At 42.5% G+C, this 72,089-nt stretch overlaps 1 protein-coding gene and 1 long non-coding RNA gene across 6 annotated transcripts in view; one reads left to right on the forward strand and one right to left on the reverse strand.

The window, feature by feature from the left end:
- The first annotated feature begins 810 nt into the window (after positions 1 to 810).
- On the forward strand, positions 811 to 28,236 carry LOC145657039 (uncharacterized). The gene is made up of 10 exons (XR_014122856.1): positions 811 to 880; positions 1,298 to 1,489; positions 1,724 to 1,839; positions 4,159 to 4,276; positions 4,639 to 4,677; positions 4,988 to 5,053; positions 5,255 to 5,329; positions 5,667 to 5,812; positions 25,119 to 27,867; positions 28,070 to 28,236. It is a non-coding gene; the product is annotated as an uncharacterized LOC145657039 (long non-coding RNA).
- An 11,457-nt stretch (positions 28,237 to 39,693) lies between these two features.
- LOC113569406 (NACHT, LRR and PYD domains-containing protein 3-like) overlaps positions 39,694 to 72,089 on the reverse strand; it is a 429,360-nt gene continuing 396,964 nt past the window's right edge. For 4 of the 5 annotated variants that reach the window (XM_081711252.1, XM_081711249.1, XM_081711237.1 and 1 more), the window contains 5 exons: positions 66,244 to 66,414; positions 62,408 to 62,578; positions 55,471 to 55,644; positions 42,436 to 42,482; positions 39,694 to 42,234 (listed from right to left, as the gene is read on the reverse strand). In XM_081711252.1, coding sequence (XP_081567378.1) covers positions 41,693 to 42,234; positions 42,436 to 42,482; positions 55,471 to 55,644; positions 62,408 to 62,578; positions 66,244 to 66,414 — 1,105 coding nt within the window. In that variant the 3' untranslated portion in view covers positions 39,694 to 41,692. The remainder of the gene's footprint in view (positions 42,235 to 42,435; positions 42,483 to 55,470; positions 55,645 to 62,407; positions 62,579 to 66,243; positions 66,415 to 72,089) is intronic. The other variant, XM_081711239.1, reaches the window with a different exon arrangement.

Below are 72,089 nucleotides of genomic sequence, written 5' to 3' on the forward strand. Positions count from 1 at the left end.
CTTGAACGTACTGAGTAGAGCTTAAGTCAGCAATCACCAACATTATTTCGTGTAACGTTGCTGCTGGCCCGAGTGCCGCAGGGCGCGGGGCAGGACGCACAGACTCCCTTGTGTTTGTGAAACATTTATTAACATTAAACACGGACAACACAAGTGCCACTCACATACAAATATAGCAGTGAACAGTATTAAACATTTAACATAATACGAAAACGGTGTCACATCCATAACTCGGATTACCGACAGGAGGCATTAGATTTTGGGCGGGACTGGTAGGACATACTGCAGTGGGGAGCCAAAGGCACTTTTATCCAAGCAGAAACGGTCTTTGCTATGATTGAACCGTACACAACACACAAACAGCGGCACAAACGTAAGTACACAACGTGGCAATCTGCAGAATTCTAGCTGTTAGCTGGTTAGCTCTTTGTAAAATTTGAAAGTAGTTGTAACTGGATATTTGAACATTTTTATGGAGGTTTTTCAAAGGCTTGAACGAGCTGTGTGTAGGTTATGTTAGCGATACAGCAATGCTAGCGGCCTAAACCATCTGGCTAACCTTAGCTAACCTAGCTAGCTAGTTAGGAAAACACTTTTCTTAATTGACTGCCTAGTTAAGTGGTCACCAACCTGTTTCTCGCTAAACATAAGATCATATTTGAATTATGAGCAAACTAGACAAGTGAGATCGACTTGATAGAGCTAAACCATCGACGAGAGTGCTGTAGCTAACTAACATTATTTCTTCCATCAGTGCAATTTGATTTTCATTACGGTTCTTTGTAAAATTGATAAACCTTTATTTACTAGTTAGGTGTACAAGTTCAACACACGCAAAGGCTGGGACACTTCTAAGAATGTGGAAGAGCGCAGGGAGCAGGTTAGCAGCTTCTCTTTTAGAAGGAACTCCTTTAGAATTGATTTATCCTGACTACAAAAACAACTGCTCACCATGTCTGTAATTTCAGTCTAGTTGGTTGGGTTTATTATTTAGCCAAGAGTGAAATAATAATGAAATTTACAGTATACTTTTACATCACCATATTGCTTTTTATAAACATAGTGAACACTACATGCAAATACAACATTTATACATGCAAATACAAGAAGTATTCAGATTTCTTTTCAATGGGAGTTTATAGTGCTATGTTTATTTATGAGGGATATGGGGAGCCTAGCTGGGATTTTCAATATATGAAGAATTCTTTGCAGACCTGGAGTAAGGTGGGACAAGGCGCATGGTGTAAAACCCAATAAGACTCCTGGGTCTGAAATAGTCATTTTTGCTGCCACACAGTTGAAAGGATCCCCTCCTCTGCTTGTGAAGCGTGCACTGATAAGAGAGGCTGCCGCTCAGGCAGATGTTTCTGTGTCGAAGGCCACACACACATCTGAGCTGAAGCAGGAAGTTGAGAGGGGGACTTCTGGAGGAGGAGCGGACGGCAAGCCCAACCTGCCCTCTATACTAACCTTGCCTCTCTACAGCAGGGTGAGACTTCGGCGCACGGCTCCAGCCACCTTGTAAATATTTCTACTGCATTCATGATGCTGGGTGAAAAACTGTAGAGTTATGCCTCCTAGCATGACTGATATTAAAAATAGGCGGCTATCACATTTTTATAGATGATTCATGTTTTAAACTGTCTGACTTTGAATTTTTCTGTGGTTATTCTGTCTGCTCTCTGCCTAACCTCATTTGGGAGGCTTACTCTCTCCCTTACAGGTCTGCTCAAGCAGCTGAGCTGATGCTGTTGACCAGGGCCTGCCATCTACTCCGGGATCAGGTTGTCACCATCTACAATGATTCCTGTTATGCGTTTGGGATTCCTCATGACTTGGGTAAGATTTGGCACTCCAGGGGGTTCCGCACCTCTGACAGTAAGACCATTTCTAATCCAGGACTAGTGTCTGCACTTTTGTCTGCATGTACACTACCAGCTCAGCTGGCTATTGTAAAGGTCAAGGGTCATGATACAACCTCTGAGTCTGACACTGGCGATGCCTTAGCGGACGAGATCACACATTGGGCAGCTGTTAATGGCCCCTCTTGCACATATGCTATGTCCTTGACATGTGAAGCTGTCTCCATGGTTTCTCATTGCTTGGTGCCGAATGATATCGATCTGTGTTTCTTACAAACTCAGAGTACACAACAGGACTGCTCTCACTGGGTTGATTAGGGCTGTAGTCCTGATTAAAATGGTCTAATCCGTGACCTGGAGGGGCGTATCACCTTTCCTAAATCTATTTAGCCATTTCTTGTGCGCCATTTTCATGGGATTTCACATATTGCACAAAGGGGGAGTGACGGCTAACATTCAAAAACAGTTTTGTATCTCTGCAAAATGTATAACTGTAAAACTCCTCCTAGATTGCTGTTTAACCTGTGCCAGAAGCAACCAGGGTAAAACACAAGCCAAATATGATGCCTTACTGGCTCCAGAATATCCCTTTCAGTGTCTACAGATAGACTTTACACACATTCCACCTTGTGGTCAGTTGAAGTACTTGCTAGTGATTGTAGACAGGTTTTCTAAGTGGACTGAGGCATTTCCCTGTTCTAAGGAAGACGCCCGCACTGTGGTTAAAATCCTAGCCAAGGATATAATACCGAGGTACGGTGTCCCTTGTGTAATAGACTCAGATCAGGGACCCTGTTTCATTTCTAAGGTAACTCAGAAACTATGCACCTACCTAACTATTGACTGGAAGTTTCACATCTCTTATCATCCTCAGTCATCTGGCATTTTTGAGAGAATGAATCATACCTTGAAAGAAAGGTTGACAAAGGTCATGATGGAAACAGGAAAGAAGTGGATAGATCTACTGCCAGCAGTGTTGTGTGAGATCAGAATGACGCCCAGTGCCACCACCAAATTGTCTCCATTTTACGTAATTTTTGGTAGACCCCAACGCAACGTCTCTGCTTATGAGCCATAATGTAACTGCTTGACCGAGAGCTCCTCACTCGAGGTCATCCGCTCCCTCTTCTTGCATACTTTACCCCTCCCTTTCTCTTTCGCTCTCCCCATCTCTCTCTACGTACACGAGCAGCTCATGGCTGGGTCATGCTGACTGCATCTAATCTTTACTAACCTTGTCTTTTTCCTTTCTACGTAGACCCTTAGAACATTCCTCACTTTTCCCCGTCATCCTGTAGATTTAGATAGTAGATATAGGACACATATATACTCTGTGCTTTCCTCAGTAAAGTGGAACTCTCTTGATTCACTTCATCCTAATACAGATTACAGAATAATTCACACAATCATAGCCAGTGGACCTATTGATATCCAAAGAGCAGAAGTTAGAATTCAACATGCCTGTCATCCCATTGGAACTTATGCTAACTGCATTTAGATTTAAAAAACTGATCAAAATGTTTCCTCTTTCATTTAAGTCATCACATCCTTGTTCAGAGAATTCTTGCTTCCTTACGGGACTCCCTGGAAGTTCAGGAAACACGTGTAAGAGCCCTGCTGTTCACACTGCCTTGTGTAACCCTAGTCAGATGTTTCTATCAACAAAAATACAAAACAAAAAGAACAACAAAACTCCCCAAAACTGCAAACCATCATAAGACAGTAAAACTGTTCTAGGTACAGGTGCAATGTAGCGATTCCTGAAAAATGTATTTTCATCTTGATCAGGTCCACTCCTTGGTCCTCTGTGTTTCTTTGCACCTATAAGGTTTGTCTTGTACATATTTGTTTGTTGGTGGAGTTGTTTGTTTTTACACTGCTTGTTTACATTGTTTGTTCACCTCCTGTCAGAGGGTGTATGTATTGTTTCTGTCATTTAGGCATCTGATAAAGTGACAAAGGAATTAATCTACAAAACCAAACCGAGTCGATCTACAACAGGTGGTAGTGTGCCACACTGACAGTGGTAGAAAAGAGAATTTTTTTAAAACCAGAATTTACAGAATTAATTTTTCATGTTACATTCTATGTTACATAAAAAATAAATTTACTTCAGATCTCAAGGCAGAGCTGTCTACTGTATGGCAAATAGTACATTGTTAATACATGGATTTAATTAAGTATTGAACACACTCGTATTGGCTGAATGAACCTTTCACTTTTCTGTCATGTCTATCTGCCTAACTATCAGGTGTGTGTGTGTGTGTATGTGTGTGTGTGTTAACTCTTCTCTCAGACTGTCAGCTGGAGAAATTACCCATGAGACCACGGAACAAGGCACGAGTCATTGGCGCAGCGAAACACACGCACAAGTTCTGCAGTGTGGAAGAGGATGAGAGCATGTACTTGAAAAGGTGTGTGTGTGTGTGTGTGTGTGTGTGTGTGTGTGCGTGCGCACACGTGTGTTTGTTATTGTATGGTTGATGGATATGAATGTGCCGGGCAGTGGTAGCTCAGTGGTTAAGGTACTTGACTTTTAATTTAAAGGTTCAAGTTAGCACTGTTGGGCTCCTGAGCAAGGCCCTTAACCTTCAATTGCTCAACTTGTACTCAGTCATAATTGTAAGTCGCTTTGGATAAAAGTGTCAGCTAAATGGCATGAATGTATTGGTACATTACTATTCTAATAAATAATTAAAATGATCAAGGCTGGCTGTGTTTGTGTTTGTAAACAAAGGTGGCTGTGGTGTTTGTAAACAGGCTAAATGTCTTTCAGGGCAGGGGGGATCGAGTGACAGTACCAGAAGTGTGGGAAGTACGATGACCTTCACTCACATCAAATTCAAATCTAAAATGTAGAGAATTTCTCTGTATACCAAAAAAAGGAAAGAAAACCAGTTCAGTTGCAGAACATACACACAAGCACACGATGATACACAGTGACATGAATTACATTCCATTAATGTTAGTGCTTTGCTATAAATACTCTCGCTCTCTCTCTCATATACACACACACATACTTCTTCTTCATAATTTCTGGTGTTTTAAAGGCTTTTCTCTCTGTGTGTGTGTGTGTGTGTGTGTGTGTGTGTGTGTGTGTGTGTGTGTGTGCAACTGTCTTCCAGGTGATGATGAAACGCACCAAAGACATGGGCAAGTTCAGTTCTGTTACCATGGAAGAGATCGAGGCGGTGAGTGCTGTGCTGTGATTGGATCTTTGTGCTGAAACCAAGCTGTATGGATTGTGATTGGCTGATGATAAAAATTTAGATTACTCTAGCGTTCTAGCCAGAATACATGTTTGGCTGCTGTTAGTATACAGTGTTTATTCTTTAACCAGGGTATTTGGAGTTACCTGAGTTAGCTGAAAATTTATGTTATACCCTGCACAGGTCACTGTCTGGCCTGCTTCCGGACACCCGAGTGAGTTGTGAAGGGCTTGGTGATTACCTGATGAGTTTAGGCAGGTGTGTTGGCCTTGATGAAGTACAGTAATATGCAGACCAGGGGTCCTGTGGGCTGGACCTGGAACCTGCTGGTATGGCCTCGGCCCGGGGTGCCCTCGCCCAGTGTAAGCAGTTGCATAGTTCCGTATGTCCCTCCAATGTAGTGGGATTGTCTCCCTGTTGTGATGTGACCAGTTGTCTGTAGTGATACACTTGTGATTGCTTTGAAATATCTGATAGATTCAAATTCATACATAGTAATTGGTGACATAATTGATTCCTTGTTCTTCTAAAAGGGAGTATTAACAACAAGTGCTGTGAACGCTGTGATTGGCTGCTTCTTTTTTTTTTCTAAAAGGGAATATTATAAACAATAAGTGATGTGAACGTTGTGATTGCCACCTCCTCTGGAAGAAGCAGCCAGACTCTTATACTCAGAATGCTAAAGTCATCGAGAAACAACTAGGGAGGAAAGGAATGAGCAAGAAAAGACTGCAGGAACTGGTGAGACCACATATACACACACACACACACACACACACACACACACACACACACACACACAAGAAAGAAAAGAGCTGGTGAGAACACCCACTTTCTGACAGTCATGCTCACAAAGATAACCAAATAAATATACCCATCCTCTCCCTCACACGGTGGAACGCACCTGTCTGTCAGGCGAGTATATAAACCCTCGTGTAGAACCGAGGGGGAAACTGGTCTGATGAGGTGAACAGCACAGGCTGTGTGTTACACATGAGACTGCGTTCACACGGCATGTTCAGTGTGTTATATGTAATGAAAAACACCTTTGTGCTGTGTTCAGTGTGTTATATGTAATGAAAAACACCTTTGTGCTGTGTTAAATATAATGAAGTTTGTAGATGTTTAATGTGTGTTAGTGTGTGGCGCAGTGTGTGTGTTAACATATACATGTTCAGTGTGTGTGTGTGTGTGTGTGTGTGTGTGTTAACGTGGACATGTTCAGTGTGTGTGTGTGTGTGTGTGTTAACGTGGACATGTTCAGTGTGTGTGTGTGTGTGTGTGTGTTAACGTGGACATGTTCAGTGTGTGTGTGTGTGTGTGTTAACGTGGACATGTTCAGTGTGTGTGTGTGTGTGTGTTAACGTGGACATGTTCAGTGTGTGTGTGTGTGTGTGTTAACGTGGACATGTTCAGTGTGTGTGTGTGTGTGTGTTAACGTGGACATGTTCAGTGTGTGTGTGTGTGTGTGTTAACGTGGACATGTTCAGTGTGTGTGTGTGTGTGTGTTAACGTGGACATGTTCAGTGTGTGTGTGTGTGTGTGTTAACGTGGACATGTTCAGTGTGTGTGTGTGTGTGTGTTAACGTGGACATGTTCAGTGTGTGTGTGTGTGTGTGTTAACGTGGACATGTTCAGTGTGTGTGTGTGTGTGTGTTAACGTGGACATGTTCAGTGTGTGTGTGTGTGTGTGTTAACGTGGACATGTTCAGTGTGTGTGTGTGTGTGTGTTAACGTGGACATGTTCAGTGTGTGTGTGTGTGTGTGTTAACGTGGACATGTTCAGTGTGTGTGTGTGTGTGTGTTAACGTGGACATGTTCAGTGTGTGTGTGTGTGTGTGTTAACGTGGACATGTTCAGTGTGTGTGTGTGTGTGTGTTAACGTGGACATGTTCAGTGTGTGTGTGTGTGTGTGTTAACGTGGACATGTTCAGTGTGTGTGTGTGTTAACGTGGACATGTTCAGTGTGTGTGTGTGTTAACGTGGACATGTTCAGTGTGTGTGTGTGTGTTAACGTGGACATGTTCAGTGTGTGTGTGTGTGTTAACGTGGACATGTTCAGTGTGTGTGTGTGTGTTAACGTGGACATGTTCAGTGTGTGTGTGTGTGTTAACGTGGACATGTTCAGTGTGTGTGTGTGTGTGTGTTAACGTGGACATGTTCAGTGTGTGTGTGTGTGTGTGTTAACGTGGACATGTTCAGTGTGTGTGTGTGTGTGTGTTAACGTGGACATGTTCAGTGTGTGTGTGTGTGTGTGTTAACGTGGACATGTTCAGTGTGTGTGTGTGTGTGTGTTAACGTGGACATGTTCAGTGTGTGTGTGTGTGTGTGTTAACGTGGACATGTTCAGTGTGTGTGTGTGTGTGTGTTAACGTGGACATGTTCAGTGTGTGTGTGTGTGTGTGTGTGTTAACGTGGACATGTTCAGTGTGTGTGTGTGTGTGTGTGTGTTAACGTGGACATGTTCAGTGTGTGTGTGTGTGTGTGTGTTAACGTGGACATGTTCAGTGTGTGTGTGTGTGTGTGTGTGTTAACGTGGACATGTTCAGTGTGTGTGTGTGTGTGTGTTAACGTGGACATGTTCAGTGTGTGTGTGTGTGTGTGTGTTAACGTGGACATGTTCAGTGTGTGTGTGTGTGTGTTGACGTGGACATGTTCAGTGTGTGTGTGTGTGTGTGTGTGTGTTAACGTGGACATGTTCAGTGTGTGTGTGTGTGTGTGTGTTAACGTGGACATGTTCAGTGTGTGTGTGTGTGTGTGTGTTAACGTGGACATGTTCAGTGTGTGTGTGTGTGTGTGTGTGTTAACGTGGACATGTTCAGTGTGTGTGTGTGTGTGTGTGTTAACGTGGACATGTTCAGTGTGTGTGTGTGTGTGTGTTAACGTGGACATGTTCAGTGTGTGTGTGTGTGTGTGTTAACGTGGACATGTTCAGTGTGTGTGTGTGTGTGTGTTAACGTGGACATGTTCAGTGTGTGTGTGTGTGTGTGTTAACGTGGACATGTTCAGTGTGTGTGTGTGTTAACGTGGACATGTTCAGTGTGTGTGTGTGTTAACGTGGACATGTTCAGTGTGTGTGTGTGTGTGTGTGTGTTAACGTGGACATGTTCAGTGTGTGTGTGTGTGTGTGTGTGTTAACGTGGACATGTTCAGTGTGTGTGTGTGTGTGTGTGTGTTAACGTGGACATGTTCAGTGTGTGTGTGTGTGTGTGTGTGTTAACGTGGACATGTTCAGTGTGTGTGTGTGTGTGTGTGTGTTAACGTGGACATGTTCAGTGTGTGTGTGTGTGTGTGTGTGTTAACGTGGACATGTTCAGTGTGTGTGTGTGTGTGTGTGTTAACGTGGACATGTTCAGTGTGTGTGTGTGTGTGTGTTAACGTGGACATGTTCAGTGTGTGTGTGTGTGTGTGTTAACGTGGACATGTTCAGTGTGTGTGTGTGTTAACGTGGACATGTTCAGTGTGTGTGTGTGTTAACGTGGACATGTTCAGTGTGTGTGTGTGTGTGTGTGTGTTAACGTGGACATGTTCAGTGTGTGTGTGTGTGTGTGTGTGTTAACGTGGACATGTTCAGTGTGTGTGTGTGTGTGTGTGTGTGTGTTAACGTGGACATGTTCAGTGTGTGTGTGTGTGTGTGTGTTAACGTGGACATGTTCAGTGTGTGTGTGTGTTAACGTGGACATGTTCAGTGTGTGTGTGTGTGTGTTAACGTGGACATGTTCAGTGTGTGTGTGTGTGTTAACGTGGACATGTTCAGTGTGTGTGTGTGTGTGTGTTAACGTGGACATGTTCAGTGTGTGTGTGTGTGTGTGTTAACGTGGACATGTTCAGTGTGTGTGTGTGTGTGTGTGTGTGTTAACGTGGACATGTTCAGTGTGTGTGTGTGTGTGTGTTAACGTGGACATGTTCAGTGTGTGTGTGTGTGTGTGTGTGTTAACGTGGACATGTTCAGTGTGTGTGTGTGTGTGTGTTAACGTGGACATGTTCAGTGTGTGTGTGTGTTAACGTGGACATGTTCAGTGTGTGTGTGTGTGTTAACGTGGACATGTTCAGTGTGTGTGTGTGTGTTAACGTGGACATGTTCAGTGTGTGTGTGTGTGTGTGTTAACGTGGACATGTTCAGTGTGTGTGTGTGTGTGTGTTAACGTGGACATGTTCAGTGTGTGTGTGTGTGTGTTAACGTGGACATGTTCAGTGTGTGTGTGTGTGTGTTAACGTGGACATGTTCAGTGTGTGTGTGTGTGTGTGTTAACGTGGACATGTTCAGTGTGTGTGTGTGTGTGTGTTAACGTGGACATGTTCAGTGTGTGTGTGTGTGTGTGTTAACGTGGACATGTTCAGTGTGTGTGTGTGTGTGTGTTAACGTGGACATGTTCAGTGTGTGTGTGTGTGTGTGTTAACGTGGACATGTTCAGTGTGTGTGTGTGTGTGTGTTAACGTGGACATGTTCAGTGTGTGTGTGTGTGTGTGTTAACGTGGACATGTTCAGTGTGTGTGTGTGTGTGTGTTAACGTGGACATGTTCAGTGTGTGTGTGTGTGTGTGTTAACGTGGACATGTTCAGTGTGTGTGTGTGTGTGTGTTAACGTGGACATGTTCAGTGTGTGTGTGTGTGTGTGTTAACGTGGACATGTTCAGTGTGTGTGTGTGTGTGTGTGTTAACGTGGACATGTTCAGTGTGTGTGTGTGTGTGTGTGTGTTAACGTGGACATGTTCAGTGTGTGTGTGTGTGTGTGTGTGTGTTAACGTGGACATGTTCAGTGTGTGTGTGTGTGTGTGTTAACGTGGACATGTTCAGTGTGTGTGTGTGTGTGTGTGTGTTAACGTGGACATGTTCAGTGTGTGTGTGTGTTAACGTGGACATGTTCAGTGTGTGTGTGTGTGTGTGTGTTAACGTGGACATGTTCAGTGTGTGTGTGTGTGTGTGTGTGTTAACGTGGACATGTTCAGTGTGTGTGTGTGTGTGTTAACGTGGACATGTTCAGTGTGTGTGTGTGTGTGTGTGTGTTAACGTGGACATGTTCAGTGTGTGTGTGTGTGTGTGTGTTAACGTGGACATGTTCAGTGTGTGTGTGTGTGTGTGTGTGTGTTAACGTGGACATGTTCAGTGTGTGTGTGTGTGTGTGTTAACGTGGACATGTTCAGTGTGTGTGTGTGTGTGTGTGTTAACGTGGACATGTTCAGTGTGTGTGTGTGTGTGTTAACGTGGACATGTTCAGTGTGTGTGTGTGTGTGTGTGTGTGTTAACGTGGACATGTTCAGTGTGTGTGTGTGTGTGTGTGTTAACGTGGACATGTTCAGTGTGTGTGTGTGTGTGTGTGTTAACGTGGACATGTTCAGTGTGTGTGTGTGTGTGTTAACGTGGACATGTTCAGTGTGTGTGTGTGTGTGTGTGTGTTAACGTGGACATGTTCAGTGTGTGTGTGTGTGTGTGTGTTAACGTGGACATGTTCAGTGTGTGTGTGTGTGTGTGTGTGTTAACGTGGACATGTTCAGTGTGTGTGTGTGTGTGTGTGTTAACGTGGACATGTTCAGTGTGTGTGTGTGTGTGTGTTAACGTGGACATGTTCAGTGTGTGTGTGTGTGTGTGTTAACGTGGACATGTTCAGTGTGTGTGTGTGTGTGTGTTAACGTGGACATGTTCAGTGTGTGTGTGTGTTAACGTGGACATGTTCAGTGTGTGTGTGTGTTAACGTGGACATGTTCAGTGTGTGTGTGTGTTAACGTGGACATGTTCAGTGTGTGTGTGTGTGTGTGTGTGTTAACGTGGACATGTTCAGTGTGTGTGTGTGTGTGTGTGTGTTAACGTGGACATGTTCAGTGTGTGTGTGTGTGTGTGTGTGTTAACGTGGACATGTTCAGTGTGTGTGTGTGTGTGTGTGTGTTAACGTGGACATGTTCAGTGTGTGTGTGTGTGTGTGTGTGTTAACGTGGACATGTTCAGTGTGTGTGTGTGTGTGTGTGTGTTAACGTGGACATGTTCAGTGTGTGTGTGTGTGTGTGTGTGTTAACGTGGACATGTTCAGTGTGTGTGTGTGTGTGTGTGTTAACGTGGACATGTTCAGTGTGTGTGTGTGTGTGTGTTAACGTGGACATGTTCAGTGTGTGTGTGTGTTAACGTGGACATGTTCAGTGTGTGTGTGTGTTAACGTGGACATGTTCAGTGTGTGTGTGTGTGTGTGTGTGTTAACGTGGACATGTTCAGTGTGTGTGTGTGTGTGTGTGTGTTAACGTGGACATGTTCAGTGTGTGTGAGTGTGTGTGTGTGTTAACGTGGACATGTTCAGTGTGTGTGTGTGTGTGTGTGTGTGTTAACGTGGACATGTTCAGTGTGTGTGTGTGTGTGTGTGTTAACGTGGACATGTTCAGTGTGTGTGTGTGTGTGTGTGTTAACGTGGACATGTTCAGTGTGTGTGTGTGTGTGTGTTAACGTGGACATGTTCAGTGTGTGTGTGTGTGTGTGTGTTAACGTGGACATGTTCAGTGTGTGTGTGTGTGTGTGTGTTAACGTGGACATGTTCAGTGTGTGTGTGTGTGTGTGTGTTAACGTGGACATGTTCAGTGTGTGTGTGTGTGTGTGTGTTAACGTGGACATGTTCAGTGTGTGTGTGTGTGTGTGTGTTAACGTGGACATGTTCAGTGTGTGTGTGTGTGTGTGTGTTAACGTGGACATGTTCAGTGTGTGTGTGTGTGTGTGTGTTAACGTGGACATGTTCAGTGTGTGTGTGTGTGTGTGTGTTAACGTGGACATGTTCAGTGTGTGTGTGTGTGTGTGTGTTAACGTGGACATGTTCAGTGTGTGTGTGTGTGTTAACGTGGACATGTTCAGTGTGTGTGTGTGTGTTAACGTGGACATGTTCAGTGTGTGTGTGTGTGTTAACGTGGACATGTTCAGTGTGTGTGTGTGTGTTAACGTGGACATGTTCAGTGTGTGTGTGTGTGTTAACGTGGACATGTTCAGTGTGTGTGTGTGTGTGTGTGTTAACGTGGACATGTTCAGTGTGTGTGTGTGTGTGTGTGTTAACGTGGACATGTTCAGTGTGTGTGTGTGTGTGTGTGTGTTAACGTGGACATGTTCAGTGTGTGTGTGTGTGTGTGTGTTAACGTGGACATGTTCAGTGTGTGTGTGTGTGTGTTAACGTGGACATGTTCAGTGTGTGTGTGTGTGTTAACGTGGACATGTTCAGTGTGTGTGTGTGTGTTAACGTGGACATGTTCATGTGTGTGTGTGTGTGTTAACGTGGACATGTTCAGTGTGTGTGTGTGTGTTAACGTGGACATGTTCAGTGTGTGTGTGTGTGTGTGTTAACGTGGACATGTTCAGTGTGTGTGTGTGTGTGTGTTAACGTGGACATGTTCAGTGTGTGTGTGTGTGTGTGTTAACGTGGACATGTTCAGTGTGTGTGTGTGTGTGTGTTAACGTGGACATGTTCAGTGTGTGTGTGTGTGTGTGTGTGTGTTAACGTGGACATGTTCAGTGTGTGTGTGTGTGTGTGTGTTAACGTGGACATGTTCAGTGTGTGTGTGTGTGTGTGTTAACGTGGACATGTTCAGTGTGTGTGTGTGTGTGTGTTAACGTGGACATGTTCAGTGTGTGTGTGTGTGTGTGTGTGTTAACGTGGACATGTTCAGTGTGTGTGTGTGTGTGTGTGTGTTAACGTGGACATGTTCAGTGTGTGTGTGTGTGTGTGTGTGTTAACGTGGACATGTTCAGTGTGTGTGTGTGTGTTAACGTGGAACGTGGACATGTTCAGTGTGTGTGTGTGTGTGTGTGTGTTAACGTGGACATGTTCAGTGTGTGTGTGTGTGTGTGTGTTAACGTGGACATGTTCAGTGTGTGTGTGTGTGTGTGTTAACGTGGACATGTTCAGTGTGTGTGTGTGTGTGTGTTAACGTGGACATGTTCAGTGTGTGTGTGTGTGTGTGTTAACGTGGACATGTTCAGTGTGTGTGTGTGTGTGTGTTAACGTGGACATGTTCAGTGTGTGTGTGTGTTAACGTGGACATGTTCAGTGTGTGTGTGTGTTAACGTGGACATGTTCAGTGTGTGTGTGTGTGTGTGTGTGTTAACGTGGACATGTTCAGTGTGTGTGTGTGTGTGTGTGTGTGTGTGTTAACGTGGACATGTTCAGTGTGTGTGTGTGTGTGTGTGTGTGTTAACGTGGACATGTTCAGTGTGTGTGTGTGTGTGTGTGTTAACGTGGACATGTTCAGTGTGTGTGTGTGTTAACGTGGACATGTTCAGTGTGTGTGTGTGTGTTAACGTGGACATGTTCAGTGTGTGTGTGTGTGTTAACGTGGACATGTTCAGTGTGTGTGTGTGTGTGTGTTAACGTGGACATGTTCAGTGTGTGTGTGTGTGTGTGTGTTAACGTGGACATGTTCAGTGTGTGTGTGTGTGTGTGTGTTAACGTGGACATGTTCAGTGTGTGTGTGTGTTAACGTGGACATGTTCAGTGTGTGTGTGTGTGTTAACGTGGACATGTTCAGTGTGTGTGTGTGTGTTAACGTGGACATGTTCAGTGTGTGTGTGTGTGTGTGTTAACGTGGACATGTTCAGTGTGTGTGTGTGTGTGTGTTAACGTGGACATGTTCAGTGTGTGTGTGTGTGTGTTAACGTGGACATGTTCAGTGTGTGTGTGTGTGTGTGTTAACGTGGACATGTTCAGTGTGTGTGTGTGTGTGTGTTAACGTGGACATGTTCAGTGTGTGTGTGTGTGTGTGTTAACGTGGACATGTTCAGTGTTGGACATCAGTGTGTGTGTTGTGTGTGTGTGTGTTAACGTGGACATGTTCAGTGTGTGTGTGTGTGTGTGTGTTAACGTGACATGTTCAGGTGGTTAACGTGGACATGTTCAGTTGTTTTAACGTGGACATGTTCAGTGTGTGTGTGTGTTGTTAACGTGACATGTTCAGTGTGTGTGTGTGTGTGTGTTAACGTTCAGTGTGTGTGTTAACGTGGACATGTTCAGTGTGTGTGTGTGTGTGTGTGTTAACGTGGACATGTTCAGGTGTGTGTGTGTGTGTGTTGTTAACGTGGACATGTTCAGTGTGTGTGTGTGTGTGTGTTAACGTGGACATGTTCAGTGTGTGTGTGTGTGTGTGTTAACGTGACATGTTCAGTGTGTGTGTGTGTGTGTGTGTGTTAACGTGGACATGTTCTGTGTGTGTGTGTGTTAAAACGTGGACATGTTCTGTGTGTGTGTGTGTGTTAACGTGGACATGTTCAGTGTGTGTGTGTGTGTGTGTTAACGTGGACATGTTCAGTGTGTGTGTGTGTGTGTGTGTTACTGTGGACATGTTTGTGTGTGTGTGTGTGTGTGTGTAACGTGGACATGTTCCAGTGTGTGTGTGTGTGTGTGTTAAACGTGGACATGTTCAGTGTGTAGTGTGTGTGTGTGTTAACGTGGACATGTTCAGTGTGTGTGTGTGTGTGTGTTAACGTGGACATGTTCAGTTGTGTGTGTGTGTGTGTGTTAACGTGGACATGTTCAGTGTGTGTGTGTGTGTGTTTAACGTGGACATGTTCAGTGTGTGTGTGTGTGTGTTAACCGTGGACATGTTCAGTGTGTGTGTGTGTGTGTGTGTGTTAACGTGGACATGTTCAGTGTGTGTGTGTAACGTGGACATGTTCAGTGTGTGTGTGTGTGTGTGTGTTAACGTGGACATGTTCAGTGTGTGTGTGTGTGTGTGTGTTAACGTGGACATGTTCAGTGTGTGTGTGTGTGTGTGTTAACGTGGACATGTTCAGTGTGTGTGTGTGTGTGTGTTAACGTGGACATGTTCAGTGTGTGTGTGTGTGTGTGTTAACGTGGACATGTTCAGTGTGTGTGTGTGTGTGTGTTAACGTGGACATGTTCAGTGTGTGTGTGTGTTAATGTGGACATGTTCAGTGTGTGTGTGTGTTAACGTGGACATGTTCAGTGTGTGTGTGTGTGTGTGTGTGTTAACGTGGACATGTTCAGTGTGTGTGTGTGTGTGTGTGTGTTAACGTGGACATGTTCAGTGTGTGTGTGTGTGTGTGTGTGTTAACGTGGACATGTTCAGTGTGTGTGTGTGTGTGTGTGTTAACGTGGACATGTTCAGTGTGTGTGTGTGTGTGTGTTAACGTGGACATGTTCAGTGTGTGTGTGTGTGTGTGTTAACGTGGACATGTTCAGTGTGTGTGTGTGTGTGTGTTAACGTGGACATGTTCAGTGTGTGTGTGTGTTAACGTGGACATGTTCAGTGTGTGTGTGTGTTAACGTGGACATGTTCAGTGTGTGTGTGTGTGTGTGTGTGTGTTAACGTGGACATGTTCAGTGTGTGTGTGTGTGTGTGTGTGTTAACGTGGACATGTTCAGTGTGTGTGTGTGTGTGTGTGTGTGTTAACGTGGACATGTTCAGTGTGTGTGTGTGTGTGTGTTAACGTGGACATGTTCAGTGTGTGTGTGTGTGTGTGTGTTAACGTGGACATGTTCAGTGTGTGTGTGTGTGTGTGTTAACGTGGACATGTTCAGTGTGTGTGTGTGTGTTAACGTGGACATGTTCAGTGTGTGTGTGTGTGTGTGTGTTAACGTGGACATGTTCAGTGTGTGTGTGTGTGTGTGTGTTAACGTGGACATGTTCAGTGTGTGTGTGTGTGTGTGTGTTAACGTGGACATGTTCAGTGTGTGTGTGTGTGTTAACGTGGACATGTTCAGTGTGTGTGTGTGTGTGTGTTAACGTGGACATGTTCAGTGTGTGTGTGTGTGTGTTAACGTGGACATGTTCAGTGTGTGTGTGTGTGTGTTAACGTGGACATGTTCAGTGTGTGTGTGTGTGTTAACGTGGACATGTTCAGTGTGTGTGTGTGTGTTAACGTGGACATGTTCAGTGTGTGTGTGTGTGTTAACGTGGACATGTTCAGTGTGTGTGTGTGTGTTAACGTGGACATGTTCAGTGTGTGTGTGTGTGTTAACGTGGACATGTTCAGTGTGTGTGTGTGTGTGTGTGTGTTAACGTGGACATGTTCAGTGTGTGTGTGTGTGTGTGTGTTAACGTGGACATGTTCAGTGTGTGTGTGTGTGTGTGTGTGTTAACGTGGACATGTTCAGTGTGTGTGTGTGTGTGTGTGTGTTAACGTGGACATGTTCAGTGTGTGTGTGTGTGTGTGTGTTAACGTGGACATGTTCAGTGTGTGTGTGTGTGTTAACGTGGACATGTTCAGTGTGTGTGTGTGTGTTAACGTGGACATGTTCAGTGTGTGTGTGTGTGTTAACGTGGACATGTTCAGTGTGTGTGTGTGTGTGTGTTAACGTGGACATGTTCAGTGTGTGTGTGTGTGTGTGTTAACGTGGACATGTTCAGTGTGTGTGTGTGTGTGTGTTAACGTGGACATGTTCAGTGTGTGTGTGTGTGTGTGTGTGTGTGTTAACGTGGACATGTTCAGTGTGTGTGTGTGTGTGTGTGTTAACGTGGACATGTTCAGTGTGTGTGTGTGTGTGTGTGTTAACGTGGACATGTTCAGTGTGTGTGTGTGTGTGTGTGTTAACGTGGACATGTTCAGTGTGTGTGTGTGTGTGTGTTAACGTGGACATGTTCAGTGTGTGTGTGTGTGTGTGTGTGTTAACGTGGACATGTTCAGTGTGTGTGTGTGTGTGTGTGTGTTAACGTGGACATGTTCACTGTGTGTGTGTGTGTGTGTGTGTTAACGTGGACATGTTCAGTGTGTGTGTGTGTGTTAACGTGGACATGTTCAGTGTGTGTGTGTGTGTGTGTGTGTTAACGTGGACATGTTCAGTGTGTGTGTGTGTGTTAACGTGGACATGTTCAGTGTGTGTGTGTGTGTGTGTGTTAACGTGGACATGTTCAGTGTGTGTGTGTGTGTGTGTGTTAACGTGGACATGTTCAGTGTGTGTGTGTGTGTGTGTGTGTTAACGTGGACATGTTCAGTGTGTGTGTGTGTGTGTGTGTGTGTTAACGTGGACATGTTCAGTGTGTGTGTGTGTGTGTGTGTGTTAACGTGGACATGTTCAGTGTGTGTGTGTGTGTGTGTGTGTTAACGTGGACATGTTCAGTGTGTGTGTGTGTGTTAACGTGGACATGTTCAGTGTGTGTGTGTGTGTTAACGTGGACATGTTCAGTGTGTGTGTGTGTGTGTGTTAACGTGGACATGTTCAGTGTGTGTGTGTGTGTGTGTGTGTGTGTTAACGTGGACATGTTCAGTGTGTGTGTGTGTGTGTGTGTTAACGTGGACATGTTCAGTGTGTGTGTGTGTGTGTGTTAACGTGGACATGTTCAGTGTGTGTGTGTGTGTGTGTTAACGTGGACATGTTCAGTGTGTGTGTGTGTGTGTGTGTGTGTTAACGTGGACATGTTCAGTGTGTGTGTGTGTGTGTGTGTGTTAACGTGGACATGTTCACTGTGTGTGTGTGTGTGTGTGTGTTAACGTGGACATGTTCAGTGTGTGTGTGTGTGTTAACGTGGACATGTTCACTGTGTGTGTGTGTGTGTGTGTGTTAACGTGGACATGTTCAGTGTGTGTGTGTGTGTTAACGTGGACATGTTCAGTGTGTGTGTGTGTGTGTGTTAACGTGGACATGTTCTGTGTGTGTGTGTGTGTGTGTTAACGTGGACATGTTCAGTGTGTGTGTGTGTGTGTGTTAACGTGGACATGTTCAGTGTGTGTGTGTTAACGTGGACATGTTCAGTGTGTGTGTGTTAACGTGGACATGTTCAGTGTGTGTGTGTTAACGTGGACATGTTCAGTGTGTGTGTGTTAACGTGGACATGTTCAGTGTGTGTGTGTTAACGTGGACATGTTCAGTGTGTGTGTGTTAACGTGGACATGTTCAGTGTGTGTGTTAACGTGGACATGTTCAGTGTGTGGTGGACATGTTCAGTGTGTGTGTGTGTGTTAACGTGGACATGTTCAGTGTGTGTGTGTGTGTTAACGTGGACATGTTCAGTGTGTGTGTGTGTGTTAACGTGGACATGTTCAGTGTGTGTGTGTGTGTTAACGTGGACATGTTCAGTGTGTGTGTGTGTGTGTTAACGTGGACATGTTCAGTGTGTGTGTGTGTGTTAACGTGGACATGTTCAGTGTGTGTGTGTGTGTTAACGTGGACATGTTCAGTGTGTGTGTGTGTGTTAACGTGGACATGTTCAGTGTGTGTGTGTGTGTTAACGTGGACATGTTCAGTGTGTGTGTGTGTGTTAACGTGGACATGTTCAGTGTGTGTGTGTGTGTTAACGTGGACATGTTCAGTGTGTGTGTGTGTGTTAACGTGGACATGTTCAGTGTGTGTGTGTGTGTTAACGTGGACATGTTCAGTGTGTGTGTGTGTGTTAACGTGGACATGTTCAGTGTGTGTGTGTGTGTTAACGTGGACATGTTCAGTGTGTGTGTGTGTGTGTTAACGTGGACATGTTCAGTGTGTGTGTGTGTGTGTTAACGTGGACATGTTCAGTGTGTGTGTGTGTGTGTTAACGTGGACATGTTCAGTGTGTGTGTGTGTGTGTTAACGTGGACATGTTCAGTGTGTGTGTGTGTGTGTTAACGTGGACATGTTCTGTGTGTGTGTGTGTGTGTGTGTTAACGTGGACATGTTCAGTGTGTGTGTGTGTGTGTGTTAACGTGGACATGTTCAGTGTGTGTGTGTGTGTTAACGTGGACATGTTCAGTGTGTGTGTGTTAACGTGGACATGTTCAGTGTGTGTGTGTTAACGTGGACATGTTCAGTGTGTGTGTGTTAACGTGGACATGTTCAGTGTGTGTGTGTTAACGTGGACATGTTCAGTGTGTGTGTGTTAACGTGGACATGTTCAGTGTGTGTGTGTTAACGTGGACATGTTCAGTGTGTGTGTGTTAACGTGGACATGTTCAGTGTGTGTGTGTTAACGTGGACATGTTCAGTGTGTGTGTTAACGTGGACATGTTCAGTGTGTGTGTTAACGTGGACATGTTCAGTGTGTGTGTGTGTGTTAACGTGGACATGTTCAGTGTGTGTGTGTGTGTTAACGTGGACATGTTCAGTGTGTGTGTGTTAACGTGGACATGTTCAGTGTGTGTGTGTTAACGTGGACATGTTCAGTGTGTGTGTGTTAACGTGGACATGTTCAGTGTGTGTGTGTTAACGTGGACATGTTCAGTGTGTGTGTGTTAACGTGGACATGTTCAGTGTGTGTGTGTTAACGTGGACATGTTCAGTGTGTGTGTGTTAACGTGGACATGTTCAGTGTGTGTGTGTTAACGTGGACATGTTCAGTGTGTGTGTTAACGTGGACATGTTCAGTGTGTGTGTTAACGTGGACATGTTCAGTGTGTGTGTGTGTGTTAACGTGGACATGTTCAGTGTGTGTGTGTGTGTTAACGTGGACATGTTCAGTGTGTGTGTGTGTGTTAACGTGGACATGTTCAGTGTGTGTTTGTGTGTTAACGTGGACATGTTCAGTGTGTGTGTGTGTGTTAACGTGGACATGTTCAGTGTGTGTGTTAACGTGGACATGTTCAGTGTGTGTGTTAACGTGGACATGTTCAGTGTGTGTGTGTGTGTTAACGTGGACATGTTCAGTGTGTGTGTGTGTGTTAACGTGGACATGTTCAGTGTGTGTGTGTGTGTTAACGTGGACATGTTCAGTGTGTGTGTGTGTGTTAACGTGGACATGTTCAGTGTGTGTGTGTGTGTGTGTGTTAACGTGGACATGTTCAGTGTGTGTGTGTGTGTGTGTGTTAACGTGGACATGTTCAGTGTGTGTGTGTGTGTGTGTGTTAACGTGGACATGTTCAGTGTGTGTGTGTGTGTGTGTGTTAACGTGGACATGTTCAGTGTGTGTGTGTGTGTGTGTTAACGTGGACATGTTCAGTGTGTGTGTGTGTGTTAACGTGGACATGTTCAGTGTGTGTGTGTGTGTTAACGTGGACATGTTCAGTGTGTGTGTGTGTGTTAACGTGGACATGTTCAGTGTGTGTGTGTGTGTTAACGTGGACATGTTCAGTGTGTGTGTGTGTGTTAACGTGGACATGTTCAGTGTGTGTGTGTGTGTTAACGTGGACATGTTCAGTGTGTGTGTGTGTGTTAACGTGGACATGTTCAGTGTGTGTGTGTGTGTGTGTTAACGTGGACATGTTCAGTGTGTGTGTGTGTGTGTGTGTTAACGTGGACATGTTCAGTGTGTGTGTGTGTGTGTGTGTGTTAACGTGGACATGTTCAGTGTGTGTGTGTGTGTGTGTGTGTTAACGTGGACATGTTCAGTGTGTGTGTGTGTGTGTGTGTTAACGTGGACATGTTCAGTGTGTGTGTGTGTGTGTGTTAACGTGGACATGTTCAGTGTGTGTGTGTGTGTTAACGTGGACATGTTCAGTGTGTGTGTGTGTGTTAACGTGGACATGTTCAGTGTGTGTGTGTGTGTGTGTTAACGTGGACATGTTCAGTGTGTGTGTGTGTGTGTGTTAACGTGGACATGTTCAGTGTGTGTGTGTGTGTGTGTTAACGTGGACATGTTCAGTGTGTGTGTGTGTGTGTGTTAACGTGGACATGTTCAGTGTGTGTGTGTGTGTGTGTGTGTGTGTTAACGTGGACATGTTCAGTGTGTGTGTGTGTGTGTGTGTTAACGTGGACATGTTCAGTGTGTGTGTGTGTGTGTGTTAACGTGGACATGTTCAGTGTGTGTGTGTGTGTGTGTTAACGTGGACATGTTCAGTGTGTGTGTGTGTGTGTGTGTGTTAACGTGGACATGTTCAGTGTGTGTGTGTGTGTGTGTGTGTGTTAACGTGGACATGTTCACTGTGTGTGTGTGTGTGTGTGTGTTAACGTGGACATGTTCAGTGTGTGTGTGTGTGTTAACGTGGACATGTTCAGTGTGTGTGTGTGTGTGTGTGTGTTAACGTGGACATGTTCAGTGTGTGTGTGTGTGTTAACGTGGACATGTTCAGTGTGTGTGTGTGTGTGTGTGTTAACGTGGACATGTTCAGTGTGTGTGTGTGTGTGTGTGTTAACGTGGACATGTTCAGTGTGTGTGTGTGTGTGTGTGTGTTAACGTGGACATGTTCAGTGTGTGTGTGTGTGTGTGTGTGTGTTAACGTGGACATGTTCAGTGTGTGTGTGTGTGTGTGTGTGTTAACGTGGACATGTTCAGTGTGTGTGTGTGTGTGTGTGTGTTAACGTGGACATGTTCAGTGTGTGTGTGTGTGTTAACGTGGACATGTTCAGTGTGTGTGTGTGTGTTAACGTGGACATGTTCAGTGTGTGTGTGTGTGTGTGTTAACGTGGACATGTTCAGTGTGTGTGTGTGTGTGTGTGTGTGTGTTAACGTGGACATGTTCAGTGTGTGTGTGTGTGTGTGTGTTAACGTGGACATGTTCAGTGTGTGTGTGTGTGTGTGTTAACGTGGACATGTTCAGTGTGTGTGTGTGTGTGTGTTAACGTGGACATGTTCAGTGTGTGTGTGTGTGTGTGTTAACGTGGACATGTTCAGTGTGTGTGTGTGTGTGTGTGTGTTAACGTGGACATGTTCACTGTGTGTGTGTGTGTGTGTGTGTTAACGTGGACATGTTCAGTGTGTGTGTGTGTGTTAACGTGGACATGTTCAGTGTGTGTGTGTGTGTGTTAACGTGGACATGTTCTGTGTGTGTGTGTGTGTGTGTTAACGTGGACATGTTCAGTGTGTGTGTGTGTGTGTGTTAACGTGGACATGTTCAGTGTGTGTGTGTTAACGTGGACATGTTCAGTGTGTGTGTGTTAACGTGGACATGTTCAGTGTGTGTGTGTTAACGTGGACATGTTCAGTGTGTGTGTGTTAACGTGGACATGTTCAGTGTGTGTGTGTTAACGTGGACATGTTCAGTGTGTGTGTGTTAACGTGGACATGTTCAGTGTGTGTGTGTGTGTTAACGTGGACATGTTCAGTGTGTGTGTGTGTGTTAACGTGGACATGTTCAGTGTGTGTGTGTGTGTTAACGTGGACATGTTCAGTGTGTGTGTGTGTGTTAACGTGGACATGTTCAGTGTGTGTGTGTGTGTTAACGTGGACATGTTCAGTGTGTGTGTGTGTGTTAACGTGGACATGTTCAGTGTGTGTGTGTGTGTTAACGTGGACATGTTCAGTGTGTGTGTGTGTGTTAACGTGGACATGTTCAGTGTGTGTGTGTGTGTTAACGTGGACATGTTCAGTGTGTGTGTGTGTGTGTTAACGTGGACATGTTCAGTGTGTGTGTGTGTGTTAACGTGGACATGTTCAGTGTGTGTGTGTGTGTTAACGTGGACATGTTCAGTGTGTGTGTGTGTGTTAACGTGGACATGTTCAGTGTGTGTGTGTGTGTTAACGTGGACATGTTCAGTGTGTGTGTGTGTGTTAACGTGGACATGTTCAGTGTGTGTGTGTGTGTTAACGTGGACATGTTCAGTGTGTGTGTGTGTGTTAACGTGGACATGTTCAGTGTGTGTGTGTGTGTTAACGTGGACATGTTCAGTGTGTGTGTGTGTGTGTTAACGTGGACATGTTCAGTGTGTGTGTGTGTGTGTTAACGTGGACATGTTCAGTGTGTGTGTGTGTGTGTTAACGTGGACATGTTCAGTGTGTGTGTGTGTGTGTTAACGTGGACATGTTCAGTGTGTGTGTGTGTGTGTTAACGTGGACATGTTCTGTGTGTGTGTGTGTGTGTGTTAACGTGGACATGTTCAGTGTGTGTGTGTTAACGTGGACATGTTCAGTGTGTGTGTGTTAACGTGGACATGTTCAGTGTGTGTGTGTTAACGTGGACATGTTCAGTGTGTGTGTGTTAACGTGGACATGTTCAGTGTGTGTGTGTTAACGTGGACATGTTCAGTGTGTGTGTGTTAACGTGGACATGTTCAGTGTGTGTGTGTTAACGTGGACATGTTCAGTGTGTGTGTGTTAACGTGGACATGTTCAGTGTGTGTGTGTTAACGTGGACATGTTCAGTGTGTGTGTTAACGTGGACATGTTCAGTGTGTGTGTTAACGTGGACATGTTCAGTGTGTGTGTGTGTGTTAACGTGGACATGTTCAGTGTGTGTGTGTGTGTTAACGTGGACATGTTCAGTGTGTGTGTGTGTGTTAACGTGGACATGTTCAGTGTGTGTGTGTGTGTTAACGTGGACATGTTCAGTGTGTGTGTGTGTGTTAACGTGGACATGTTCAGTGTGTGTGTGTGTGTTAACGTGGACATGTTCAGTGTGTGTGTTAACGTGGACATGTTCAGTGTGTGTGTGTGTGTTAACGTGGACATGTTCAGTGTGTGTGTGTGTGTTAACGTGGACATGTTCAGTGTGTGTGTGTGTGTGTTAACGTGGACATGTTCAGTGTGTGTGTGTGTGTGTTAACGTGGACATGTTCAGTGTGTGTGTGTGTGTGTTAACGTGGACATGTTCAGTGTGTGTGTTAACGTGGACATGTTCAGTGTGTGTGTTAACGTGGACATGTTCAGTGTGTGTGTTAACGTGGACATGTTCAGTGTGTGTGTTAACGTGGACATGTTCAGTGTGTGTGTTAACGTGGACATGTTCAGTGTGTGTGTTAACGTGGACATGTTCAGTGTGTGTGTTAACGTGGACATGTTCAGTGTGTGTGTTAACGTGGACATGTTCAGTGTGTGTGTTAACGTGGACATGTTCAGTGTGTGTGTTAACGTGGACATGTTCAGTGTGTGTGTTAACGTGGACATGTTCAGTGTGTGTGTTAACGTGGACATGTTCAGTGTGTGTGTTAACGTGGACATGTTCAGTGTGTGTGTTAACGTGGACATGTTCAGTGTGTGTGTTAACGTGGACATGTTCAGTGTGTGTGTTAACGTGGACATGTTCAGTGTGTGTGTTAACGTGGACATGTTCAGTGTGTGTGTTAACGTGGACATGTTCAGTGTGTGTGTTAACGTGGACATGTTCAGTGTGTGTGTTAACGTGGACATGTTCAGTGTGTGTGTTAACGTGGACATGTTCAGTGTGTGTGTTAACGTGGACATGTTCAGTGTGTGTGTTAACGTGGACATGTTCAGTGTGTGTGTTAACGTGGACATGTTCAGTGTGTGTGTTAACGTGGACATGTTCAGTGTGTGTGTTAACGTGGACATGTTCAGTGTGTGTGTTAACGTGGACATGTTCAGTGTGTGTGTTAACGTGGACATGTTCAGTGTGTGTGTTAACGTGGACATGTTCAGTGTGTGTGTTAACGTGGACATGTTCAGTGTGTGTGTTAACGTGGACATGTTCAGTGTGTGTGTTAACGTGGACATGTTCAGTGTGTGTGTTAACGTGGACATGTTCAGTGTGTGTGTTAACGTGGACATGTTCAGTGTGTGTGTTAACGTGGACATGTTCAGTGTGTGTGTTAACGTGGACATGTTCAGTGTGTGTGTTAACGTGGACATGTTCAGTGTGTGTGTTAACGTGGACATGTTCAGTGTGTGTGTTAACGTGGACATGTTCAGTGTGTGTGTGTTAACGTGGACATGTTCAGTGTGTGTGTGTTAACGTGGACATGTTCAGTGTGTGTGTGTTAACGTGGACATGTTCAGTGTGTGTGTGTGTGTGTTAACGTGGACATGTTCAGTGTGTGTGTGTGTGTGTTAACGTGGACATGTTCAGTGTGTGTGTGTGTGTGTGTGTCCTGGTCACGTGTGTTCTGATGAGACACATGAATAGAAACAGAAATGATAAATAAGTAATATGTGGAAATAAAGCTGCCCCCTTAACCATGATGCGTCAGAGGTGGGAACCGCGTTTTACTGCAGTGCATTTGATGTTTTTCCTAAATATGCAGCCTGTGTTTTTGTGTGTGATAACATGAGAGAGGAAGAATTTTTCTAAGCCAGCTGAAATTTTTTATACATGTTTATTTACATTTGTTTTTCCTTTTAAATAAAGCTTTACAGAGACTACTCTACCTCCTGATGGCTGACATCATGATGTTTTACTTACCTGTCCAACTACTGGTCTGCTCTTAACGTCGAAACACTCTCTCCCTCACACTCACACTCTCTCTCTCTCTCTCTCTCTCTCTCTCTCTCTCTCTCTCTCTCTCTCTCTCTCTCTCTCTCTCACTCACTCACTCTTGCATGCTGGCTTTCAGTAACACTGCCCACCACCACCTGCAGCTCCCGTTCTCCACCTGTACCTTGTGGCCTCTGCCCCCCGCCCCACCCCCCACCCCACCTGGCTGACAGAGAGTACTTGGCCATTCCAGCCAACCCGAGCATCAGGGTCAGCTGTTCCAGAGGACAGACGAGTGTCACGGCAGACGCAGCGCGGTTAAACACACCGAACAAGTCGCTGGCGTAGCATTAAAGGCGGCCCGGGTGCTGCTGAGCGTGTCACTGCTTCAGAACCCAGACTGGGCGGAGTTGCTGGTGAGGATGATGGGAGATTACGGGATTTCACATCCCCAGTGCCAGAGTCCTGGCCCAGAAATGAGGAACTTCTGGAAGGTTCTGCCATTAGCAGTTTGGGCCTGTTAATCTGGAACCCTGGAAATCCCATCTGCTAGTCAAGCATAATCAGAGGGGAATTATATTCAAAGTGAAACAAAATAGCCATTGATCTGGTTTTAGTAGTGCATGAATATATCAGGATTATCAGGAATCCCTGTGGTTTGACATCCCTGAACTTCAGTGGGAATAACCAGTTTTACAATCACCAGAGGACCACACTCGTTAAAATCAAGGCTCTGAAGTGTGTGTGTGTGTGTGTCGTCAGTATTGTATAGCATAGTAAGTCCACTCAAACACTGCGTCATAGCCGTTTATAAGAGACATAGTTATTACACATCAAGCACAGACATTTCCATCAGTGTGCATGTTTATTTATTAACATCTTCAGGGTCTTCACTTGGATGTCCTGCATGAACTTAACCTCCTCTGTGTGTGTGTGTGTGTGTGTGTGTGTGTGTGTGTGTGTGTGTGTGTGTGTGTTTCTGTGTCCTGTTGGTAAAGGTTAATACCTGTCTCAAGAGATTGTGTATGTGAGAGAGAATGAGAGAGAGAGAGGAGAAGAGAGAGCGAAAGAGAGAGAGAAAAGGGAGAGATGGTTCTTTTGTGAGTGTCCTGTGTACATTTATGTCCTCTATTCACCATTACACTGATCTAAGACCTCTATTCTCCAGTACACTGTAATGATTAGGCCCTCTATTCACCAGTGCACTGCAGTGATCTAAGCCCTCTATTCACCAGTACACTGTAATGATCTAAGCACTCTATTCATCAGTACACTGCAGTGATCTATGCCCCCTGTTTCTCTTGCACAAACTAGCTGTTGGGACCTGGTACATCTGGTCAGCACATTCTCACCCATAAACAGGCCAGGTTAGATGCTGTAGCTCTCCATACAGAGTACCATTATAGAATATAAGATCAACTATAGAACAGCTCTGTGGATTACTTTTCTGTCATAATTATTTAAAAATAATTTATTATCAATTAATGGTATTATTCCAATTCACGTGTCATGGACAAAAATTGCCCATTATGATACTAATTAAAGGTTAGCCCATATTACTTCTTATGTACTCCTGTTTAAATTGTTGTTATTATATCTGACATGTACTGCTGTCTGGTTTGTTATTATAGCTTTTTAACCCTATGACATAGTCTGTACAAGGCTTTCAAGACGACATTAATCAAGAATGTTCCTTCTGTCTTGTTAATTATTGTCAATAATGTGCTAACATTATGAATGGAGGTTTTATGAATATTAATACATTTTCACAGCATTCCCTGCTGCCTACTTCATAAAGGCTGTTGTCGGGGCAACCAAGTCTATTATGACGCCACATAGCGAGTATATATATTTTAGTGTGCTGCGCAGTTTTCTGTTATAACGACTTTGATCGCATCATGGCAGAATATCAGGTAAGTTTCCCCTTCCATCCTCATGAAACCGGGAGGTTAGAAATGATGGAAATTGTGCGCCGTCGGTTTTGGGGAAAGTGTAGCCGTTGTCATAACTACGGAGAGAATATCTGTGTTTAGCAGCAACCACAGAGGATGTCGCTTTGTGTATTTAGTTCACTATGCTAATGCTAGCTAGCTTGTTAACTAACGGTAGGGTTTAGGTATTTCATATCTAATATTAGCTAGCTAGCTAACATGTGGCTAGAGTTAGTTTAGCCTCCTGTATTGACACTATTTTCATTATGTTTTCCCACCGGTTTTTGGGCGGTCCACTTTTTAGCCTTTTGATGTGGAACTATTCTGTTTACACTTGTTTGTAATACTGAGTTACAGATGATCGATGTAAAATTATCAACGGCTTCCACCAATGAAAGAACCTCATATGGCTCAGAACCCCAAACGAGCACAACACACTTTGGGGTTCCTACTGTCTCTCTTTGTGCAGTACACCACTGTCTTCGTACAGTTTTCCTGAAGGTAGAAAAGGAATTCTGTACAAGTGTTGCTGGGTCACAGGTGACACAACCATGGAATGGCCATTTTACCTCTGCAGCTGAATGTGTGCATGGGCTTTTGTTCAGTGCAACTGGAGTGCATGTGGAGAATAGGATGGACCTCCCTGAGGAGTTCCACAGTTCAGTCATTGAAGCTGTGTATAATGAGCTCCTCAGAAGAATTGAGGCCAGGAAAAATGTGAATGTGACCCAAGCATTCATCAGTGGTGGTCTGGTGCTTGGAGGAGCCTTATCATTTGTTAAGGTCATTCAGAGGAAAGATCTGGCCCAGTTCCTCTACTGTCCCTCCACAGACGGCTCAAGATCTGCAAAGCTGACAACAGTAAGGACCACTGTATCTGGTGTGGCTGAAGCTAAGACCAGGCAGACACACTGGATACATCGCCTAATGGGGAGGATCTCAAGAACTGTCAGGAAGGTAAAGTAGTGGTCTATTTTATATATTTATGTTCTTAATGAATTTAGTAGCATGACAGTCCATGGAAGAACAAGAACAAGCTCTGAGTTTTGGTGTGCATAAAAGTAAGGCTCTTCAGAAGCAGAGAAAAACAGTTTGCTTTTTAGAAAGCTCGAATGTTAAACACCATTTGGTTTCTGATGGTATTTCTTTCTCGTTTTAGATCTACACCGGAAGCCGAACTTTCTGCAAAAGATGTCAGAGCTCTCTCACAGAGGATAAGCTCCATGTTTAAAAAACAAAAACAAAAAACACTTCACAAGTGATGGTGTTGATGCTCTCCTTTATGAAGAATCAGTTCCATGTTTAAAAAATGTGGAAATAAATAAAGATGTACTGATGTAAAATGTAGACCAGTCACTTCACTCACTATCTGACATGATATATAGACACATGAAGAGAGAGAATAAGGCACCATAAAACCCATGAACACATAAATTACATAGAACAAGTTTCAGTATGTAAATTCTCTTTAAGGTGTTTACAACATGTAGACAGTGGAAGGATTTTTGAAGTGTTTGTAATGGTAGCAGTTCCTGGGATGAGCAGAGACCGGACATTGAGACCGCTTCCAAACGCACACACGCCTGCTCCCTGCTTTCATAGACCCAGGCAGTGCAAACACCAGGAATTATAGGCAGAGGCATATCGGAATAGCAGCGAATGAACAAGAACAACAGGTGCCTTTGTAGCACGTTTCAAGTAGAAACTAGTAGTGTAAATTATCCATCATATGCCAGCTTTGAGTGGGTCAAGAGCATGTGCCATAATCGGTTTGTCCATCTGCTTATATTGTGTGGTATCTAGAATTTCAGACAGTCATTAGAAAATTAGGTACCAGAATCATTTATTGTTTTATTTGAAACCATATGCTTAGATTACTTTGAATAATGATGTGTATGGTGTATGTATGAATATTAAGTCTTTATCATCACTGTGCACTACTGAAATTCTTGTAAAATGAATTTGAGTTACTTCCAAAATGGCAGCACACTGTACTGTATTCACCCACAGACATTTGAGTGCTGCATTTAAATTGGGGGGGGGGGGGGGTCTCCAAAGCTGGCACTTCTCAGGGCTGCAGTCATGTGGGTTTACAGTGTGAACGCCTCCGTCTTTTCCATTTAATTCCGTTACACCAGTTACATGAAGCGGGTCACCACAGAGTCTTGTGTTGTCTCTGTGATTTAGAAAATGGTCTGCTGATGACATGCGGTCCAAAGATGACAGACAAGGTATCGACAGCTTCATCAGGTACTTGTGAAGGCCACAAAGACCAGTAGATTTACTATTTAATGCTGCAGAACTTAGCTAACTGCTAAGAGTACAGTTAAATTAGATCAGTGTACTGGTGAATAGAGGGCTTAGATCAGTGTACTGGTGAATAGAGGGCTTAGATCAGTGTAGGGGTGAATAGAGGGCTTAGATCAGTGTAGGGGTGAATAGAGGGCTTAGATCAGTGTAGGGGTGAATAGAGGGCTTAGATCAGTGTAGGGGTGAATAGAGGGCTTAGATCAGTGTAGGGGTGAATAGAGGGCTTAGATCAGTGTAGGGGTGAATAGAGGGCTTAGATCAGTGTACTGTGTGACACTCGTCTGTCCTCTGTAACAGCTGATGCTCATATTGGCTGGAATGGCCAAGTACTCTCTCAGTCAGCCAGGTGGGGTGGAAGGGCAGGGGGCAGAGGCCACAAGGTACAGGTGGAGAACGGGAGGTGCAGGTGGTGGAGGGCAGTGTTACCAAAGGCCAGCATGCAAGAGTGAGAGTGAGAGAATGTGACATTGAGAGAGACAGATAGAGAGAGAGAATGTGAGAGAGAGAGAGTGTGTGTGTGTGTGTGTGTGTGTGTGTGTGTGTGTGTGTGTGTGTGTGGTGTGTGTGAGAGAGAGAGAGCGGGAGGGAGAGAGAATGTGAGAGAGTGTGTGTGTGTGTGTGTGAGAGAGAGAGAAAAAAACAACAACACACACACCTGATAGTTAGGCAGATAGACATGACAGAAGAGTGAAAGGTTCATTCAGCCAATACGAATGATCTGCATTAAATACTTAATTAAATCTCTGTATTAACAATTTACTATTTGCCATACAGTAGACAGCTCTGCCTTGAGATCTGAAGTAAATTTATTTTTTATTTAATATAGAATGTAATGTGAAAAATAAATTCTGGTTTTAAAAAAATTCTCTTTTCTACCACTGTCAGTGTTACAACACTACCACCTGTTAGTAGATCGACTCTGGTTTTGTAGATTAATTCCTTTTTCACTTTATCAGATGCCTAAATGACAGAAAAAATACATATACCCTCTGACAGCAGGTGAGTGTAAACAAGCAGTGTAAACACAAACAACTCCACCAACAAACAAATATGTACAAGACAAGCCTTATAGGTGCAAAGAAACACAGAGGACTAAGGAGTGGAACTGATTGAGATGAAAATACATTTTTCAGGAATCGCTAAATTGCAGCTGTACCTAGAACAGTTTTATTGTTTTATGATGGTTTGAACAGTTTTTGGGGAGTTTTGTTGTTTTTTGTTTTGTATTCTTGTTGATAGAAACATCTGACTAGCATTACAGAAGGCAGTGTGAACAGCAGGGCTCTTACATGTGTTTCTTGAACTTCCTGGGAGTCCCATAAGGATGCAAGAATTCCCTGAACACGGATGTGATGATTTAAAGGAAAGAGGAAACATTTTGATCAGTTTTTTAAATCTAAATTAAGTTAGCGTAAGTTCCAGTGGGATGACAGGCCTGTTGAAAGTCTTCCTTAGAATAAGGAAACGCCTCATTGCACTTGGAAAACCTGTCTACAATCACTAGCAAGTACTTCAACTGACCACAAGGTGGAATGTGCATAAAGTCTATCTGTAGACACTGAAAGGAATATTCTTGAGCCAGTATGGCATCATATTTGGCTTGTGTTGGTTGCTTCTGGCACAGGTTAAACAGCTATCTAGGAGGAGTTTTACAGTGAGACGTTTTGCAGGAATACAAAACTGTTTTTGAATGTTAGCCGTCACTCCCCCTTTGTGCAACATGTGAAATCCCATGAAAATGGCGCACAAGAAATGGCAAAATAGATTTAGGAAGGGTGACACGCCCCTCCGGGTCACGGATTAGACCATTTTAATCAGGACTACAGCCCTAATCAACCCAGTGAGAGCAGTCCTGTTGTGTACTCTGAGCTTGTAAGAAACGCAGATTGATATTATTCGGCACAAAGCAATGAGAAAACATGGCGATAGCTTCACACATCGAGGATATAGCGTATGGGCATGAGGGGGCATTAACAGCTGCCCAATGTGGGATCTCATCTGCTGAAGCATTGCCAGTGGCCGTGTCAGACTCAGAGGTTGTGTCATGACCCTTGACCGTTACGATAGCCAGCCAAGCTGGTAGTGTACATGCAGAAAAAATTGCAGACACTAGTCCTGGATTAGAAATGGGCTTACCTTCCAAGATACGGAACCCCCGGAGCGACAAATCTTATCGAAGTTATGAGCAACCCCACCATCTACACTGACTGCAGTTGATTTCTGATTTCTGATACACACTGTTCTACAAGTTATACATGCTATGGAATCATAACTCGCTGTGTTGAAGTCTCTGTACAAATCTACACATTAAAGTTGGAAATCTTTGGAAACTGGGAAAGATTTTTCATTCTGTTTTCTGTGTGGTGGAGTGATACAGGTGCAGATGTACACAGTATGAGTGTAATGTCTTGTGATAGTTACCCTCCACCACAGTGTGTTCATATGGACTGTGTTTGAGATGCACATATGCTGTGTTTATATACATACATATATATATATATATATATATATATGTAAATTAAAACACAGGATTAACACAGCAAAGTCTGTATATTTTAACTAAGTAGGTAAAACAAAAGTCTATTAAAAAAAAACCTTACTTTTGATTTTTTTTTGTGGAGAGTCTTCCATGTTGTCTTTGAAGGGGAGATTTATGGGGAATTGTCCTGCTTAAAGACAGGAGGTGACATCACCCAATTTCCTGTTTTTCCTTGTATTAGTTTCCAATGGAAATTTCAAGAGTGGAGTTTTGATGTTGACTTATGTTGGAGAATTTATGATTGCTGGATTTCTTTTATTGAACTTGTAACTTGTAAATACTAAATTCTCTTTTTTTTTTAACATTTTGTTTGTTTTTGTAGTGATGGCCAGATGAATCCTTCAAGCTTTCCATCCAGTTGGTTCAAAAAAAGGTTCATATCTCGAGGCTTCATGTGCACACAAACCCCCCTGCTGGCTAAACCTTTATTGTCATTTCAACTATTTGTGATGGATCTCTTGGCTGTTTTGCACCAGTGTCAGCATGGGAATAGGCACTGCCAACAATAGAAAAAAAAGTTGTGTGTTCATGATTAGGCAGGTCTAGCTATAAGGTTTTTGTTAATTAGAATTAATGAAGGTTCATTACTGAATTGATTTCAGCACCAAGTAAAGTTTGTGGTTCACAGTGGTCATTTATATTTCATCAGTTTAACTCTCTCTTACATGACAATCACATATAAACAGTTAAAAACTGAGTGGCAGTGTGGAATGGGTGATAAATACAGTGGTAACCACAGAACTGTTCAGTAAATGACCTGTACAAATGTAAGTGAGCGGTAAGGAGGCGGACGTGAGAGCAGAGAAGAACAAGATTTATTACGGGCAAATCCAAAATCAGAGTCATTGTAGCAGTCCAGGGTGATAGAGCCAACACGGAGAGTACGTGGATACATGAGCAAACAAACAAAACACACAAAGGCAAACAGGGGAAGCAGGCTATAACAAAGGCTAGGAAAAACGAAGGAACGGAGTACAAACTTAAATACGTGCATATACGGGCTTTCAAAAACATTCACCAAACGCAATGAAGCCTAACAACCACCATGAACACGCATATGCCATGAACAACCAAAACATAGGGCACAAGACACTGTTTAAATACATGAACTAAACGAGGGACAGGTGTGGAAAATCAAACGAGGGGCGGAGAAAACGAAACTGCGAAATGGAACTAAAATACACAAGACAGGAAAACATGGAACACAGAAGCTGGGAGGGACTAACCGTGACAACATGTTGCTATGGTAATTGGGTTTCTTTTTTTGGAGGGGAATTTATTGGTGTAGAATCATAGCTGAGGAATGGATCCTAGACCTCCGTACGAGACCTCACCATGTCAGTTGTTTATCATGAAGCACAAGGTGAAGTAGTGGTCGACCGATTCATTGGCCAATTAAATGTCTTTTTTATAATCAGCACTGGCATTGTTATTTTCCTTCCTGCCGTCGACTGAGAAGGTTGGGCGGGGGGTGAGGGGTGGGTCTTCTTTATTTATTTTTTATTACCTGTGGAGGTTTTTATTTAAAATAAGTGCCCTGCTGACAGAGTACAGATATACTTAAGCAAACAGTGCAGAAAATAACAGTGTTAAATGTTCATTTAAGTTGTCTCAATTGGTACCATTAAAAAACAAGAGACCACTACAAAATTAACAGTTTCTCCCGTTTTACAATTGATGTGTATGTGTTTGACCAGGCTGAGCAGTTTTGTTTTATTCCATAAACTACTGGCAACATTTCTTCCAAATTCCAGATAAATATATTGTATTTTAGAGCATGATTTTTTAATGAAAATGACTAATGGTCAAAAGAATAAAACAGTTACAGAAATTTCAGACCACAAATAATGCAAAGAAAACAAGCTCATATTCATTTATAAACCACACAGTACTAATATTTCAACATAGGATGAGTCAAGAAATCAATATTTGGTGGAATAACATTGATTTTTAATCACAGCTTTCATGCATCTTGGCATGCTTTCCACCAGTCTTTCACATTGCTGTTGGATAACTTTTTGCCACTCCTGGCAAAGAAATTCCAGGAGCTCAGCTTTGTTTGATGGCTTGTGACCATCCATCTTCCTCTTGATCACATTCCAGAGGTTTTCAATGGGGTTCAGGTCTGGAGATTGGGCTGACCATGATAGGCTCTTGATCTGGTGGTACATCATCCACACTTTGATTGACCTGGCTGTGTGACAAGGAGCATTGCCCTGTTGAAAAAAACAATCATCAGAGTTGGGGAACATTATCAGAGCAGAAGGAAGCAAGTTTCTTCCAGCACAGTTTGGTAAGTGGCTTGATTTATGTATCCTTCACAAAGAGAAATCTGCCCGATTGCAGTCTTGCTGAAACAACCCCAGATCATCACCGATCCTGCACCAAATTTCACAGTGGGTGCAAGACACTCTGGCTTGTAGGTTTTCCAGGTCTTCATCTAACCATTACATGACCAGGTGTTGGACAAAGCTGAAAATTGCACTCATCAGAGAAGATGACCTTACTCCAGTCCTCTACGGTCCAATCCTTATGGTCTTTTGCAAACTTCAGTCTGGTTCTTCTTTGCTTCTCATTGATGAAGAGCTTTTTTCTAGCTTTGCATGACTTCAGCCCTGCCTCCAGAAGCCTGTTTTGAACTGACCTTGCTGTGCAATTCACCCCAGCTGCTGCATGCCATTCATTTTGTAGGTCACTTGACATCATCTTACGGGTGTTAAGTGACATTCGAATGAGGCGGCGATCGTCATGGTCGGTAGAGAGTCTGCCAGTCTGGAGCTGTTGCTGTCCCATGTGTTTGCTGCTTGACTGTGTACTTATGAACCGCAGTTTTTGAAATTTTCAAGATAGAAGCAACCTGATGCTCACTGTATCCCTCTGCCAGTAAAGCTTTCCTCATTAAGACACTTTCCTTTCAACTCTTTTGGCATGGTCTGTAGCTGTATTTTGACTATACTAATTTTTGGGTAGTCCTAGCACTGCTTTTCCCATCCAGCTGGTTCTATAACAAGAGAATAGTGATGACAGCAGCAGTGGTTTTTATCCTGTTGCTCGTTAGAACAGGATTTTGTTAAGGTGATCACCTATTCAGCATCTCATTAAGTAGAATGAGGTCTGTCTGTGAAGGATTTCAACAAACACTTGAATGGAAGGGCTGCTGTACATGTGGAGATGCTGATTTAAGAAACAATTGGAGTGGTCTCTTATTTTTTTCTGGAGCTGTATATTGTCCAGTTAAAGCGCTGCTTTCTTTTCACCCAATAGGATGGACAATTTGTCAGTGTTCGATAGATACTTAGAGTTGGGGTCGGTCGTCTCAAATTTTGTAAAGTAAATTTGTTGTGTTTGACTGAATGTTTCACATTCAGTGAGAAAGTGCAGCTCTGTCTCTACAGTGTCATTTTTACACTGCTGACAGAGTCTCTGCTCTTCTGCAGACTGCATGACTTATATTGGCTGGTCTGGATGGGCAGGCTGTGTTCCCTGAGTCTGTACTTTGTCAACGTATTTCTGTGTTTAATGGCACTCACTTTGTACAGGTAGTCTGCTACAGTGTACTGACATTTTAGGGTCAGATAACAGTGCATTATGCTTTGAGCTTGTGTTTGTGTGTTCCAACGGTTAATGTAGTTTAGCTTTTGTAGTGTTATCATTTGGTTTGGTCTGATTGTTTGTTTGTATTTCAGACTGGTCCTGGTGTGTTACAGTGTTAGTGTTTGTTAATGAACTCAGTGTCAGGACCAGCTGTGTGAGGGGACCAGTTGTGTGAGGATACCAGCTGTGTGGAAGACCTGCTGTGTGAGGGTACCAGCTGTGTGAGGGGACCAGCTGTGTGAGGGGACCTGCTGTGTGAGGAAACCAGCTGTGTGAAGGGACTCTTTTCTCTGCTCAGCTCTTGGCACTGCAGGGCTTTATAGTGGTACCAGTGGTAGTCACCGTTTTTTTTAAGTATAGCCAGTATTTAATAATCCTTTTTTGAATTTGGAATAATAGTGTAAATTGGCCTAATTCAGCTCTACAGGCATTATTTGTTGTTTTCCTGTGCACTTTCAGGATATTCAGAGTGCATAATTTCAGCTGGGTGTTTGATCCATTGTGAGTGGCCCTCACACTTCAAGTTTGGTTTATTTGTCACATACATAGTCATATGCAGTATAACTCGCAGTGAAATGGTTCACAACCATACAGCAGAATTGGTTGTATGATAGACTGGAATATTTTGAGCCAAATTTGAATTGGTATTTGAATGTGAATTTGACATTTGATTGCACAGAATGCCCTGCGTGTTTTCTCTCTCAGTTGACTGACTGCTGGATTGAAGTTTCCAGTTGAAGTAATCTTTAATCCTGAGTAATTGTAATTTGTACAGGTTTCTAGTGTTTGTGTTCATAATGTGAAACTTGTGTGGTGTGTTTGCCTGAGATCTGGCTCTTTTTGGAAAATGATGGTTTTGGTCTTTTTCAGGATTTTTTTACTTGGGTGTTTAATCATTTCATTTCAAATGCCATCAGACCCACTTGCTTTTTTTGGTTTTAAGAGTAGAAATTTGATTTCTAAGTTCCTGCTCAGTAGTGGGTGAGTCCAAGGGATTCTAGAAGTCCTTTATTTTTAGTTCTAATATATTAAATTTTTCAGTTATATGCTTTTGTTCAGGTCTTGTATTTTTGAGTAATTGATTGTAAAGTGATTTAACATGTGTTATCCAATATGTGTTTTGAAAAGCCAATTCTTCTTATTTAGATTTATTAAGAGTGTTCAAGAAATGTGTCTAAAAGTGTTTGAATTTCTTGAGAGCTTTCTGGAACTCCTCTGTGCTGTTTTGGGCCCATCTGTATCGTCTCCTGGTATTAAACAGCTGACTGGTCTGTGTGGGTGCAGCACTGCTAGTCTCTGTCCTATTAATGAACACAGTGATGTGGCTGTGATTAGACAGAGGGGTTAGTAGCTTTACAGTGAATGTACTGAGAGAGAATGTACTGTTATCATGTAATCCACTGTATTGCCAAGAGGTGAGCAAAAGGTGGACCTCCCCAAAGAGTCCCCTCATAACCTACTGTTGACAATGTACAGACCCAGATTTTGTCAGAGCTGCAGGAGGTCTTTTCCATTCCTGTTTACCTATGTGTCAGAATGATATCAGGAAAGAAACGTTTCCTTGTATTAACAGCCCTGTGGACCTCGAGAAATGTGTACTTTGAAAATGATCAGAACATCCTTGGAAAATACAAAACATGCAAAAGGGGTTCGGGTGGAAGAGGACTTTCCAGATCTGGCAGGTTTTATACAGTTTTATACAGTGTTTGAGAAGCAATTTATAGGAGGAAGGTTTTACTGATCTAAACCTGCAACTTAACGATGAAGGTAAGAAGCTTAATTTTTGTGACACTTTTTTGTTTAGATTTAATGTTCATTTTCAAAATGAGTGTGTGCAGTGTGGCAACACTTAATGGGGCCGGGGATGTGAATAAAAGAACACAGTTTTTTCAGTTAATCAAATGTAAAGGAAATGATGTAGATTTTGCTCAAGTAACTCATAGTGATAGACAGAATGAAGCAGACTGGCTGAGAGAGTGAGAAGGTAAAGCCTTCCTTAGTCACAACTGCACCATGTCTGGGGGCGTGGCTGTGTCATGTCAGGGGGCGTGGCTGTGTCAAGTCTGGGGGCGTGGCTCTGCCCCTTCCCAACAGCTGGGTTCCACAATTTGTAGTGGAGGATATTGAGGCTCTTAAAGTAAAAAAAAAACAAACAAACAAAAAAAACTAGCCAACCTGCTTGGGGTATAGGCACAGGGGGCTCTGGTGTATTCTCCTTTTCAGAATGTGACACAGATGTACTCTCTGTCCAAGTTTTTCTTTGGTTTAGAACATAAACATGGTCAGAGCAGATGGATACATGCCTTGAAGTCTGGTACTGTACTCTCAGATCCTGTGGAGATTCGTAGAAGAGCAGCACAGTTCTAAACTAGGCTGTATACCATACCAATATAGATCATACCAAGAGATGGAAAATATTTACTTAGATGGTTCTCCTCAGGTAGAAGAAGAGGCTGGAGAGAGAGAGAGAGAGAGAGAGAGAGAGAGAGAGAGGCAACCCAGACTCCAGATGGAAAGAGAGAGAGAGAGAGAGAGAGAGAGAGAGAGAGAGGCGACCCAGACTCCAGATGGAAAGAGAGAGAGAGAGAGAGGCGACCCAGACTCCAGATGGAAAGAGAGAGAGAGATAGAGAGGTGACCCAGACTCCAGATGGAAAGAGAGAGAGAGAGAGAGAGAGAGAGAGAGAGAGAGAGAGACGACCCAGACTCCAGATGGAAAGAGAGAGAGAGAGAGAGAGAGAGAGAGAGAGAGAGAGAGAGAGAGAAATAGAGGGAGAAGGAGAAAGAGGGTGAGCCGCTTGGGGACCCAAAGTCCAGATGTAAAGAGAGAGAGAGAGAGAGAGAGAGAGAGAGAGAGAGAGAGAGAGAGAGAGGGAGAGAGAGAGGGATAGAGAGAGAGAGAAACGAGAGGGAGGGCCGCACGGGACTACGGATGTAGGGAGAGAGAGGGAGGGGACCAGAACTCCAGATGGAGAAGTGGAGACTCTCTCCCTCCATTCAGAGTCTGTCACAGTGTGGCCCTCCCTCCCTCTCTCTCTCTCTCTCTCTCTCTCTCTCTCTCTCCCTCCCTCCATCAGGAGTCTGGGTCCCAGTGTGCATCTCCCTCTCTCTTGCCAAAGCTTTGATAAAGACATTAACACTAACAACAGATGACAACAACAACATTATAACCGCTTACAATATTAGTAACAACAACAATAATAATAGAACTACAACACACCCAATACCAATACTAATAATAATACCAATAATAATAATAATAATAATAATAATAATACCAATAATAATACCAATAATAATAATAATACCAATAATAATAATAATACCAATACCAATAATAATAATAATAACTATAATAATAATCATAATAATATCAACAACAATAATAATAATAATAACAGCAGCAACAACAACAACAACAACAACAACAATAATGTCTCTGGTATCTGACGGTCACTCACTGTCCCTCAGACTGTGGCAGGAGTGAACGTACAGCGCTGCCAGTGTGCTGAACTCTTTATATTCACCAACAACATACGGCAGCTTCTCCTCATCAGGGAGATTTTTAAACTCAGGGAATACGTGGCTAATTTTCTTAAAGAATTTAGTTCTAATCTGTCTAAATGTTGTACATTCATTCAGAAAGTGCAGCTTTGTCTGGATCTTATAGTCCTGGCACTGCTGACACAGTCTCTGCTCTTCAGGTAAACAGGACTGTTTATGTCTGCTGGTCTCTATGGCCAGGCGGTGGTCACTGAGTCTGTACTTGGTCAGGGTGGACCTCAGTTTTGGATCAGACAGTGTTCTTAGGTAATCTGCCACGCTGTACTTTTGATTTAGGGCCAGATAACATTTTGATTGAGTTTCCCAATAAGTGATGTTGTTTGTAATTCTGGTGATTCTGATTGGGTTTGCTGTTATTTTCTGGTCCTCAGCATGTGTAGTGTTACTGTGTTAATGCTGAACTGTATTTCCGGACCAGCTGAGTGAGAGCACTGTTCTCTTTGCTCAGCTCTTGGTACTCCAGACCTTTAGAATGATATAAGTTTGGAATTTAACTGCCCTTGTTTCTGTCTTTATTATTAATAGATCTCTGCCCAGCTCTGCCCCGTGTGCTTTGTTTGTGGTGTTCCTGTGCACCTTTAATGATGTTGCTCCACTTAAGAATACAATCATTAGGGACAAAAAATTAGTACCTTGGTATAATGAGCACATGCACAATTTAAATCAAAACACTCTCCTCACATGATGCAGAAAAGATGGTCCATGCATTTATTACATCAAGATTGGACTACTGTAATGCAGTAATATCTGGCGGTAACATTAAGCACTCCAAGTGGATACAAAAGAAAAGGTTTTTATTGGCTCCCAGTGCTCCAGTGCAAAAGAAAAACCACATCCCATCAAAAACATACAAAATTGTTCAAAAAAGGAAAGTTTAGCATTTACAAGGATAAAAGTCCAGCAATCATAAATTCTCCAATATCAATCAACTTCAAAACATCACTCTTGAATTTTCCCTTAAAAACCTAAATATGGAAAAACAGCAAATGAGGTGATGTCACTTCCTGTCTTTGGGCAGGCATATTTTCCATAAAAGTCCCCTTTAACACACTATGGTTTCTTTTCCCTCCAAAACAACATGGAAGTCTCTCCACAAAAATAATCACAGGTAAGTTATTTTTCTCTTAATCTACTTTTGTTTTACCTACTTCAATCAAATATACAAATATTCTGGCTAGATAAACATTATACTTAAACTCTAGTAACATATTATAAGAATAATATTTCATCTCAAATATTTACAATACATTTCTATAATACATTTCACTCATACTGTGTACAACATTTGTATGTGTGTCACTCCAACACTCAGAAAACAGAATGAAAAACCTTTCAGTTTCCAAAGATTTCCACCTTTAATGTGTAGATTTGTACAGAGTTTAACACAGTGAGGTTATGATTCCACAGCATGTGTAACTTGTAGAACAGTATTTATGTCATATGTACAGAAATCAACTGCAGCTCAGTCTATTATTTGAGCATCATTTATTGTGTGTGTGTGAGAGAGAGAGGGAGAGGTTTAGAGTGTCTGTGTGAGTGGTTGTGTGTGTGTGTGTTTGTGTTTGTGTGTGTGTGTGTGTACGTGTGTGTGTGAAAGAGTGAGAGGTATAGAGTGAATGACAGAGAGAGATGTGTAGCGTGTATGTGTGAGAAGTGTGTATGCGTATGAGAGAAAGATACAGGTGTATTTTGTGTGTGTGTGTGTGAGAGAGAGAGAGAGGTGTTTTTTGTGTGTGTGTGTGTGTGTGTGTGCATACGTTTGTGTAAGACACTTGTGTGTGTGTGTGTGTGTGTGTGTGTGTGTGTGTGTGTGTGTGTGCATACGTTTGTGTAAGAGACTTGTAGTGTGTGTGTGCGTGTGTGTGTGTGTGTCACAGAGATGTACTGTGTGTGTGAGAGAGGTGTGTTCGTGTGTGTGTATGACAGACAGGTGTAGTGTGTGTAAGAGACAGAGAAAGCTGTGTAGCGTGTATGTGTGAGAAAGAAGTGTAGTGTGTGTAAGAGTGTGTGTGAGAGAGGTGTGTGTGTATGTTTGTAAGAGAAAGATACAGGTGTATTTTGTAGTATTGTGTGTGTGTGTGTGAGCGAGAGAGGTGTTTTTTGTGTGTGTGTGTGTGTGTGTGTGTGTGTGTGTGTGTCACAGAGATTTGTACTGTTTGTGTGTGAGAGAGGTGTGTGTGTGTGTGTGTGAGAGAGAGAGAGAGAGAGAGAGACAGGTATATTATGTGTGTGTGTGAGAGGCTGTGTGTGTGTGTATGTGAGAGACGTGTAGAGTGCATGTTTGTGTGTGAAAGACAAAGTATGTGTGTGTGCGTGTGAGAGAGAGAGAGGTGGATTGTGTATGCGTTTGTGTGAAAGAAGTGTATTATGTGTGTGTTACGGAGAGATGTACTGTGTGTTTGTGAGTGAGTGGTGTGTGTGAAAGAGTGAGAGGTATAGAGTGTATGACAGAGAGGTGTGTAGCGTGTATGTGTGAGAAGGAAGTGTAGTGTGTGTAAGAGTGTGTATGAGAGAGAGGTGTGTATGTGTGTGAGAAAGATACAGGTGTATTTTGTGGTATTTTGTGTGTGTGTCTGTGTGAGAGAGAGAGACGCACACAAGGGTGTTGTGTGTGTGTGTGTGTGTGTGTGTGTGTGTGTGTGTGTGTGTGTGTGTGTGTGTGTGTGTGTGTGTGTGTTTAATACTCAGCAGGCATGTGTGTATGATGTTCACCAGTTGTGTGTGTAGAGGTGTGTGTTTCCCTGCAGACTCAGGTGTTCCTCCAGGACACAGGAGGCTATTCTAGCTCACACACACACACTGAGGAGTCAGAATCCCAAAGCCCAAACCCTGCATAGAGGGGCTCAGTGAATGTGGAGTGGAGTGTGTGTAAGTGTGTGAGTGTGTGTGTGTGAGAGGAGACGCTGTAGAAGGACAGAGTGCCGGCGGGCCAGTCCAGATACACTCCTACTCTGTTGGAGCTGGAGGGGGCAGAGATGGCAGTTCCCTTATTATTGTGCCAGACAGTGCATCTGTTATCAGAGCAGCTCAGCCTCCAAGACTTTATATTACATCCAAACCTACAGTCATAACTGCCTTCTTTCCTGCTGATTCCTTTATATGTCACTGATATTTCAGCCCATCCCCCACTCCACTCAACCTCCCAGTAACAGCATCCAGTCAGACTCTCTCTACACACAACCTGCTCCCAGTATTCAAATCTCTCTGGATGATCAGGATACGACTGCTGCTGCTCCACACGCGTCACCTTTCTGTTCCCCTCAGACAGAGAGAGATGTGTGTGTGCTGTGTTTGGGTCCAGTGTGAGATCACACACATCTGCACACAAGAAGAGACATTAGAGGAGAGATCACAAATAGTGTGTGTGTGTGTGTGTGTGTGTGTGTGTGTGTGTGTGTGTGTGTGTGTGTGTGTGTGTGTGTGTGTGTGTGTGTGTGTGTGTGTGTGTGTGTGTGTGTGTGTGTGTGTGTGTGTGTGTGTGTGTGTGTGTGTGTGTGTGTGTGTACATTTACTTCTTACATTTTCTTAGTCCTGGTTTGATTCTCATCTCCCCTGCGCGCTCCACCCTAAAGAAACACACACACACACACACACAGATAATAGTTCTGTCTCTCTCTCTCTCTCTCTCTCTCTCTCTCTCTCTCTCTCTCTCTCTCTCGGTCTCACACAGATAATAGTTATGTCTCTCTATCTCACACATAACAGTTCTGTCGGTCTCTCTCATTTTCTCTCTCTCACACACAGGTAATAGTTCTGTCTCTCTCTCTCTCTCTCTCTCTCTGTCTCACACACAGATAATAGTTGTGTCTCTCTCTCTCTCCCTCTCTCACACACACACACACACACACACACACACAGATAATAGTTCTGTCTCTCTCTCTCTCTCTCTCTCTCTCACACACACAGATAATAGTTCTCTCTCTCTCTCTCTCACACACGGATAATAGTTCTCTCTCTCTCACACACACAGATAATAGTTCTGTCTCTCTCTCTCTCTCACACACAGATAATAGTTCTGTCGCTCTCTCTCTCTCTCTCTCTCTCACAAACACACAGATAATAGTTCTGTCTCTCTCTCTCTCTCACACGGATAATAGTTCTGTCTCTCTCTCTCTCTCTGACACGGATAATAGTTCTCTCTCTCTCTCTCTCTCTCTCTCTCTCGGGCTCACACAGACAATAGTTCTGTCTCTCTCTCTCTCTCTCACACACAAAGATAATAGTCCTATCTCTCTCTCTCTCACACGGATAATAGTTCTGTCTCTCTCTCTCTCTCTCTCTCACACACAGATAATAGTTCTGTCTCTCTCTCACACACACAGAAAATAGTTCTGTCTCTCTCTCTCTCACACACAGATAATAGTTCTCTCTCTCTCACAGATAATAGTTCTGTCTCTCTCTCTCTCTCTCTCTCTCACACACACACACAGACAATAGTTCTGTCTCTCTCTCTTTCTCACTTTCTCACACACAGATAATAGTTCTGTTTCTCTCTCTCTCACACAGATAATAGTTCTGTCTCTCTCTCTCTCTCTCTATCTCACACAAGTTCTCTCTCTCTCTGTGTCTCACACACACAGATGGTAGTTCTGTCTCTCTCTCTGTCTCTCTCTCTCACACACAGATAATAGTTCTGTCTCGCTCTCACACAGATAATAGTTCTGTCTCTCTCTCTCTCTCTCACACACACACAGATAATAGTTCTGTCTCTCTCTCACTCTCTCTCTCGGTCTCACACAACAGTTCTGTCTCTCTCTCACACACACAGATAATAGTTCTGTCTCTCTCTCTCTCTCACACACAGATAATAGTTCTGTCGCTCTCTCTCTCTCTCTCTCTCTCACAAACACACAGATAATAGTTCTGTCTCTCTCTCTCTCTCACACGGATAATAGTTCTGTCTCTCTCTCTCTCTCTGACACGGATAATAGTTCTCTCTCTCTCTCTCTCTCTCTCTCTCTCGGGCTCACACAGACAATAGTTCTGTCTCTCTCTCTCTCTCTCACACACAAAGATAATAGTCCTATCTCTCTCTCTCTCACACGGATAATAGTTCTGTCTCTCTCTCTCTCTCTCTCTCACACACAGATAATAGTTCTGTCTCTCTCTCACACACACAGAAAATAGTTCTGTCTCTCTCTCTCTCACACACAGATAATAGTTCTCTCTCTCTCACAGATAATAGTTCTGTCTCTCTCTCTCTCTCTCTCTCTCACACACACACACAGACAATAGTTCTGTCTCTCTCTCTTTCTCACTTTCTCACACACAGATAATAGTTCTGTTTCTCTCTCTCTCACACAGATAATAGTTCTGTCTCTCTCTCTCTCTCTCTATCTCACACAAGTTCTCTCTCTCTCTGTGTCTCACACACACAGATGGTAGTTCTGTCTCTCTCTCTGTCTCTCTCTCTCACACACAGATAATAGTTCTGTCTCGCTCTCACACAGATAATAGTTCTGTCTCTCTCTCTCTCTCTCACACACACACAGATAATAGTTCTGTCTCTCTCTCACTCTCTCTCTCGGTCTCACACAACAGTTCTGTCTCTCTCTCTCTCACACAGATAATAGTTCTGTCTCTCTCTCTCTCTCCCTCTCTCTCTGTCTCACACACAGATAATAGTTGTCGCTCTTTCTCTCTCTCGCACAGATAATAGTTCTGTCTCTCTCTCTCTTTCTCTCTCTCACACAGGTAATAGTTCTGTCTCTCTCTATTTCTCTCTCACACACAGATAATAGTTCTCTCTCTCTCTCACAGATAATAGTTCTCTCTCTCTCTTTCTCACACACAGATAATAGTTCTGTCTCTCTCTCTCTCTGTCTCACACACAGATAATAGTTCTGTCTCTCTATCTCTCCCACATATAACAGTTCTGTCTCTCTCTCTGTCTCTCTCTCTCTTTCTCTCTCTCACACACAGGTAATAGTTCTCTCTCTCTCTCTCTCTCTCACACACACACAGATAATAGTTCTTTCTCTTTCTCACACACACACAGATAATAGTTATGTATCTCTCTCTCTCACACAGATAAGTTCTGTCTCTCTCTCTCACACACAGAAAATAGTTCTGTCTCTCTCTCTCACACACAGAAAATAGTTCTGTCTCTCTCTCTCTCTCACACAGATAATAGTTCTGTCTCTCTCTCACAGATAATAGTTCTGTCTCTCTCTCTCTCTCTCACACACAGATAATAGTTCTGTCTCTCTCTCTCACACACAGATAATAGTTCTGTCTCTCTCTCACACAGATAATAGTTCTGTCTCTCTCTCACACAGATAAGAGTTCTGTCTCTCTCTCTCTCTCGGTCTCACACAACAGTTCTGTCTCTCTCTCTATCTCACACAGATAATAGTTCTGTCTCTCTTTCTCACACACACAGATAATAGTTCTGTCGGTCTCTCTCATTTTCTCTCTCTCACGCACAGGTAATAGTTCTGTCTCTCTTTCACACAGATAATAGTTCTCTCTCTCTCTCTCTCTCTCTCTCTGTCTCACACACAGATAATAGTTCTGTCTCTTTCTCACACACACAGATAATAGTTATGTCTCTCTCTCTCTCTCTCTCTCACACACAGATAATAGTTCTGTCTCTCTCTCTCACACACAGAAAATAGTTCTCTCTCTCTCTCTCTCTCTCTCTCTCTCTCACACACACAGATATAGTTCTGTCTCTCTCTCTCTCTCTCTCGGTCTCACACAACAGTTCTGTCTCTCTCTCTATCTCACACAGATAATAGTTCTGTCTCTCTTTCTCACACACAGAGATAATAGTTCTGTCGGTCTCTCTCATTTTCTCTCTCTCACACACAGGTAATAGTTCTGTCTCTCTTTCACACAGATAATAGTTCTGTCTCTCTCTGTCTCTCTCTCTGTCTCACACACAGATAATAGTTCTGTCTTTCTCTCACAGATAATAGTTCTGTCTCTCTCTCTCACACACACACAGATAATAGTTCTGTCTCTCTCTCTCTCACACACAGATAATAGTTCTGTCTCTCTCTCACACAGATAATAGTTCTGTCTCTCTCTCTCTCTCACACACACAGATAATAGTTCTGTCTCTCTCTCACACAGATAATAGTTCTGTCTCTCTCTCACACAGATAATAGTTCTGTCTCTCTCTCTCTCTCTCACACACACAGATAATAGTTCTGTCTCTCTCTCTCACACAGATAATAGTTCTGCCTCTCTCTCTCTCTCTCTCTCTCTCTCTCACACAGATAAGAGTTCTGTCTCTCTCTCTCTCTCGGTCTCACACAACAGTTCTGTCTCTCTCTCTCACACACACACAGATAATAGTTCTGTCTCTCTCTCTCTCACACACAGATAATAGTTCTGTCTCTCTCTCACAAAGATAATAGTTCTGTTTCTCTCTCTCTCTCACACACACAGATAATAGTTCTGTCGGTCTCTCTCATTTTCTCTCTCTCACACACAGGTAATAGTTCTGTCTCTCTTTCACACAGATAATAGTTATCTCTCTCTCTCTCTCTCTCTCTCTCTCTCTCTCTCTCTCTGTCTCACACACAGATAATAGTTCTGTCTCTTTCTCACACACACAGATAATAGTTATGTCTCTCTCTCTCTCTCTCTCTCACACACACAGATAATAGTTCTGTCGCTCTCTCTCTCTCTTTCTCACACACACAGATAATAGTTCTGTCTCTCTCTCTCTCTCTCTCTCTCACACAGATAAGAGTTCTGTCTCTCTCTCTCTCTCTCAGTCTCACACAACAGTTCTGTCTCTCTCTCTCTATCTCACACAGATAATAGTTCTGTCTCTATTTCTCACACACACAGATAATAGTTCTGTCTCTCTCTCTCTCTCTCACACAGATAAGAGTTCTGTCTCTCTCTCTCTCGGTCTCACACAACAGTTCTGTCTCTCTCTCTATCTCACACAGATAATAGTTCTGTCTCTCTTTCTCACACACAGATAATAGTTCTGTCGGTCTCTCTCATTTTCTCTCTCTCACACACAGGTAATAGTTCTGTCTCTCTTTCACACAGATAATAGTTCTGTCTCTCTCTCTCTCTCTCTCTCTCTCTCTCTCTCTCTGTCTCACACACAGATAATAGTTGTGTCTCTCTCTCTCTCACACACAGATAATAGTTGTCGCTCTTTCTCTCTCTCGCACAGATAATAGTTCTGTCTCTCCCTCTCTCACACACATAGATAATAGTTCTGTCTCTCTCTCTCTCTCTCTCTCTCTCTCACACACACAGATAATAGTTCTGTCTCTTTCTCTCACACACACACAGATAATAGTTCTGTCTCTCTCTGTCTTTCCCTCTATCTCTCTCTCTCACACACACAGTTATTATTTCTCTCTCTCTCTCTCTCTCACAGAGAAATATAATAGTTCTGTCTCTCTCTCTCTCACACACAGATAATAGTTCTCTCTCTCTCTTTCTCTCTCTCACACACAGATAATAGTTCTCTCTCTCTCTTTCTCTCTCTCACACACAGATAATAGTTCTGTTGCTCTTTCTCTTGCACAGATAATAGTTGTCTCTCTCTCTCTCTCTCTCTCTCTCTCACACACAGATAATAGTTGTCTCTCTCTCACACAGATAATAGTTCTCTCTCTCTCTCTCTTTCTCTGTCTCAGATAATAGTTCTGTCTGTCTCTCTCTCTTTCTCTCTCTCACACAGATAATAGTTCTGTCTCTCTCTCTCACACACACAGATAATAGTTCTGTCGCTCTCTCTCTCTCTTTCTCACACACACAGATAATAGTTCTGTCTCTCTCTCTCTCTCTCTCTCTCTCACACAGATAAGAGTTCTGTCTCTCTCTCTCTCTCTCAGTCTCACACAACAGTTCTGTCTCTCTCTCTCTATCTCACACAGATAATAGTTCTGTCTCTATTTCTCACACACACAGATAAGAGTTCTGTCTCTCTCTCTCTCTCGGTCTCACACAACAGTTCTGTCTCTCTCTCTATCTCACACAGATAATAGTTCTGTCTCTCTTTCTCACACACAGATAATAGTTCTGTCGGTCTCTCTCATTTTCTCTCTCTCACACACAGGTAATAGTTCTGTCTCTCTTTCACACAGATAATAGTTCTGTCTCTCTCTCTCTCTCTCTCTCTCGGTCTCACACAACAGTTCTGTCTCTCTCTATCTCACACAGATAATAGTTCTGTCTCTCTTTCTCTCTCTCTCACACACACAGATAAGACTTCTGTCTCTCTCTCTCTCTCTCTCTCTCTCTCTCTCGGTCTCACACAACAGTTCTGTCTCTCTCTCTATCTCACACAGATAATAGTTCTGTCTCTCTTTCTCACACACAGATAATAGTTCTGTCGGTCTCTCTCATTTTCTCACTCTCACACACAGGTAATAGTTCTGTCTCTCTTTCACACAGATAATAGTTCTGTCTCTCTCTCTCTCTCTCTGTCTCACACACAGATAATAGTTGTGTCTCTCTCTCTCACACACAGATAATAGTTGTCGCTCTTTCTCTCTCTCGCACAGATAATAGTTCTGTCTCTCCCTCTCTCACACACACATAGATAATAGTTCTGTCTCTCTCTCTCTCTCTCTCTCTCTCTCTCTCTCACACACACAGATAATAGTTCTGTCTCTTTCTCTCACACACACACAGATAATAGTTCTGTCTCTCTGTCTTTCCCTCTATCTCTCTCACACACACACACAGATAATAGTTCTGTCTCTCTCTCTCTCACACACAGATAATAGTTCTCTCTCTCTCTTTCTCTCTCTCACACACAGATAATAGTTCTGTTGCTCTTTCTCTTGCACAGATAATAGTTGTCTCTCTCTCTCTCTCTCTCTCTCACACACAGATAATAGTTCTGTCTCTCTCTCACACAGATAATAGTTCTCTCTCTCTCTTTCTCTCTCTCACACACAGGTAATAGTTCTCTCTCTCTCTCACACACACACACAGATAATAGTTCTTTCTCTTTCTCACACACACACACACAGATAATAGTTCTTTCTCTTTCTCACACACACACACAGATAATAGTTATGTCTCTCTCTCTCTCTCTCTCTCTCTCTCTCTCACACAGATAAGTTCTGTCTCTCTCTCTCACACACAGAAAATAGTTCTGTCTCTCTCTCTCACACACAGAAAATAGTTCTGTCTCTCTCTCTCACACACAGAAAATAGTTCTGTCTCTCTCTCACAGATAATAGTTCTGTCTCTCTCTCTCTCACACAGATAATAGTTCTGTCTCTCTCACACAGATAATAGTTCTGTCTCTCTCTCACAGATAATAGTTCTGTCTCTCTCTCTCTCACACACACAGATAATAGTTCTGTCTCTATCTCTCTCACACACAGATAATAGTTCTGTCTCTCTCTCACACAGATAATAGTTCTGTCTCTCTCTCTCTCTCTCACAGATAATAGTTCTGTCTCTCTCTCTCTCTCTCACACACACAGATAATAGTTCTGTCTCACACAGATAATAGTTCTGTCTCTCTTTCTCTCTCTTTCACACACACAGATAATAGTTCTGTCTCTCTCTCTCTCTCTCTCACACAGATAAGAGTTCTGTCTCTCTCTCTCTCTCGGTCTCACACAACAGTTCTGTCTCTCTCTCTATCTCACACAGATAATAGTTCTGTCTCTCTTTCACACAGATAATAGTTCTGTCTCTCTCTGTCTCTCTCTCTCTCTGTCTCACACACAGATAATAGTTCTGTCTTTCTCTCACAGATAATAGTTCTGTCTCTCTCTCTCTCACACACACACAGATAATAGTTCTGTCTCTCTCTCTCTCACACACAGATAATAGTTCTGTCTCTCTCTCACACAGATAATAGTTCTGCCTCTCTCTCTCTCTCTCTCTCACACAGATAAGAGTTCTGTCTCTCTCTCTCTCTCTCAGTCTCACACAACAGTTCTGTCTCTCTCTCTCACACACAGATAATAGTTCTGTCTCTCTCTCACACAGATAATAGTTCTGTCTCTCTCTCTCTCTCTCTCTCTCTCTCACACACAGATAGTTCTGTCTCTCTCTCTCTCACACAGATAAGAGTTCTGTCTCTCTCTCTCTCGGTCTCACACAACAGTTCTGTCTCTCTCTCTATCTCACACAGATAATAGTTCTGTCTCTCTTTCTCACACACAGATAATAGTTGTCGCTCTTTCTCTCTCTCGCACAGATAATAGTTCTGTCTCTCTTTCACACAGATAATAGTTCTGTCTCTCTCTCTCTCTCTCTCTCTCTGTCTCACACACAGATAATAGTTGTGTCTCTCTCTCTCTCTCTCACACACAGATAATAGTTGTCGCTCTTTCTCTCTCTCGCACAGATAATAGTTCTGTCTCTCCCTCTCTCACACACACACAGATAATAGTTCTGTCTTTCTCTCTCTCTCTCTCTCTCTCTCACACACAGATAATAGTTCTGTCTCTCTCACACAGATAATAGTTCTGTCTCTCTCTCTCTCTCACACACACAGATAATAGTTCTGTCGCTCTCTCTCTCTCTTTCTCACACACACAGATAATAGTTCTGTCTCTCTCTCTCTCTCTCTCTCTCTCACACAGATAAGAGTTCTGTCTCTCTCTCTCTCTCTCTCTCTGTCTCACACAACAGTTCTGTCTCTCTCTCTATCTCACACAGATAATAGTTCTGTCTCTCTTTCTCACACACACAGATAATAGTTCTGTCTCTCTCTCTCTCTCACACAGATAAGAGTTCTGTCTCTCTTTCTCACACACAGATAATAGTTCTGTCGGTCTCTCTCATTTTCTCTCTCTCACACACAGGTAATAGTTCTGTCTCTGTTTCACACAGATAATAGTTCTGTCTCTCTCTCTCTCTCTCTCTCTGTCTCACACACAGATAATAGTTGTGTCTCTCTCTCTCTCTCTCTCACACACAGATAATAGTTGTCGCTCTTTCTCTCTCTCGCACAGATAATAGTTCTGTCTCTCTCTCTCTCTCTCTCTCTCTCTCTCACACACACAGATAATAGTTCTGTCTCTTTCTCTCACACACACACAGATAATGGTTCTGTCTCTCTCTGTCTTTCCCTCTATCTCTCTCACACACACACAGTTATTAGTTCTCTCTCTCTCACACAGAGAAATATAATAGTTCTGTCTCTCTCTCTCTCACACACAGATAATAGTTCTGTTGCTCTTTCTCTTGCACAGATAATAGTTGTCTCTCTCTCTCTCTCTCTCTCTCTCACACAGATAATAGTTCTCTCTCTCTCTCTTTCTCTGTCTCAGATAATAGTTCTGTCTGTCTCTCTCTCTTTCTCTCTCTCACACAGGTAATAGTTCTGTCTCTCTCTATTTCTCTCTCTCACACACAGATAATAGTTCTCTCTCTCTCTCACAGATAATAGTTCTCTCTCTCTCTCTTTCTCTGTCTCAGATAATAGTTCTGTCTGTCTCTATCTCTCTCTCTCTCTCACACACAAAGATAATAGTTCTGTCTCTCTCTCTCTCTCTCTCTCTCACACAGATAATAGTTCTGTCTCTCTCTCACACACACACAAATAATAGTTCTGTCTCTCTCTCACACGGAAAATAGTTCTGTCTCTCTCTCTCTCTCTCTCTCACACACTCACACACACACACACACACACACACACACACACACACACACACACACACACACACACACACACAGATAATAGTACTGTCTCTCTCTCTCTCTCTCACACACACAGATAATAGTTCTGTCTCTCTCTCTCTCTCTCTCTCACACACACACAGATAATAGTTCTCTCTCTCTCTCTCACACGGATAATAGTTCTGTCGTTCTCTCTCTCTCTCTCACACACAGGGATAAAAGTTCTGTCTCTCTCTCACACGGAAAATAGTTCTCTCTGTCTCTCTCTCTCTCTCTCTCTCACAAACAGATAATAGTTCTGTCTCTCTCTCTCTCACACACAGATAATAGTTCTGTCTCTCTCTCTCTCTCTCACACACAGATAATAGTTCTGTCTCTCTCGCTCTCTCTCTCTCTCTCAGAGATAATAGTTCTGTCTCTCTCTCGCTTTCTCTCTCTCTCTCTCACACACACACAGATAATAGTTCTCTCTCTCTCTCTCACACGGATAATAGTTCTGTCGTTCTCTCTCTCTCTCTCACACACAGAGATAAAAGTTCTGTCTCTCTCTCACACGGAAAATAGTTCTCTCTGTCTCTCTCTCTCTCTCTCTCTCTCACAAACAGATAATAGTTCTGTCTCTCTCTCTCTCACACACAGATAATAGTTCTGTCTCTCTCTCTCTCACACACAGATAATAGTTCTGTCTCTCTCGCTCTCTCTCTCTCACACACAGATAATAGTTCTGTCTCTCTCTCGCTTTCTCTCTCTCTCTCTCACACACACACACAGATAATAGTTATGTCACTCTCTCTTTCAGATAATAGTTCTGTCTCTCTCTCTCTCTCACAGACAGATAATAGTTCTGTCTCTCTCTCTCACACACAGATAATAGTTCTGTCGCACTCTCTCTCTCTCTCTCTCTCTCTCTGTCACAGATAATAGTTCTGTCTCTCTCTCTCTCTCTCACAGAGATAATAGTTCTGTCTCTCTCTCGCTTTCTCTCTCTCTCACACACACACACAGATAATAGTTGTCACTCTCTCTTTCAGATAATAGTTCTGTCTCTCTCTCACAGACAGATAATAGTTCTGTCTCTCTCTCTCACACACACACACAGATAATAGTTCTGTCTCTCTCTCTCTCTCACACGGATAATAGTTCTGTCTCTCTCTATCTCTCTCTCTCTCACACACAAAGATAATAGTTCTGTCTCTCTCTCTCTCTCTCTCACACAAAGATAATAGTTCTGTCTCTCTCTCACACACACACAAATAATAGTTCTGTCTCTCTCTCTCTCACACGGAAAATAGTTCTGTCTCTCTCTCTCTCTCTCTCTCTCTCTCTCTCTCTCTCTCACACTCACACTCACACACACACACACACACACACACACACACACACACACACACAGAGATAATAGTACTGTCTCTCTCTCTCTCTCTCTCTCTCTCTCACACACACAGATAATAGTACTCTCTCTTTCTCTCTCTCACACACACAGATAATAGTTCTGTAGCTCTTTCTCTCTCTCTCTCGCACAGATAATAGTTCTGTCTCTCTGTCTCACACAGATAATAATTCTCTCTCTCTCTCTCTCTCTCTCTCACACACACACAGATAATAGTTCTGTCTCTCTCTCACACAAACACACAAAGATAATAGTTCTCGCTCTCTCTCTCCATTTCAGACACACACATCGTTCTGGGCATTGAGAGTTCTGGTAAACTGGGATGTGATGATGTTGTCACTTCACCTCTCTTTTGTCTCTCTAGTTTGTTGACTGAGAGCGGCGGAGTGTTGATCATGCCTGTGGTTCCTTTTAGTTGTGCTGCCACAGCTACATCTGCCAAAGTCCATCTTTGCACATCATAGTTTCCTACTTTACACACCCTCTACCTGGACATGTCTAATAATCTAGTCTCTCTGTCTGCTGAGGTTCACCTACCCCTGATGTCATGACGTTACTGTCTCAGCTGCCATGGCTAATCCCACCACCCCATGATGCCCCCTGTTGTAGCCCCCCACACCTCCACCCCACACAGCTACTTCCCCGCTGCCCTTCATGGATGATCTCATACAGGAAGAGTTTCGGTCATGTGCACACCGTCGGGACCAGACAAGGACTTCTAGAAAACCACACTAGACATTAATTGCTTATTGTTCCATATTTCTTTATTTATTTTTCTCCATCTCACTACTTATGCTGCTCCTTATTGTCTATATTCTTACTACTGTAATGTCCGTTATTGTCCAGAGGACCCCACCAGTTTACAGCCCACCAGAACCAGTGCACCGAGGACACTGTCAGCACTGACATCCACACGTCTCTCACACATCTGGAGGACATGGACAGTTATGTTCCAGTGCTGTTCACTGATTACAGCTCAGCAGTCAACACAGTCACCCCAACCAAACTGACTGAAACACTCACCACTGGACTCACACCCTCCTTCTGTAAATGGGGCTGAACTTTCTAACAGACAGAATCAGTCAGTCAGAACTGGCAATGTACATCCAGCACAAGGACTGAAAACACTGGGACCCCCCAGGACTGTGTGGCCGCCCAGTATAACACCAGCATCATCAAACTGGTTTGACTGATCACTGGATGAGACAGCATACAGGAGGGAGGTGACAGACATGGTGACATGGTGTCATGACAACAATCTCTCCCTGAATGCAGACAAGACCAAGAAGATGATTGTTGACCCAAGGGGGAAGGAGAAGCAGCAGCACACCCCACTACAGACAGGAGAGATGGAGGTGAACTCCTTCACCTTCCTGGAGTTCACATCAGTGAGGACCTCACCTGGACCCACAACACACCCCACATCAGTGAGGACATCACCTGGTCCTACAACACACACACCCCACATCAGTGAGGACCTCACCTGGACCTACAACACACACACCCCACATCAGTGAGGACCTCACCTGGACCTACAACACACACACCCCACATCAGTGAAGACCTCACCTGGACCTACAACACACACCCCACATCAGTGAGGACCTCACCTGGACCTACAACACACACACACACCACATCAGTGAGGACCTCACCTGGACCTACAACACACACACCCCACATCAGTGAGGACCTCACCTGGACCTACAACACACACCCCACATCAGTGAGGACCTCACCTGGACCTACAACAAACACCACATCATAAAGAAATCCCAACAGTATCTGCTGTGTCCTCTGTTTATGTACGATACCCAGCATGACCTGCAGGTTAACACTCTCCTGACATCAGAACTCTGAAAATGTTCAGCTCTTGTTCACAGTTTTATTGACAACAGGAGGAAACGTGAAACTGAATCACATGAAAGACAAATCAACAACAAGCCAGCCACAACAAGTACCGATATACACAAAACACAATGCAGCAAACTTCACAGAGAATAACATTATCCACCAAATAATGATCTGTGATTACAAATAACAATACAATAAACTACACACAACCACAATGTTTTCAAAAGGTATGAGATGTACGCAGACAACTGCATTAGCACGGCTATAATAACTACAATAACTATAATAACTACAATAACTAGAACTCTTGGAGTTGTATTCTCTCACTCTACGATCGCTACACACATAAACCGACTCGCTGCTACTGACACCCTGTGGTTCATAAATGAATTACAACTAACCTCAAAAAATGGAACAGAGTTTATAAACTCCTGACAGAACAGCATCTGTACTTCCTGAGGAGGCTGAGGAAATGTAGCATGTCAACTAAAACTCAGCAGTTCCTACAGGAGAATGATGGAGAGTGAACTCACCAGCCACCACAGTATGATATGGGAACTGCACTACTCAGGAATGGAAGACTCAGTTTTCATTATTTTCTCATTCTCACTCTTTCATAAACACACACAGACACCAACACAGAAACACATACGCACACACACACACACACCCACACACATACACGTAAGCACACACAAACAAACCCACATACGCATGCACACACTAACGTTCCATACCTGAGAGTGTCCAGTCTGCAGTGGGGATCCTCCAGTCTAGCAGAGAGCAGCTTCACTCCTGACTCTCCTGGGTGGTTGTATGTCAGGTCCAGTTCTTTCAGGTGGGAGGGGTTTGACCTCAGAGCTGAAGCCAGAGAAGAACAGCCTTCCTCTGTGACCAAACAACCAGACAGTCTGCAGAAAGGAGGGAAACAGGTAGAGAGAGACAGAGAGTGAGATGCACTTCCAGAGCAGCCTGCATGGGGCAGCTAGAGAGGCTGGTAACTGTAGTGGAGGTTCCTCCACTCTCATCTCTCTCCGGCGTCCTCCATGGCAGATGGTTTTGTTCACTCTTCTCCAGATCGCTGCTGTCTGTGTTTATTTTTGCTCTTATTTTTATTCAGCCCTTCAGAACTCTAGTGCACTATTAACCTACATCAGAAGAACCCCAAAGCTGGACTTACACTGTGTGATTTCAGTGGTCTTATTAGACTGTTACATGTCAGACTGTATGAGATGATGCCAGTAAAATCTTGGCAGAATTCTACATCTGGCTGTGATAACAGGAGTAAAAACACTGTCACATTTCTGGACCTGTGACTCAGAGATAAAGTCTAAGAATCCTAAGCGATGCATACTTTTTTTGGAAGTTGCAAAGCTGATGCAAGACTTTCACAAGTGTCCTCAAGATTACAGATAGCTAGACTGCAAGTAGATACAACTGACAATACAATATAGTCTACAGTAGATACACTAAATATTACAATGTAAGTCACTCTGGATAAAAGCATCTGCCAAATGCTGTAAAAGTAAATATAAATGTACTCTTATGTGGTCATGGAACTGTCTTGGCTTTATAGGACATTTCTGAGAAATAGATATCCAAAATCAACCTGAATGAAACATGAATTCACCCAAAGGTATTATTATTTTAATAGGAGTTTATGAAAAATAGTAGAGTGAAATCTGTCCAAACTTACTCTGCTGATACTCTGCAAATTCAGTCTATACAAAATGAGTGCATTATTTCGCCTAAAGGTAGTTTGACTTTAATATGGATTTATGAACATTGTACAGTGAGTGTCCAAACTTACTCTGCTAATAGTCAAGGGCTTCTACTCACATGTGGTAGTGGAACTGTTTTTGCATTTTGTTAAAATTCATAAAAATATGTAAAACTTCAATATAGATTTATTAATGATCTGGTGATGGCCAAGGGCCACCATTCAATTGGCAGTGGAATATTTCAGCCCTGGAGTTCCCCTGCCCTGCACATTTGCCACATTTCACTAGTGATAACCCCTGTTTCAGCTGGCAGTCAAGATCTATAATAACCTTCTGAGAAACATTATGTAGAAAAAGCATTTTCCACAATGCTTATTAAGCTGTGTAAATATATTACCAATTGTGTTTAATCTAATTATGCAATTAAAGTAGTTCAATCAAGTAAACTGTATTTTGTACTTTTAAATGTAGTAAACGTGCAAGTCCATCGAAGCTCTTAAAAATACAGCGAAATACCGTAAAATCGCGCATATAGGCGCATAATTTAAAGCACGGACGACTTGACCGTGAATCGCTAAAGCGCGGATAGCGTGATCGCGGTTGTAACCTAGTAACCACCTGTAACCTAGTAACCACCTGTAACCTAGTAACCACCTGTAACCTAGCTACAAGGTTTAAATGTGTTTAAACTGATGTAGGGGACATGACTGATTAATACACAGCTGTAGTTCATGAACACCAGATGTTATAAATCACATCCCCGTCAAATCTCCCGTCACCCCCTCACCCTCCTCCCTCCTGCTCTCAACTACGTGAAGATCCAACCGCATTTCTCCTAAAGACTGTAACTTGATTGTTGCAAAGACAAGAAGTCCAATCTTGCTTATTGACAGTTTGGTCAAATTGTTGAGACTGTTAGCTGGTCAGATATCTGTGCTGAACAGTAAACAACTAAACAAATCAACATAGCTAGACTTTCTTTGCTAACATTACCTAGTTAGCTGTTAGCCATGAATGACGATCAGAGATTGAGTGAAAAACTCATACAGGCTTTGTCTGTCTGTCTTAGTCCATCTACTTTTACTTTTTGTCTGTCCCTTTCTGGTATTTTCCTTTTCTCTTGGAAATCACCATAGCAGCAAATATCCTCCAATTCCAGTTTGAGATTTTCTGTCATTTTCATGATCCACTACAGTTCTCTTCACCTCAGTGAGTTAAAACAGCTCCTCTGATACTATTGGCTACTGTAATGACGTCATTCAATATTCTGCCGCCCCGGCCGTCCTACCACATATGTGATTGGATCAAATTACTGTCACTCAAAATGAGAACCTTCTCACTCATATTTCTGTTACTGCTGGATACAAGTGCTTCTTGGATATTCATGTTATTACTACCTTTATTTTTTTTTTTCAAATGGTACAATTTAAAAAAATTGTGGAGTGTTTTTATTGTACCTTTTGACATTTTTTTAATACGTCAACATAGACTTCCTAAAAACACAAGGGCAACAATCACAAGGTTATTACTGTATTTCTAGACCAAACTGTTTTCTGCTGTTAAGTGTGCTCCCAGTTTTAGTTGAGAAAAATATTAGGAACATTATCTTCACTACATATAATGGTGTTATACTGTTTCTGACCATTCTGGTGCCCTACACACACCCAAACACACCCTGCTGCTACCACACTACAGTTACAGTGAAACTACAAACACTCCATAACTGCAGTCTGATAAGATTTAATAGACAGACTGAACTCAGGCATGCTAATAGAGATTTGTACCTTCAGTTTCCAGAGTTGGCTCTGTCCTAGAACAACTCCCCCAGGTCATTGTGCCAGTGTTGGGTAGTGTAGTCTATTGTGTGGCTGTGTGTATCAACATAAAATATCGTGGGTGTAGAAGATTACTGTACATTCACTGAGTGGATTTGAGCTTGTTACATCTACTACTGTATTTTCTTTTCCCTCTTCTGGTTTATGTTTAATGAAGACAGGTTTGGGGTGGAGCATGTATTGGGTTTGGCTTTTATTCTGGTTTATACTCCCCATAGAGACAGACGGCATGTTTGTAAAGCTCTATTACTTTTTAGTAATAGTGGTTTGTGCTCAGAATAAAGTGTCTGTTGTGGTCTCTCCCCCTACACTGGCACATAACAGAGATGTATAAAGGTTGGTATCTCTCTCTAATCATCTGCAGCTGAAATAACCAGCAACTGAAGATGGCCGCCTCCAACACTCCTTTACCATTTATCAAACACTGTAAGATAATACTGATGATTTTCTTCATAATTTGTGAACCCTAAAGATGGCCATGTTACTATATTGTGTGGGATGTAGCTTGGACACATATTAAAACTGTAGCATAACCATTATATTAGAGTGTTGCTATGAACAATGCATTAAATAAGAGTTTTACACATTTAAAAAAAAAAATTTTTTAACAGAACAGTGCCTTGACTCTCCCACTATTTGTATTTTAGATCTTTTCCCTGCAAAACACCTTCACTATTGTTTCTGAACTTCTGAGCCCTCCAGACATCTTGTGGTTTTAAGTATTTTCTGTGGTCAGTGTTTGTTCTCCTGTATGGAGGAAGCAGAAAGACAAGGAGCACAGGAAAGGGTCCTGTGAGGAGCACATTCTATCAGTGGTGGTCACACACAGATAATAGTTCTGCCTCTCTAACACACACAAATAGATCTGTCTGTCTCTCTCTCTCAATTTCACACACACACAAACTCACAGATAATAGTTCTGTCTCACACTTACAAATAATAGATCTGTCTCTCTCTCTGTCTCTCTCTCTATTTCTCTCTCATACACACACACACACACACACACACACACACACAGATAATAGTTGTGTTTCTCTCTCTCTATCTCGCTCTCATGCACACACACAGATAAAAGTTCTCTCTCCCTCTCTCTCTCCCCCTCTCTCTCACACACACACACACACACACACACACACACACACACACACACACACACACACACACACACACACACACACACACACACACACACACACACACACAAATAAATAATAGTTCTGTCTCTCCCTCACACACACACACACGTTTCAATTGAGGTGAAGCATTATAAACAGTAAATGAAACATACTTGTGTCAATCTGTGTAATAAATAAGATTTCAAACAGTAGTTATATTGGTCCTGAACTAAACAGTGTGAGGTCTGGTTTACTGTGTATATACAGTAGTCATGTTGGTCCTGAACTAAACAGTGTGAGGTCTGGTTTACTGTGTATAAACAGTAGTTATATTGGCCCTGAACTAAACAGTGTGAGGTCTGGTTTACTGTGTATATACAGTAGTCATATTGCCCCTGAATTAAACAGTGTGAGGGCTGGTTTACTGTGTATAAACAGTAGTTATATTGGCCCTGAACTAAACAGTGTGAGGTCTGGTTTACTGTGTATATACAATAGTCATATTGGTCCTGAACTAAACAGTGTGAGGTCTGGTTTACTTTGTATAAACAGTAGTCATATTGGTCCTGAAATAAACAGTATGGGGTCTGGTTTACTGTGTATAAACAGCAGTCATACTGGCCCTGAACTAAACAGTGTGAGGTCTGGTTTACTGTGTATAAACAGTAGTCATATTGGCCCTGAACTAAACAGTGTGAGGTCTGGTTTACTGTGTATAAACAGTAGTCATATTGGCCCTGAACTAAACAGTGTGAGGTCTGATTTACTGTGTATATACAGTAGTCATATTGGTCCTGAACTAAACAGTGTGAGGTATAATTCCTAGTGTATCTGAATTATGTAGTATCAAATGATGAATTATGGGTGCAGAAATGTCTGATCTAAAGTTCTGATGTAATTACAAAACAGCACACATGCTATGCACCACATACACACACACACACATACACACACAATATCTCTACTTCACACAACTAATTTATTCACTAAAATCAACCATTTACATTAACACAAAAAAAACCCAACTAAACAAGTCAGCAGACCTGTGGCGCTACAGTGAGAGTGGACACAGCTGACACTACAGCAGAGCTGTGGGGCTACAGTGAGTGTGGACACAGCTGACACTACAGCAGAGCTGTGGGGCTACAGTGAGAGTGGACACAGCTGACACTACAGCAGATCTGTGGGGCTACAGTGAGAGTGGACACAGCTGACACTACAGCAGAGCTGTGGGGCTACAGTGAGAGTGGACACAGCTGACACTACAGCAGAGCTGTGGGGCTACAGTGAGAGTGGACACAGGTGACACTACAGCAGAGCTGTGGGGCTACAGTGAGAGTGGACACAGCTGACACTACATCAGAGCTGTGGGGCTACAGTGAGTGTGGACACAGCTGACACTACAGCAGAGCTGTGGGGCTACAGTGAGAGTGGACACAGCTGGCTCCTCTGTCTCTGTCTGCTGTGTTCACTCTCTTCCATGTCCTCCTCCTGGACACTTTCACCATCAAGTTCTTCTGTCTTTTCTCTCTCCTGCTGTCTTCTTACTAAAGAAGGTTGCCATGGCAATAGCATTACTCTTTCTCTTCATCCTGGTTGTTTTCTGTCTCTCTATACTAACTGTAAACGAACAAGCAGGAGTATTTTATATTCTAGCCAGTTCCTTAGATTTAAGGAAGCTAACATTAGCCTCATTAGCTTTGTTACAGTACATCAGGCACCCAGTGTGACACACACACACACACACACACACACACACACACACACACACACACACACACACACACACACACACACACACACACACACACACACACACACACACTTCACTCCTTATCTCCTCCTAATCTCCTGATTACTGAGTCTTGTGTGTCTTTCTTTCTCTCTTGTAATTAAGTCCACAGGTTTATTCGTCCAGTGCTGAACATTGTTCCTCACTACTGTGTTCAGATGTCCTGAGTTTACTGTCAGCTGTCTGCTCAGTTTCTCTCTCTGCTGACTCCACGTCTTCTACCATCACTGTTCTATTTTTGTTTGATGTCTCTGGCTTGATGAAAAAATTAGCAGCCAACATTCACTCCTAAGTCAAGCTAATATGACGTTAGCGTGAGGTATCTAGGTGTAGTAACCAACATTATACTGTAACTTGGCAAGCTTAAGGTTACTAATATTAGCCAGCTACATGTTTCATAAAAACACCTGTGGAGAGAGATCACAGGTTTATCTTAAGTAATAACCAATAAACCTTTTAGGTCTATTGAATGAATATTAACTTGTTGCGTTCTTTCCTCCAGCATGGCTGTCAGTTCAGCTCATCTCAACATGTGTTGAACACACATTGTAAATCATAATGAGAACAGGGTCTCCCACCCAAAAACACAAGGGAATCATGTGATTGTAAAAGTGTTCTGCAATGTGCCCACAACCTCAATGGTTCAGCTTTAAATGTTTTCATTAAGACTTTAAGGGCTTTTATTTGCAGAGAGATTAGAATGACTGATGTTTACAGTGTTTCCATACATAAACTAGATAAAATCACTCAGTTTCAGCTGAAAATCTTACATTAGAACGCTTCATTTTACAACACAGCTGTTGGAGTTTCTGAATATATATCAAAAATGCAGCTTGTGGACAAAATGCCAAAGCGCCTAGTGGAAGCAGCATTGTAATAAATACACCTGTACACGTGGACAAGGACTCATCTGTGTCTTCTCTTTACAATGTTATATTTCTCTTCTAGACTTGAATATCTGTTCATGCATCACAAATGTAACTCTTTGTCTCCACAGTGTGGTCATGCAATGAAATGTACTGAGGTTTCAACAGAAAACTCTATTTAGAAATATTTAGAGAAGAGAACTTTATAATATAATATAAAAGTGTAAATTTCCTTGCATTGCCTTGTCTGGCAATGTTTGTTTAATACTGCACTATAAGGGAGTTGACACTGACCTTTTTAAATTGGCTCTTTATTTACATTCAAGAATAGTCACAGAAACTCACCTGAGAATCTCCAGTTTACAGTGTGAACTCTTCAGTCCAGCACAGAGCTGCTCCACTCCTGAATTCTGCAGGTCATTATTATTCATCTCCAGCTCTCTCAGTGAGTTTTCTGTTTGTAGAACTGATGTGAGAGATTTGCAAGACTCTTCCGTGAGACCACAGCCAGATAGTCTGTAAAAGAGTAAATACAGTAAATAATGTAGTTCAGTCAGAGGATGATGAATTAAAAGATCTGAACTGCTAACAAAAATGTAAAGAAGAGCTTGAAAGGTCTGGAACACACTGATACATTTTCAGCCTTTTAATTTTACAAACACAGCAACATTTCAACACTACCATGTCTTCATCAAAGACAAAATGGACAAAGACATGACAAATAACATTCATTAGCAACCTAAGACAGGTGACCAAATAATGGATGGTTGGTTCATAAGTCAGTGAATGGCAGTTACCATAATCAGAGTCCAAATATCAAAATATCCCACCCCTAACACCATAACAGGAAACAGAACAACATAGATCTCATTCAATGTTTCACAAATACAAACACACTAATACACAAACAGAAAATATTGTTGGAAGACACGCAGAGTAGTGATTATGGAGAAATAAACACTGCAGTAGTGATTATGGAATAATGAACACTGCAGTATTGATTATGTTGGCATGAACACCGCAGTAGTGATTTTAGAGGAATAAATCACTGTAGTATTTATTATGGAGGAATAAGCACTGCAATGGTGATTATTGGAGGAATGAACATTGCAGTAGTGATTATGGAGGAATAAACACCACAGTATTAACTATGGTGGAATAATCACTGTAGTATTTATTATGGAAAAATAAACACTGCAGTAGTGACTATGGAATAATGAACACTGCAGTATTGATTATGGAGGAATGAACATTGCAGTAGTGAATATTAGTGTATGAACACTGCAGTACTAATGATGGTGGGATGAACACTGCAGTAGTGATTATGAAGGAATGGACAGAATGCAGAGAGCAGAATCTTTTACTAGTGTTTACATTCCTGTGCTCACACTATGAGTCACTGATCATGAAACATTCTCCTCTGCCTTTGCTTTTCCCAGTGAGGTCCCGAGTTCTGTCTGTGTGATGCACCGAGAATCCTGGAGGCTTAATAGCTGAGTCAGGGACCCCATCAGTCAGGTGTGTGTGAGGCAGACCCCATCAGTCAGTCAGGTGTGTGTAAGGCAGACCCCATCCGTCAGTCAGGTGTGTGTGAGGCAGACCCCATCAGTCAGTCAGGTGTGTGTGAGGCAGACCCCATCAATCAGTCAGTTCTGTCTCTCTCACATACACAAATAACAGATCTGTCTGTCTGTCTGTCTGTTTCTCTCTCTCTCTCTCTCTCTCTCTCTCTCTCTCTCTCTCTCTCACACACACACACACACACACACACACACACACACACACACACACACACACATACACACAGATAATAGTTCTGTCTCTTTCACACACACAAATAATATATCTGTCTGTCTCTCTGTTGTGGTGACACACTAAAATGGTCTTAGAGCACAGAGGAATTTCAGGGTACACAAGTTAATACAGTGGTAAAACCACTATTATAGTGTATAATAAATTACATACTGTTTAATTCCTTATCAGATTATGACATTCACATGAGGTCAGGCAGGGAATCATTAATTAACCCATAAGATTACAATTTGAATAAATCTTCACCAATAAATCAAGGGTGTGGGTTACATAAACATGAATATTATTACCTGAGAAAGGTTTCATTTCTGTCCAGCACTTAATATTTTATATCACTTACAAGTATCTTCAGTTCTTTGATTCATCCCCTCGAAAAAGGTTGTATTTCAAGATTCCAAAAATTCTACTTGTGGTTATAATTCTATGTGTGGTTATATTTCTACATGTAGTTATATTGCTACATTTGGTTATAATTCTACATGTGATTATAATTCCTAGTGTATCTGAATTATGTAGTATCACATGATGAATTATGGGTGCAGAAATGTCTGATCTAAAGTTCTGATGTAATTACAAAACAGCACACATGCTATGCACCACATACACACACATACACATACACACACAATATCTCTACTTCACACAACTAATTTATTCACTAAAATCAACCATTTACATTAACACAAAAAAAAACCCCAACTAAACAAGTCAGCAGACCTGTGGCGCTACAGTGAGAGTGGACACAGCTGACACTACAGCAGAGCTGTGGGGCTACAGTGAGTGTGGACACAGCTGACACTACAGCAGAGCTGTGGGGCTACAGTGAGAGTGGACACAGCTGGCTCCTCTGTCTCTGTCTGCTGTGTTCACTCTCTTCCATGTCCTCCTCCTGGACACTTTCACCATCAAGTTCTTCTGTCTTTTCTCTCTCCTGCTGTCTTCTTACTAAAGAAGGTTGCCATGGCAATAGCATTACTCTTTCTCTTCATCCTGGTTGTTTTCTGTCTCTCTATACTAACTGTAAACGAACAAGCAGGAGTATTTTATATTCTAGCCAGTTCCTTAGATTTAAGGAAGCTAACATTAGCCTCATTAGCTTTGTTACAGTACATCAGGCACCCAGTGTGACACACACACACACACACACACACACACACACACACACACACACACACACACACACACACACACTTCACTCCTTATCTCCTCCTAATCTCCTGATTACTGAGTCTTGTGTGTCTTTCTTTCTCTCTTGTAATTAAGTCCACAGGTTTATTCGTCCAGTGCTGAACATTGTTCCTCACTACTGTGTTCAGATGTCCTGAGTTTACTGTCAGCTGTCTGCTCAGTTTCTCTCTCTGCTGACTCCACGTCTTCTACCATCACTGTTCTATTTTTGTTTGATGTCTCTGGCTTGATGAAAAAATTAGCAGCCAACATTCACTCCTAAGTCAAGCTAATATGACGTTAGCGTGAGGTATCTAGGTGTAGTAACCAACATTATACTGTAACTTGGCAAGCTTAAGGTTACTAATATTAGCCAGCTACATGTTTCATAAAAACACCTGTGGAGAGAGATCACAGGTTTATCTTAAGTAATAACCAATAAACCTTTTAGGTCTATTGAATGAATATTAACTTGTTGCGTTCTTTCCTCCAGCATGGCTGTCAGTTCAGCTCATCTCAACATGTGTTGAACACACATTGTAAATCATAATGAGAACAGGGTCTCCCACCCAAAAACACAAGGGAATCATGTGATTGTAAAAGTGTCCTGCAATGTGCCCACAACCTCAATGGTTCAGCTTTAAATGTTTTCATTAAGACTTTAAGGGCTTTTATTTGCAGAGAGATTAGAATGACTGATGTTTACAGTGTTTCCATACATAAACTAGATAAAATCACTCAGTTTCAGCTGAAAATCTTACATTAGAACGCTTCATTTTACAACACAGCTGTTGGAGTTTCTGAATATATATCAAAAATGCAGCTTGTGGACAAAATGCCAAAGCGCCTAGTGGAAGCAGCATTGTAATAAATACACCTGTACACGTGGACAAGGACTCATCTGTGTCTTCTCTTTACAATGTTATATTTCTCTTCTAGACTTGAATATCTGTTCATGCATCACAAATGTAACTCTTTGTCTCCACAGTGTGGTCATGCAATGAAATGTACTGAGGTTTCAACAGAAAACTCTATTTAGAAATATTTAGAGAAGAGAACTTTATAATATAATATAAAAGTGTAAATTTCCTTGCATTGCCTTGTCTGGCAATGTTTGTTTAATACTGCACTATAAGGGAGTTGACACTGACCTTTTTAAATTGGCTCTTTATTTACATTCAAGAATAGTCACAGAAACTCACCTGAGAAACTCCAGTTTACAGTGTGAACTCTTCAGTCCAGCACAGAGCTGCTCCACTCCTGAATTCTGCAGGTCATTATTATTCATCTCCAGCTCTCTCAGTGAGTTTTCTGTTTGTAGAACTGATGTGAGAGATTTGCAAGACTCTTCAGTGAGACCACAGCCAGATAGTCTGTAAAAGAGTAAATACAGTAAATAATGTAGTTCAGTCAGAGGATGATGAATTAAAAGAACTGAACTGCTAATAAAAATTTAAAGAAGAGCATGAAAGGTCTGGAACACACTGGTACATTTTCAGCCTTTTAATTTTACAAACACAGCAACATTTCAACACTACTGTGTCTTCATCAAAGACAAAATGGACAAAGACATGACAAATAACATTCATTAGCAACCTAAGACAGGTGAACAAATAATGGATGGTTGGTTCATAAGTCAGTGAATGGCAGTTACCATAATCAGAGTCCAAATATCAAAATATCCCACCCCTAACACCATAACAGGAAACAGAACAACGTAGATCTCATTCAATGTTTCACAAATACAAATACACTAATATACAAAAAGAAAATATTGTTGGAAGACATGCAGAGTAGTGATTATGGAGGAATAAACACCGCAGTAGTGATTATGGAGGAATAAACACCACAGTAGTGATTATGGAAGAATAAACACTGCAGTAGTGATTATGGAGGAATGAACACTTCAGTATTGATTGGACAGAATGCAGACAGCATAATCTTTTACTAGAGTTTACATTCCTGTGCTCACAATATGAGTCACTGATCATGAAACATTCTACTCTGCCTTTGCTTTTCCCAGTGAGGTCCTGAGTTCTGTCTGTGTGGTGCACCGAGAATCCTGGAGGCTCAATAGCTGAGTCAGTGTGTGTGTGTGACTCAGACCCAATCAGTCAGTTAAGTGTGTGTGAGGCAACTATCTCATGTCTGCTGTTGACATGAAATGTGCCCCTGGAGTTTGTCCTTCATGGACTGTATGTGTGCAGTAAAATACTGGGGAGAAGAGGACCATTCACATGTTGTTTCAGTTGGATCATAACTTCGACTCACAATATCGCTACTTCACACAACTAATTTATTAACTAAAATCAACCATTTACATTAACACAAAACAACCCCAACTAAACAAGTCAGCAGGCCTTTGGTGCAACAGTGAGATTGGACACAGCTGCCACTACAGCAGACCTGTGGGGCTACAGTGAGTGGACACAGCTGACACTACAGCAGACCTGTGGAACTACAGTGAGAGTGGACACAGCTGACACTACAGCAGATCTGTGGAGCTACAGTGAGATTCTTTCAGTGGAGTTCTTTCCTCCAGCACGGTTATCAGTTCAGCTCACCTCAACATGTGTTGAACACACGGTGTCAATCATAATGAGAACAGGGTCTCCCACCCAAAAACACAAGGGAATCGTGTGATTGTAAAAGACATTTTGCAAAATTTCTGCGCTCAGGTGACCAAAAATGCAGCTTGTGGACAAAATGCCAAAGCGCCTAGTTGAAGCAGCATTGTAATAAATACACCTGTACATGTGGACAAGGACTCATCTGGGTCTTCTCTTTACAATGTTATATTTCTCTTCTACACTTGAAAATCTGCTCATGCATCACAAATGTAACTCTCTGTCTCCACAGTGTGGTCATTTAATGAAATGCAGTGAGGTTTCAACAGAAAACTATATTTAGAAATATTTAAAGAAGAGAACTTTATAATATAATATAAAAGTGTAAATTTCCTTGCATTGCCTTGCCTGGCAATGTTTGTTTAATACTGTACTATAAGGGAGCTGACACTGACCTTTTTAAAATGGCTCTTTATTTACATTCAAAAGTAGTCACAGAAACTCACCTGAGAATCTCCACCATCACCAGTCTCCTGTTATATACAGAATACAGTGAACAAAACCACCGTCATCAGTCTCCTGTTATATACAGAATACAGTGAACAAAACCACCATCACCAGTCTCCTGTTATATACAGAATACAGTGAACAAAACCACCATCACCAGTCTCCTGTTATATACAGAATACAGTGGAGCTGCCACAGAGCTGTCTGTGCCATAACAAGCCACACATAAAAAGGGGCATATGTAATGGAAGACAGATAGTCACTGAAGATGAAGATGAGGATAACACCATCCTAACTGTGAACATTTATCACAAAGGCACCATCATGTTTCAAAGCAGTGAGGCCTCTGCTCTGTTCAGGAAAAATTTACCTTTATCAGAGCAGCAGCAGAGACTGAGAGAGTAACTGAGGAGGAGGAGACTAGTAGCCACGTAACCCAGGGTTCAGGGGAGGGACGCGAAAACACCTCACAGACCAGCACAACACAGGCCAGACCAGCACAACACAGACAAATGGAGATCACGGTATTCCAGCAAAGAGAAAGTCTTTCTCTCCAGGAAGCTGAGACAATAGAATTCAAACATCTTCTTCTGTCCAACCCACCATCCAACGAACCCTCCCAGCATCTCAAAGATCAGCTGGACCAGTTAAAAACTCACTGCTGGAACTGAGCGGAGAAGTGTTGGCGCCCCAGAAGGACATAGCGGCTCTCAGGAGGGAGCTCAGTGCAGTCAGAGAGAAAGTACAGCTCAGGGACAATACCATGATCACCCTGAAGGAGGAGCTACAGAGACTAAAAGAGAGGAGCTACAGCTCAGGGACAGTAGCATGATCACCCTGAAGGAGGAGCTACAGAGACTAAAAGAGAAGTACTACAGCTCAGGGACAGTACCATGATTACCCTGAAGGAGGAGCTACAGAGACTAAAAGAGAGGAGCTACAGCTCAGGGACAGTAGCATGATCACCCTGAAGGAGGAGCTACAGAGACTAAAAGAGAAGAACTACAGCTCAGGGACAGTACCATGATCACTCTGAAGGAGGAGCTACAGAGACTAAAAGCCAATCAGCAGACCTCTGATTCTGCAGAGCAACACTAAATCAACTCTGAACCACAGACTGCCACACTGAGCCCCATCCGGTCCATCCACACTCAGTCAGATAAAAAACCCAATACAAATATTCCTCCAGATGCAGGCATAGTCATTTTAATTGATTTGAATGGAAAATTCTTAAACGAGGAACAGCTTTTCCCAGGATCTAAAGTTGCAAAAGTTTGGTGTTCCCGAACCAGCAATGCCCTCCAGCTTCTTACACATGCCATCTCAGGTAATCCAAGACACCTCATTATCCAGAATGACTTGATGGCGCAGCAAGAGTGTAGCAGAGTGTGTAAGAAGAGTAGCACAGACCTCCACAGAGACCTTCCCCTCCTCCAAAATCACCATCTCTACCATCCTGCCCAGTAGAGACTTCCATCCAGCTACAATCCACAAGATAAATGCAGAGATCTCCTGTGGATATGCACTGTTGGCTAAAGTGCACCTGGCACACCACTCCAACCTCAGCATCCACAGCCTTCATGACCACGTCCACCTGCACAAGGACACTGTGAGCATCTCTGCCAGCTGCCCAGCAAGCCATCCACAGTAAAGTACACCTGCCATCAACACCCACCCCCAAAACACAGCCCAAACAGTAGACCTACGCCTCTGTAGTACAAACTCCACCCTCCACAAACACTACAGAGATGGAGAGATCACACAGATGCTCAAACTCATATGCAACAGACTGCTGAGCTAATTCACAATTCATTAATCAACAAATAAATAAATAGATAAATGATTTAATAAATAAATAGACAAATAAATAAACATCGCTGTTTATAGGTTAGTCATTACACCATCTTAATATGTATGTTTATATACATGAATTGTACATATTTGTACATATAATAACAACATAATCCTTCATTTTTACAGGTTTATCTCACTTTGAATCTGTTTGTATTTGTGTTTTTCCTTTCATACTTCATTTAAATAATGAAACCATTAACTGTCTTTCTATGGAACATTCAAGGCATAAAATCATCCCTGTTTGGGTGCAAAAGTATAAACACTGAATTCACAAATAACACAAAAGATAAAGACATTATAAATCTCCATGAAACCTGATGTAAATCTGATGTAAATCTGATATAAATCTGATTCGGTGACTCACTGTCCTTTAAACTACAAGGAAATCCTCCTCCCTGCTGTTACACTCCCTGACATTAAAAGAGGGAGAGATTCAGGTGGAATCACTATCTGGTAGAAATCAGAACTATCAAAACTCATAATTCCTCTGAAATTAGAAAAATCACTGAAATACAAACAATCAGATCAAGCCAAATTATATCACTTCAAAAACAAAACTACATCACCCACTGGAACACACAAACACAAGTACAAAGTAAAATGCAGTATTAACTGGCTAAGAAACAGAACACTGTAGCAGACGACCTGCTCAAAGTGACTGATATTAAACACAGAACCATGTTGACAAAGTCCAGACTCAGTTAACACAGCCTGGCGGTCCAGACCAGCCAATATAAGACATCAGTGTAACAAAGACACTGTAGAGAGCTACACTTTCTCAATGAATGTGAAACATTCAACCAAATACATCAAATATACTTTACAAAATTAGAAATGGTCCACCACAACTTTAAGTATCTATGGAACACTGACAAACAGGTCAGTGTGTTAGGAAGGATGAAGTGTTCTGCACTTTCTCACTAATATATATGCACATATATATCATACATATCACACATATATATTTGCACACTGGTCTAGATACTATTAGGCTGTAGGTATCTCATTAGCTAGCACTACTATTAACAGCATCCTCCTTATTCTGTATCAAATGGATTCAAATACATATGAAGGAATCAACATTAGCCACGGTGGCTAATCCCTGATTACTATGTTATTATCCACGTAATCCTCCAGAAGGTTTAATTGAAGTGATTCACCATTTACCCAAGACTTTTATCTAAACAATTATTTAGCTAAACTAAAGCTAACAAATATCTAGAATCACAGATAGTTATATTAATGTTTATGGGGAACTGGATACCAATTATTTTAATAAGCAAATCAAATTCTCAGAGAATTAATCAACTTTTCGATCTACCTGACACAAAATATCGGATTTCATCACAATAAAACTGTTTCTTTCAGTCCATCTCGTGATGTCCTGGCCTTAGTCCAACACCTGACACAGAGGCCTTCAGAGGCCTTACACTGAAGCCTGCAGAAACCTTTTCTCTACATAATCCAGTTTACTTTACACTCATTCTTCTGTTTACACTATCATTAAGTGCAAAACTTTATTACATTTCTGACTTTATTATATTATTGGTAAGTTATTACACACATTTGGTTCATTGTGCTCTGGAGCCATGTATGTGAGCGGCTAAGAGTGCTAAAAGAGCGCTCACAGCTACAGCTGTTCACTGTGGTTAGAGGAGCCTGCACAGTCTGTCTCAAAGATGGGAACATTAGAGCATCCAACAGTTTCTACACCGCTTGAGTGTCTGGAATTACCTAAATCTCAGCTGTGCTGGGCGTCACACATTCTCCATATAGACAGTCCACAACAAAGCCTTCCATTACTTTGGGCTGCTTTCTTCTTGGTTCAGATGTATCATCTATGTGGTTTTCCTTAGAGAACACCCTAGCTCTCCTATAACGTTCTTCTTCATGCTTGATGACCAATTAACGAGGGCCAGAAAATTGGAAATAACAGAGCCTCTGTCCTCTACAGACATTATAGCACACATACCAGATTCTTTTAGTTCTGCTACTATATATATACTCAGTGACCTCTGGAGAACAACAGTAGATCATTTCATTCTGTGATCCAATGGAACAGGAAGTAGTTTCTGAGGGCATGCGGTGCTTCTCCAGAAAAAGGCAAAATTTAGTAGTTA

Source organism: Electrophorus electricus, chromosome 1, assembly GCF_041902795.1.
Source record: "Electrophorus electricus isolate QZ-2024a chromosome 1, ASM4190279v1, whole genome shotgun sequence".
In the NCBI taxonomy this organism is placed as follows: Eukaryota; Metazoa; Chordata; class Actinopteri; order Gymnotiformes; family Gymnotidae; genus Electrophorus; species Electrophorus electricus.